General features: G+C 33.0%; 2 protein-coding genes and 1 long non-coding RNA gene across 9 annotated transcripts; all 3 read right to left on the bottom strand.

Moving 5' to 3' along the window:
* Nucleotides 1-19,041: 19,041 nt before the first annotated feature.
* LOC150033039 (uncharacterized) lies at nt 19,042-20,900 on the bottom strand. The gene has a single exon (XM_090305597.1). The coding sequence runs from the start codon at nt 20,511-20,513 to the stop codon at nt 19,284-19,286; it is 1,230 nt and encodes a 409-aa protein (XP_090161723.1). The 5' UTR covers nt 20,514-20,900; the 3' UTR covers nt 19,042-19,283.
* A 6,595-nt stretch (nt 20,901-27,495) lies between these two features.
* Nucleotides 27,496-29,349, bottom strand: LOC120088844 (uncharacterized). Its single transcript, XR_005485048.2, has 5 exons — nt 28,953-29,349; nt 28,786-28,850; nt 28,608-28,700; nt 28,458-28,522; nt 27,496-27,738 (listed from the first exon to the last, which is right to left on the bottom strand). It is a non-coding gene; the product is annotated as an uncharacterized LOC120088844 (long non-coding RNA).
* A 5,547-nt stretch (nt 29,350-34,896) lies between these two features.
* LOC120088726 (serine carboxypeptidase-like 51) lies at nt 34,897-46,031 on the bottom strand. 7 transcript variants are annotated; one of them, XM_039046158.2, is made up of 14 exons: nt 45,900-46,031; nt 45,517-45,565; nt 45,298-45,392; nt 42,680-42,787; nt 42,312-42,552; nt 40,196-40,239; nt 40,026-40,093; nt 39,219-39,324; nt 37,890-38,101; nt 36,664-36,733; nt 36,480-36,530; nt 35,840-35,892; nt 35,449-35,581; nt 34,897-35,195 (listed from the first exon to the last, which is right to left on the bottom strand). In XM_039046158.2, the coding sequence occupies exons 1-14, from the start codon at nt 45,915-45,917 to the stop codon at nt 35,127-35,129; spliced, it is 1,317 nt and encodes a 438-aa protein (XP_038902086.1). In that variant the 5' UTR covers nt 45,918-46,031; the 3' UTR covers nt 34,897-35,126. The 7 variants fall into 7 exon arrangements, 6 of the variants coding, with proteins under 6 accessions (XP_038902086.1, XP_090161675.1, XP_038902084.1 ...); XM_090305549.1 differs by having other exon boundaries at nt 40,026-40,239; XM_039046156.2 differs by lacking the exon at nt 45,900-46,031 and having other exon boundaries at nt 45,517-45,772.
* Nucleotides 46,032-70,330: the final 24,299 nt, after the last annotated feature.

Raw genomic sequence — 70,330 nt, 5'->3', positions numbered from 1 at the left:
CCCAACAAGTGAAAATCAATATTAATTAGAGAGAAAATCACGTTGAAGGGGTTTTGACACGGATCTCCTGGACCATTTACTTTGATACCATGTTAAATCATCGATTGATCGAAAAGTTTAAGATCTGATAGGTAAAGATAAATTTAATTTTATATCATATCTAATACGATACATACTTGACCTCTATAGTAGGTGGTAATCCAATGAGTGCTTGATGGGACTCCCTATAAGTTCTTGCAGCCTCTTATGAAGCTCTCAAGGTCATAAGTTTTTGGTGGAAACATAGAATCGTTGGCCATGGCTACTGGCATCACCATCTCACTGCAGCTTTGTGTACAAAAAGAAGCTCATATCAAATCATTGTATGCACAAACATCAATCTTTGACAAGGTTGGATAATGGTTTTGTTTTTAGTTTTTAATTTTTAATTTTTGAGTTTATGCATGTTTTTTTCTCGAATCAAAAGAAATTATTAAAAAAAATTTTGAATTCTTAATCAACTTCCAAATAAGGAAAAAAAAAAGTTTTTTTAAACTACTTTTAGAGCATGTTTGATAATCATTTGTGCCCCGTTTGGTAACTATTTGATATTTTGTTTTTAGTTTATGAAAATTAAGCTTATAATCACATATTTCACCTCTAAATTTTTTGTTTTGTTATCTACTTTATATTGATGTTTTAAAAAACCAAACCAAAATTTGAAAACTAAGGCCCTATTTAGTAACTATTTCATTTTTTGTTTTTGATTTTTGAAAATTAAATCTATTTGTTTCCCATTTCTTACAATGATTTACATCTTTGTTAAGTACAATGGTTGAATTTTTAATCAAATTTTAAAAACTAAACAAAATTTTAAAAGCTACTTTTTTTAGTTTTTAAAATTTGGCTTGATTTTTCAAATCATTAATAAAAAGTAGATAACAAAGGGTGATATGAATCAAGACGCCCTTGTGTTACCTTCGAGACCAATCACACGCTCAAGAGCCAAGAAACTATAGTTAGCGTTGAATTCTCACATTCAAGCAGAGATGAACCCAATTTAGACGATTCAAGCAGCAACATCTGACCAGAAACTTTATAATTGGTTTCAGTTGATGCTACAAGATGAAACCGATTGAACTTTGTAAATTTATTTTAATTTGAAAACATACATTATTTTTTGGGTATTTCATTATTGGACTCGTACATGATTTTTTTGGGTTTTTAGTTCTTTTTGGTTAGAGGTAGAATGGACTTGTCCCTTTAGTTAAGTAGGATGAGCTTAAAGGAGGGGGGCGAAAAAGACAGTACGATAGTTTTTGGATGTTTGAGTTTTTAGGATTTTCTTTGAATGAAAATTCCCTGGTAGATGACAGAGTTTCATCGCCACTTTTACAATTCTTGATTCACAGTTGCCTATCAAGAACATTCAGATAAATTTGATCATTTTACTTGTGAAGTGTTCGAACTTGGAGTAAGGAACTAATTCTTCTTATCTATTGGTCTTCAATCAAAAGGTAATCTAAATCTATTATTTTATTTTGGGATTGTTGTAAAAGATGTTTACATAATTCAGAAATTTGGAATAGATCGACACATGTGTTGGTGTCAAACCCTTAAATGTTAGAATATTGTTCAAAAGGCATGTCTATCTGTAGGCAACCCAAAAAATAGTATATTTTTAGAGTAAAAGAAAATCAAGTGTTTGTGTTGACAAATGCTAAATCTTCCAGAAAAGTATACGGGATCATCATATATTATTTAGTTTCCATAAAAACCAAGTGTATATCAATAAGAGTTATTGATTAAAGCTGACTCTATAACAAAAGTTGTTTGGACAGGTCAGATGCATTTTACTCAAAGAGTTGAGGGTACCTCGATGTAGTGGGAGGAATGTATGACAGCCTAGCCATAATTTGGGTTTAGTGAAAACTCAAGTCATCAAGTCTAGGTGACGATATCGAGAAACAAGAAGTTATGGAAATAAGATGCATTCCTTATGTTGTTTGAATAGAAATCCATTGTATACTAATATGTTTACAGCGATCCTCTCGGCTAAAGTATTTAAGGATCACCTAGTAAGACTAGGACTACGGGTTATATAATCAAGGGCAGGTGGGAGAAAAATCCATGAGTATGTGATACCTAAAGATGGGCATGTGATACCTATAGGCAAACCATGGGTATGTGATGCCCTAGTTTATTGTATTTCTCTATAAAACTCAAAAACTCAGCATTATGTACTCAAATGTATGTTACCACTGGATTTTTAGTTCAAGTGAGAGTTTTTTGGGTTTTATGTCCTAAAACTCGTAGTTTTGTAAACAATAAACTTATTCTGTGAATCAATAAAGTTGTTATTGAATATATGAATTGCTTATTTCATTTTAAAAATAAATCCAATAAACTAAAAGATCCATGACTATTACATGAGTACTTGAACTATATGTGGAGACATAAGAGTGGATCAGGTTCGAGTAAATAGTCAAAATGATCTATAATATACGAATAAGGTTAGGTGCCTTATTTTGGTAACACTATCAGATGTGGCTCACTCTGTATTGTTGTTACAATGAGTTGTAAAGTGCTACAAATGAAGTGATCTTGATTCGTTCTTGTAGTAACATAAGGAGTGGAGTTGTCCTATGCAATGAGTTTGCAAAAGATCGGACCAAGAAATAAGTCACTCTTACTTTATAGCGTTGTTTACTGTTTAAGACTGACTATTTCATAGCGATTACCTAGGTAACTTGACCTTAATCCTGAGCTAACTATGAACTTCTGTTTGTTCGAAATTATCCTTAGATTTGCATAGATGAGGGTTAGCTCAACAGTGCCGGCTCAATAAGCCTCCCATTTCAGGGGTAAGACCGGGTAGAAAGCTGGGGACAGAGGGTGCAAGATGAAATTCACTCCTATCCACTTTCAGGGATAGTAGAGAGGTTGTTCCCTTAAGTGTTGACTCCGGATCTTGAACAAGGGGCCCCATCCTCTCATTGGCCCGAGAGGGATTCTATTTGTTGATTGGATCATAAACAAATTATTCATTAAAGAATCGGTGGAACTTAAGGAACAAGAGGTAATCTCAGGGGTAAAACAGTCATTTGACTCAACCGTTATTACGAACAACCTGTGAAGGGTTAACTTACTAATTATAGTTATATTGAGTGGACACAATATATCTACAGTGAGGGAAGTGCAATTAGTAGGCTTTAGTAGAATGATCCGATAATTAACAAATGGGGTTAATTCGGTGTAAAGAGTTTGGTCAATTAATCTCGGATAGTTGGAGCCCATGATCTGTAGGTCCATTAGGTCCCTCTACTAGCTCACAAATGGAATAAACCTTAGAATAGCGTGATAAGTTAATTTGAAACGTTCAAATTCGAATTAAGGGAATTAGTAATTATATGTGATATAATTACACGTTTAATTTTGAAATTAAACGAAATTGGAGAATCAATTAAATATTTAAATATGATTTAAATATTAATTTCATGAACAGGGATTCATGGTAGTGGAATTGATGATAAATTAATTTAATATTTAATATTAAATTAATTAGAATTAATTAAATTGTTTAATTAATTATTAATTTATTAGAAAATTTAATTATTGAATTATTTTTTATAAAATTAATAAATTTCAATTTTAATTATAGAATTAAAAACTTAAATTTAATCTAAATTTGAAAATGGCTTTTAAATTAGAAAAGAGAGAGAGAGAAACTTGAAAATTAGAAAAATCAAAATGTGGGATTTTCTCACTTTGTTTTTCAAGTAGCTTAGTCGTGATTCCACTCCCCTATTTCAATTTGAATGAATGTCAGGCAATAAACTATTTTGAGTGGAAAAGATCATGCAAAAATCTGAGAATTTGCTGAGAATCTCTCTAGGTTGAAGAAGGTCTGCAGCAGAAAAACCAGTGAATCTCTCCTCCAATTTTCCTAAATTCAAGCTTGTTTTGAGTTTCACAAGTCAATCTAAGGCTCCTAAAAAATAGTAGGGAAGCTCTAGTGGTGGTTCACAGCAAGAATTGGAGAAGATTGCAATTGAATCTCGTTGAAGAAGAGGATCTTCAAAGGTATGCAATGAAACTCTCTTCTTACTTAATGAGCACGCTTAATTTGTACCCAAAATTAAGGAATTAGAATGCTTAATGATCATGTTTTCTTCCGCTGTGTGTTCCATTAAACTAACAGATGATATGTTAGATGAATTGTATAGTTATAGCCTGTTTACTAAATAGACTTAAAATCTTGATACCATCAAATTAGGCTGAATGTTGGAGATGAATGAAAAACCGCTTTTCAAAACTAAGCATAGTTTATATGAATGGCTAGTAATGCCTTTTGGCTTAACTAATGTGCCTAGTACTTTTATAAGCCTTATGAATCATGTATTGTGTGAATTTTTAGGAGAGTTTGTAGTGGTTTATTTTGATGACATCCTAATATATTCTAAGACACTAAAGGATCATGTTATGCATATTAGATGTTTTCTAGTTGCACTAAGAAAGGAAAAGCTTTATGCTAATCTAAAAAAGTGTTGTTTTTGCATGGAAAAGGTAAACCTCCTAGGTTTTGTATTTTCTAAACATGGAGTGGAAGTTGATTCTGAGAATGTTAAAACAATTAGTGAGTGGCCTACACCTAAGAATGCTAGTGAGATTAGGAGTTTTCATGGATTAATTGGTTTCTATAGGAGGTTTATTAGAGATTTTAGTTCCATAGCTGCACCAATTAATGGACTTATAAAGAAAGATGTAAAGTTTGAATGGGGAAAAGCACAAGAACGCGCTTTCAGTGATTTGAAATATCAGTTATGTAATTGACTTTACTTGCCTTACCTAATTTTGAGCTACATTTGAAATTGAGTGTGACGCCGGTGGAATATGGATTGGGTTGTTTTAATGTAGGATCAAAGACCATTGATGTACTTCAGTGAGAAGCTAACTAGAGTGTCACACCCCACCCCAGACCACCCTCTTAGCCTAGGAAAGGACGTGACTGCAGCAGTTATCATCCCTTTGGTTGACACTTACTGCCTAATAACTCTTGCGGAATAACTCTGATACCATTATATAACTCATATACAGCGGAATTTCTTTAGGCCAAAATTTATTAATTCAGAAAAATAACATGTTTAGAGTTACAACACTAGATTCATAAGTCCCAAAGCCCAAAAACCCTAGTCCCTATATGAACAACGGAAACATGTGTACAATATTTACAGTAACCACATAAACCGACGGGTTATAATATCTTTATCCTTTAGTGGCAGAGCAGATGCAGAGCTATCTCCTGAGGATTTGACCACTACCTGGGGAAAAGGAAAACATTTGAAAACGGGGTGAGCTTGCTAGCCCAGTGAGTGACTTAAGAAAGATAATTGGTTCTCATGTAAAAATCTCAATAAAGAGTTTAAACTAAAATATAAGCTTCTATAGTACCTTGTACTGCAGTATAAACATTTTCCAAGCATAAAGCATATAAAGTTGTTTAAATCATGAAACAATAAAACCGTTTTTCAGTGGAGAATAACCCTGCTGTGGTTAAAAATAATCCCAACACCAACTGCTAGTCAAGAGTGAACCCTTTTGCTCAATCTCTGACTCTAACTACCTATGTGCACGTGGCCATACTAAGTACTGTCATACCTTAGGTACTTCTGCTTAGATACCTTCTCAAATGTCCTTCAGTATCGAGCTGCTAGGATACCTTCTCAAATGTCCTTCAGTATTCAGTTGGTTTGGTACCTTCTCAAACGTCCTTCGGTATCTAGTTGGGCGGATACCTTCTCATATGTCCTTCGGTATCGCGTTTTAAGTAAAACTAGTCATAAATGACTTTCTCTTTAAAGCATGTAAAGTATAACACATATAAAAACATGGTTTTAAAGATACTAACGCATGCTGGGTATATTTAACACATATAAATAGCTTTTCAACAAATTTCCCACACATGCATGCGTTTAAAATATAACTCCTTGTTTGCTTGGAAATCACTTTGTAAAACTAGCTGGCATGCGAATAATCTTCTTTAAAACATTGTAAAGTTTTTGTCAAATGTTTTAGTCACTCACCTCGATCACTTAGGAACTTTTCACTCTAGTAGTTCCTTGTCTACTTCGGGCTCTCTTTTTCACCCCTAGAATCCAGATTCATTTTAACACTTGTATTACTCATAGTTCTAGGCCTTATTTTGAGATAATTCCTTCTAAAAAAATATTCTAAAATGTCTCAGAAAGCTTACCCTAAAATCTGAGCTCATAAATCCTCGTTGTTTAGCCGGAATCTCAAAATCTTCAAGACTGGCCCAAGCTTACCCGACAGCCTGACCCTTCTGTCTTCTTCTCAGTTTCCAGCCCAATCCTTTAGATCTTTTTCTCCAGTATCCCTACCCTGAAAACTATACCTTTATATCTTTCAGGTGGCTTTGGAATCACTCCAAACGCACGAGTATACTGGGAGAACTCCTCGTCCCAAGTTGATGCTGTTTTCTAGACTTCACTACCCAATGCGTCCTCTTTGAAGCTCTATGATCAACGCATGGATTTTGCTCTCAACGCAAGGTCTACTCAACTTTCCCACTCTTTTTAAGGTCTTTTTGAATTGTGTTCTAAAAAATAAATCATTGGTCCTATTTATAGGCATCCAAACATTCTCCAAATTCAACACCTCCTACTTGGCTACATGTCCAAGTGTTTCCTCCTTACACTAACAACACAACTTTTTGATCAATGCAATCTAAGTGTCCTTCTCCTACCTAGCCAATGCATGAGCTTCAAATTGCATGTCCTCTGATGCAACCACCTCAAATTCTTAAGGCCTAAGGTTTCCTCTCAAGAAGACACATGTTTGATGACGTCCTCTATGTGATCTCATCCTTCATATGCGTCCACAAGCTCTTGGATGCTCAACGCATAGTGTCATCAACGCATAGTCTATAATCAACGCATAGCAAGCTAGCTCACTACAATCACAATCTAACTTAGCCATCGCAAGAGCCAGCCATCACTAATGCATAAGATGGCTGCTCATCCTCGACGCATGGCTTACTAGGTATCACTGCAAGGCTTGCTCGGCATGGGCGTATGGTGCTTAGCATAGGTGCTAGCCGCTCAACGCATGGCCATGTGGCATAGGTGTTGGTCGCTCGACGCATGGGCGTGCTGCATAAGCGCTGGTCACCGACGCATGGGTGTGTGGCTTAGGTGCTGGCCATCGCTCTCAAGGCTTGCTCGGCCGCATGGGCGCTTGGCAGGGCGTTCAACGCATTGCAAGGGTGCTTGATGCATGGCCACTCGGCAGGGCGCTTCGACGCATAGGCATGGCCGCTCGACACGGTGCTCAACACATGGGCTAGATGCTTGGCAAAGGCGTTGTGCATCGACGCATGCCACCCTTCCAACGCATGTCTTGCCCGCGTCCTCGCCTACCCTTGTGCCATCCAACCTTCCAACGCATCACTTCAACTATCCTTCCTTCAGCCGCATGGATGCATACCACCCTTCCAATGCATCCATCGCATCCAATGCATCCATCATCCAACGTATCCAACGCATATAGGTTTATACTTAGCCAAATTTTCCAAGTTTTTCCCCAAAAGTCAAGCTTCCAAATTTCCTCTTTTCTTCTAATTTTTCACCCTTTTCTCTACCATTCCACACTAGTTTCCACATCAACCTACTCACCACATTAGTCTCAGTAGGGAACATACTCAAGTAGAGAAATTAGGATTCGAGGTTCACATAGAGCTACCTTGAAATATCCTACACATGACAAGGAACTTTATGCCTTAGTGAGAGCACTACAAACTTGGCAACATTACTTGTGGCCAAAGGAGTTTGTAATCTATACTGACCACCAAAGCTTACAACACTTGAAAGGCCAACAAAAGCTTAATCGAAGACATGCAAAATGGTTGGAGTCCATTGAAACTTTTCCTTATGTTATACGATATAAGAAAGGTAAGGAAAATGTAGTTATTGGAAAATGTAGTTGTTGATGTGCTATCTAGGAGGTATGTCTTGCTAAACGCCCCTCACACTAGATTGCTTGGTTTTGAACATATTAAGACATTGTATTCACAAGACACTTATTTTGCACCTATTGTTGAAAATCTCAAGCAAAAACATGTTATGCCTAATTATATGATGTTTGATGGGTTTCTATTTAGGAAGAATAAGCTCTGCATTCACACTTGTTCTATTTGTGAGTTATTAATTAAAGAAGTGTATGGGGGAGATTTAATGGGACATTCTGGGGTTATTAAGTCATATGAAATGTTGAATTAACATTTTTATTGGCCTAGAATGATACATGATGTACATAAGGAGTGTGAGAGATGTATTGCATGTAGGGAAGCTAAGTCTAAGTCGAAACCACATGGACTATATTCACCTTTACCAACCCCTAGTGGGTAATGGTTAGATATTTCAATGGACTTTGTGTTAGGTTTACCTCGATCTAAGAGAAGGAAGGATAACATTTTTTTTGTTAGTTGACAGGTTAGCAAAATGGCTCATTTCATTGCATGTAATAAAACTAATAATGTTAAACATGTGGCTGACTTATTCTTTAAACATGCGGTTAAATTGCATGGCATTGCTAGAAGCATTGTTAGTGATAGAGATGTGAAATTTTTAAGTCATTTTTGGAAAGTACTTTGGGGAAAGCTTGGTACTAAGTTAGTTTACACTACTACATGTCATCCTCAAACTGAGGTAGTCAATAGGACAATAGTGACTATACTTAGGGCTATAATAGTTAGAAACACCAAAACTTGGGAGAATTTTCTACCATTATTGAATTTTCATATAAGAGGGTTATTCATAGTATCACTAAACGTACACCGTTTGAGATTGTATATGGCTCTAACCCTTTATCACCTATTGATTTGTTTCCTTTTCCTTCTAACAAGGTTGTGAATTTACAAGCTAATGAGAAGGCCACCGCCATTCGTGAACTACATAAAGAGGTTAAAGAAAGGATTGAAAAATAAAATCCCAAGGTAGCGGAGAAGGTTAACCAACATCGAAAACCTATGATATTTGAGGAGGGAGATTGGGTTTGCGTCCACCTTCAGAAGGAAAGATTTCCATATCAACGAGATTCTAAGTTAAACCCAAAGGGAGATGGACCTTTTCAAGTGATAAAATCAATGACAATGCCTACCAGATTGATCTTGAAGGTAAATATGGTGTGAGTTCTACTTTTATTGTTTTTTATTTAACTCCTTTTGATGCAGATAATGAACATGATTCGAGGACGAATCCTTCAAAAGGGGGGAGAAGATGATATGAACTAGGACACTCTTGTGTTACCTCCGGGACCAATCATACGCTCAAGAACCAAGAAGCTACAATTAACATTGAATTCTCACATTCAAGCGGAGGTGAACTCAATTGAGGGGTTTCAAGCAACAACATCTAACTAGAAGCTTTATAATTGGTTTCAGTCTAGGAAGCACAGATACTTCTAATTGTGCAGAGAATCAGTATCAGATACGGATACGTCTAGATACGTGGCAGATACGTGTCTGATACGTGATTTAAATTATCTATTTTTTTTTTTAATTTTCATATACGTGTATCTGCTTCCAGATACGTGAAGGGGATACGTGGGTCAATTTTTTGTTTCAAATTTAAGCTCAACCATTTAAAAACCCAACCTACAACCCATTTTATTTTAGTGCATGTTTTGGAGTGATTTTAAAATCATTAAAAATCACTTTTTTTCATTTTTAAAATCACTCGAAAACACAATTTTAATTACTCAAAATTAATTTAATTTTCAATTTTACACTTTTAAATGCAATTTTCATATCATCAAAATTAGTTTTAAAGAATTAAACATGTTTCACAGTGATTTTGAAAATGACAAAAGTGATTTCAACAATTTTAAAATTACTTCCAAACATAAAAATCCATTTAAATTGAGCAATCCAAAACAAAATAAATTAAAAATGATAAAACATAAAAAAAATTAAAAAAAAAAAAACCTGAAACATAATTAAATTTTTATTCTTCCCTTCTCTCTCACTATTTAAATCATGATTCACGCCTCTTTCATCCTCAACTTCATTATTCAATCTTCATCTTCTACTTCTTTTCTACCGTCTACTCTAATCACTCAACAATCATTCGACGTTACTGAATTTTTTTTCAAGTTTTCACTCTCTTCTTGAATCTATTTTAATCTAACTTAAAATATGTATTATAGCAATTAATTAGACATTATATATATATATATATATATATATATATAATAGGTATCTTCAACGTATCCGTATCTTAGTTTTTTAGAAATTAACGTATCGTCATATCGTATCGTATCCGTATCATGTATCCGTATCTGTGTCTATGCTTCTTAGGTTTCAGTTGATGCTACAAGATGAAACCAATTGAACTTTGTAAATTTATTTTAATTTGAAGTATATCTTAATTTTTTAGGTATTTTCATTATTGGACCCATATATGTTTTGTTTCGGTTTTTAGTTCTTTTTAGTTAGGGGTAGAATGGACTTTTTACGTCCCTTTAGTTAAGTAGGATGGGTTTAAAGGAGGGGAGAAAAAGATAGCACGTTAGTTTTTGGATGTTTGAGTTTTTAGTGTTTTCTTTGAATGAAAATGCTTTGGTAAATGACAAAGTTTCATCGTCACTTATGAAATTCTTGATTTAGGGTTGCATGCCAAGAGCATTCAGGTAAGTCTGATCATCTAGCTTGTAGAGTGCTCAAACATGGAGTAAGGAACTAGTTCTCCTTTTCTCTTGGTCTGCGATTAAAAAAGTAATTCAATCTAATCCTTCCCTTTGGGGTTGTTATCAAATTGATTGGGGATTTTAGAATTTGATATTAGGGGTTCAACATTTGGGGTTCCTAATTTTCAAATCATAGGGTTTTCGTATCGAAAGGAGAAATTTGGAAGTGAAAACAATGTATATAGTCTTAATTTTCAATAACAAAAAAAACCAAAAACCAAATGATTACCAAACGGGGTCTAAAAAATAGTTTTTTCTTTACTTGTTTTTGTTTTTGGAAGTTGGTTGAGAATTCAACTCTTTTGATTAAAACGAATCAAACCCATGATAATAAATTGAGAGAAAAATAGGCTTCATTCAAATAATAAAAAACCAAATGGCTACTAAATGAGACTTTGGTTTTTGAAAATTAAGCTTATAAAAAACTACTTCCACTAACTGATTTCTTTGTTTAGCTACTTTAGGAATATTGTAAAAAACCATGCTATGTTTTGAGAATTAAAAATGGTAGTTTTCAAAATTTTGTTTTTGTTTTTAGAACTTGGCGAAGAATTCAAATATTTAGTTAGGAAAGATGAAACTTCTAATATAAAAAAGTCATAAGAAAACAAGCACAAATTTCAAAAACCAAATGGCTATCAAATGGAGCCTAAAAGTTCCGTCTTTGTTTTTTTTTTCCTTTTATGTAACCTTCCCAACACCTTCATTGTTACGATCAATTCAACATTTAAAAGGTCATTTCAAACCGGTCTTAAATTAGAAGGGTATAAGCTATTTTTACCTGCCAGGCCCATCCAACAGCAGTTTCAGTTGTAGTATTGGGCTCAATAGTATAACAGGAGAGATTTCCATGGAAAACAAATACACCTGCAGCTATTTTGCCAAGTATTCCACTACCAGAAGAAGTTCTATCAATGGCATCACAAATCTTGGTGATTGGATATGTTTTTTGGGCTGCATCACAATACATGTTATCCAAATACTCTGCCATCTGAGAGGAATTTCTTGAAGTCCTAGAAAATGGGGAGAAGAGAAGAAAAAGAAGAAGAAAATAACAAAACAAACAGTTCATTGATTTGGATAAGACTCAAAAGACTGGGACTTTTTTTACTTTACCTGCATGTTTTGAACTCTTGGTCAAGAATTGAAAGACCATTGGGTTGAGAGGCAACTCTTTAATTTCACCCATGAATTCAACCAACAGTTTCATATATCAATACTTTAACACTCTCCTTTTCAATTCAATGTTAAATAAGGAGGAAATATTGTTACAGGAGTTTAAATATAAGACCTTCCTTATCTTATATGGTGAAGAAAAATATTTGGGTGCATCTTGAGCTGCATCTATCTTTACGCAACCCACTTAAATGTTTAATCATAAATAATTTTTTAAATAGTTTTTTTCTTTTGTGATTGAAAGGGATACTAGAGATGGGTCCTACTTGTGTTGCATCCAAGTATTACTCTTATTGTGAAATCGCCAGAAAAAATGAAAGAAAGAGAGAAAGAGAGAAGAACATAAGGTAGGATTTTAGCAATCTTACTCTAAAATTCTTTGCGACAACATCATGGAATCCGGTATGTGGTACGATATCGTCGAAGTAAAGAATCGGAGCTGAAGAATCAAGAGCTCCTAGTGCGACACGTGGATATCTAAAACGAAACCATGAAGCCAACACTAAAAACAGTAATAGAGTATAAGCAATGTTCAATTAGGTACTCAGTCAATGTAATAAAGTTTAAAAACTTTAAATGTGAAACTATTGACTTCCTCCATATGATGCACCAATAACAAGAACAGGAGAATATTCAGCATGAATTCATTTGAAGAAGGTGAATTCAAAACTCTAGAATGATATCTAGATTTCCCACCAATGATTATTTTATTGTGCAAAGCAGAGGCAGAGGTTGAAAGAATAAAAAATAAAAAAGGAATCCATGGAGAACAAAACATTGGAAACCTCATGCTTGGATGCTTCTAATGATAGTTTTTTTTTTTCAGCTTGGTCATTTGTTTGCAAACCTTAAATAACCCAGGAAAAAAGTAATAACTCTCCTTTTATGTTCCTAAAAAGTTCCTTAAAAGTAATCAAATTATTTAGCTTAGAAATTATAGCTCCTACTTTAAAATATTAGAAAGTTAAAAAGCATCTAAACCAGATAATGGTTTTGTCTTTCTTTGGTGTCCATCAAAAATTTGGATCCATTAATCCATAGCCACTAAAGTGGTTGACTTGACTTGATGAAGACAAAAATACCTAAAAAAAAAAAATCAAGGGAACAACGGAGCAAAAAATCACCAGAAATAACATCGCACACTCAGATAGGAAAGTTAGCAACCCAGATCTACAATTTGGTCTTTAATGTAAAAAAATAATTAAAATTTGATGTCAATTTTTATTATTTTATGATGTAGACTTTGCATTTTATAAAAATATTGAGTCTCTAGTTAGTTTATCGGTTTATTTGTGCAAGAAATCTCATTAAATCTTAAACACTAATTTCTACAAAAGGGATTAAAATATTACCAATTTTAAAATACAAGAACTAAATTGTTATATACTAAAAGTACGGAGACTAAATCATTATAAAAATTGAAAATTTAGGGATTAAATTGTTGGATTTTTAACCCAACCAAAAAAAACCACACAGAATGATTCCTTACAAATTAAACTACCTTCAACCATTTTGAGTGAACTTTATTTATTTACATTGTTGTTTGTGCTTTGCTAACCCAACATAATATTTGTTTAACCATTATTTAATGATAACAACTTTCGTCCTTTTTTTTTTTTTTTTGTATCACCTGAAATTAATCAAGTTTTAATCTAGTGTATAAATAAATATAAATGTGACTGTCTCGATTGGATTTTTAGTTCACTTAAGTACTAAAGTACGTCAAATATTTAAGGAGTTGTTTGAGGTTAAATACTTAAAGAATTATTTGGGGGCCTAATATGACATGAGTTAACATGAGATTCAATGTCATCTCACTGTTTGGGGCCTATTTTTTGTATCTCACTCATTTCACATGTCCAGCACGTCAGACTTGTTAACAGTGATTTCACACTTATAGCCAAATGCTTCGCATCTGACCCCTTTTCCTCACACGTCTCTCTTCTCTCTCAACGATCTGAAACCCTATTGTCAAACCCTCAGATCTCTCATCTCAAATCTCATCGTCAAAGCCTGTGAGGATTTCGGCTCTCACATCTCTCGTGACTCTCATCTCTCTCTCAACCAACACTTTGAAACCCTAGTTTGTTCCCCTCAAATCCTTCATCTCTAAAGCTTTTGGCCGTCCAAATTTTCACCATTTTCTTCCTTGCATGTGTTCTCTATCAGTTTGTTGAACAAATCTCTCGATTTATGTTTATAGTTTCTCTTAAGATCTCTTGATTTTCATATGAGTCCCTTTTCCCTTTGCTGCTTCAATGAAAAGCTCAACAAGTCCCTTGCCGCTTCGATGGTCCTCCTTTCACCTATAACCGAGAATACCATTCGTTTTCTAAATCCTAACAAACCAATGATGAGTTCTTCTATATGAATATTTCTTCATAAAATCTCAATTTCATGTTGCTCGGACTTTCCATAATGTTCTGCTTGATGCCAATTCAAGTATGCTTGAATCTTTTTCTAAAGTTGCAATTTTTTTATGTTCTATTTGATGCCAATTTGTGTATAATTGAACTCTATGTTATGTTTCTATCCAGTTTTTCTTATTCTCTATTATGTTTCATTGTTTTTGTTATTCTCTGTATGTTTCATTCTTTTTATGTTCTATTGCAACTTTTATTTTCAATTTCATTCATTGTAATTACTTCTAATTTGTATCAATTGCTAGTTTACTTTTTCTATTTGATGCCAATTTGAGTATTCTTGAACTCTTTGTTGTGTTTCATTGTTTTTTTTATTCTCTATTATATTTTTTTTTTACTGTTCTAAAATTGCATTTTTTTTATTTTCAATTTCATTCATTGTAATGACTTTCAATTTGTATTAAATGCTTAGTTTGATTACTTGATTCTTTTTCGGTCCAATTCCAATAGAATGTTCAGTCTTTTGTTTGCAATGGTCGTCGTCTTCATAAATTTTGTGTGTACTTTTCAATATTGTTTCATTACTACTTATTTTGCTCATTTAATGGCCTACCCACTATTATTTATTAATTTTGTTTGCTAAACTACACTTACAATTTTAGTTATGCTTTTGTCTAATTCCAATGGAATGTTTAATTTTTGGTTTGCAATTGCTATTATGCCTCATAATTTTTTTGTGTACTTTTTAATATTTTCTATTACTACCTATTTTACTTATTTCATAGTCCACAGGCTTCTATTTATTGCATTTTTTGCTAATAGAACTCTACCTACTTTATTTGCATATACACTAATGACTCAACCACATTATTAATGACTTCATCAAATGGATTGAGTTCATTTATTTATGATTTATAACATTAAAACCAGAGGCCTTTTGGGGCTTCTAGTAAATGTTGAACCACCAACCTTCCCTTCTCTTTTGTATATATCATCCTCCCCGTCCACCTTCAATGACTCAAGAGTCTTCCATGTCCAACGTTTTTTTTTTCAATCTAGTGAGTTGTTTCCATCAACATTACTTTTTCTTTTATTTTCTTTTCCATTTTCTAACTTTTGTTTGTTTGATGAGTGGTATGGTATTATTGTGTTCTTTCACCTTTTGAAGGTGTTAAGGTATGAAACGTTATATCCTCTTAATTCTTATGGTTTATTATACTAATGTATCCATTATTCTTATTTAATCTTTATTATCAAATTTGATCTGAACAACCCTTGGATTCTCCACTTATAGACAATATATAAGTAACATAGTATCACCTTTCTTTCTAAATAAATTCCTTTATTAAATGGTAATTCATTCTTCCTTTTTTTTTTTTTTTGGTAATTTTTTTTCCTTGTTGTACAGCCCAAGTTAATCTAACCTTCCATTAATTTGAGGTTCATGTTGTGTTATATTTCAAGTTTTTACAATCCACTCTCTTTGTAGTACGTTTTAGGATTATTTACATTGTTTTCAACATTCTTTTCTTGTAATTTTGTGTTATTGTTTATTTCATACATTTTTCTTTTTCATTGATAAGCACTATATCTTGTTGGACATTTTGTGTGCATACTGTTTGATTATGAAATTTGATAAGCATTATAATATGTTTAGATTATTACTACTTATGCCTGGATATCCCAATACTGAGGGTTTCTTGGTACTGTATAAAGAAGAACGATATCACCTTTTAGAATGGCGTGGTGCTAGAAACGCACCAACTAATTCAAGAAAATTTTTCAACATGGAACACTCATCCGCTAGGAATTGCATAGAGAGAGCATTTGGCATACTGAAGGGTCAGTGGACAATTCTTCGTGGAAAGTCATTCTACCCAATGAAGATCCAGTGTCGAACAATAACAGCATGTTGCTTGCTTCACAACCTTATCACCAGAAAGATAGAACAGCTGTAATGTTGGAAGCATCGGAGAATAAATACTCTATAACTAATGGATTCGGGGAGGATAATATACAATTTATTGAAATGTCTAATGAATGGACCAACTTTAAGGATGATTTGGCGAGTAGAATATTTGATCCATGGGAACAAGCATCAGGAAGAAATACTTTATCGTTAAAACTGCTTTGTTATGAATTCAACTTTATTTGGCTTTATTTCACATTATTTGTAAGCTTGAACAATTTTCTTGTTTCTTTATAAAATACGTCTTGCGTAATTCGTACTCCTAAATGTATTTCTCTACGTATTCCTTTTTTTCATTCAATTAGATATATAAATGTGTGTAACTTAATGACCGGTTGTGATAAGATAAAAAAAAACACACTTGGTCTGAGGTCGAAGATGCAAAGTTGGTTGAATTATTGATGCATTTGGCGAGACTGGGTGGCGAGCTAATAATGGAACTTTCAAGTTTGGCTATTTGCAAAGACTTGAACGTATGATGCAGTAGAAAGTTTCTAACTGTGGCATCGGAGTATCAACTCTAGAGTGCGAGGTTAGGTTCTTAAAACAATAGTATGCAACAATTAATGAGATGTTGAGAAACATATGCAACAGCTTTAGTTGGAATAAGGAGTTCAAGTGCGTGAATGCAAAGAAAGATGTGTTTGATTTATGGGTTCGGGTAAGCTGATACATTACAGTATATTATCACATTTAATGTATTTTTTCTAACATAATATATATTCATTTCTAGTCTCATCCCAACGCAAAGGGCATGAGGCACAAACCATTCTTTCACTTTGATGAAGTTTCCCTTATTTTTGGGAAGAATAGAGCTACCGATGAGAGTTGTCAAGCTCCTATTGACCAGGCATTAGTAATGGTAGAAAATATAAATGATTCTAGATTGGAATCAGAGGATAATGAGTAGCTAGAAGATCAACATAACATACTGACTATTGACGATATGAATGAGTTTTTCTCAGAGACACCTACCAGTAGACGTGTCGGACCCAACAACACTTCGAGAGGAAGCAAGAGAAAGAGGAATACATTTTAATCTAACTTTCCTAACATGGTCCAAACGACGATGCATGTCTAAGAAATTCAAATAGAAATGCTTGTATCATGGAAAAAAGAGAAATATGAGTTGGAGGTTGGGATACAAAAAGATGTTGTCGAGCAGATCTGCCAGGTTGAGGGTTTGGAGGAAGATGATTGATTGGCTCTTATGGACATCATGGTGACTGATATTCAGAAAACATATTGTCTAGTCATTCCCCCCAGTCGAGAAGTAAATATTGCATGTATTTGTTGGGCAAGACTGACTAACTTGGAGTTGTGTTATGGATATATTTTTAATGGATGTAACTTGATCGTTTGCTAATCCATAGTAAATATATATCTTTTGTGCACCTTGTAAACGGGTTGGAGAATATAACCCATGTATAAGCTAATATTTATATTTTATGCAACAAGTATAATAGCCTGTATAGATGCATCCTATTATATATGCATTTTGACGGTATTCCACGTAATATATATGACTATTTTTTTCCTTCATCAAATGATTCCAAATAGTTATTTGAACTTCACAAATTAACTAATATAAATGAAGAATCCATTATGAATTAAAGAATCATCAAGAATCACCAAGAATGAATTAAAGACTCAAAATTATTCTTTTGGTTATAAAACATAATCAAGAATGGCTTATTCAAGAGAATCAATGGATGAGTCTTACACCCATCATGAGATTAAACCATATTCAAGAATCCAACAAAATGACTACTTAAATCCGGTAACATTGGAGGAAATAAAGAAAACAACAAAAGAAATTCAACAACATATTGATCAACTATTAATTCATTTGCAAGAGTTTAAGAACGGATTGATTTCATATACTGAAGAAAAAACAAAAGAATCAGGATTGAAAATTTTTCAAATAGAAAATCTTAAAGATAAAATTGAAGAAAAACAAGAATTTGAATATGTTGATTTGAAAATAGTTTCAAATGGAGAAGAAAAATCCAAAAAAGAAGTATCAGAGAAAAAATCGAACAAGAACACAAAAGACGTAATTCTGGTCCTTTGAATACAATTTTGAATGAGCTTGAAGGAAACATCTTTTTGGGTTTATGCCCGATGGTGAAGTTCATCTTTTGGTAGCAATATTAAATTTTTTTGTCTCGAATTTATACCTTTAATCATAATATTTTTGTTCAAAATGTAGGAGGTTTGTTTGGTCATACTCCATTGAACAAGTTTATTTCATTGCTTGATTGCTTTATAACTTTTTTCTTTTTAAGACTTGATGGAAGGATAGAATAATGTAAGAAGAAGAATAGAGGTTAATTGGATAATTAGGTAATATTCTAGATTAATTTCCTTTTTACCCCACTTGTAGTAAAACTCTATAAATAGGAACACTCCCTTGTATGAAATATATTATTCATTCTTATAAAAGATCAAGAATCTTGATTAGGGGAGAATTCTCCTTTAGACTACATCACCAAAACATCACCCCAAATAGCCCGTAAGTACTAAATTACCTTACCGAGCAAAGATGTCTCTCCATTCAGTAGTCTTCGTGGCTTCATCTTTTTTCTATGTTCCCATCTCAGCATCACCTCAAATCTTCTTTATAAGCTCGAAACAGATTTATACGAACTTAGTTATAAGTTCCAATCATAAAGTCTCAAAGTCACAACAGGAGTCAAACTAGATAAGTCAGTTCCAAGCTTTCAAAACCAAAAATAAACAAGACGAACTACAATATTGCAAGGGAGTCAGAAAAATGTAAACCCAACCTGAATCAAGAATAAATTCTGTCATAACCACAGAAATAATGAAATAATGCAGCATCAATCTCAAATAATCCAAAATATAAAAAAATTGCATTCAACAGCTCTGCCTTACGTAATAACTAAATTCCATGCACAATAGAACTAAACACCTTAAACTTAAGAACAGAGAAATGATAATTACATAATAAAGAGGACAAACAGAATGACCAAGCGTGAACCAATTACTGCCCTGTATGAAAAGAAGCCTCATAGATCCTCATCTGATATATATGGTTGCATGGGAGGAGGAAACAGATGCCTGGCTCCACGATCATGCAGAGTACACAAACACTTGTATAGATGATCAAATCTTTCCTCTGAGCGCCTATGGTAACGGCGAATACGAAGTTCCAACCGTTGAACTCGCTCATCAAGGGATAGAGGCCTTCGTTTCTGCCTAGGAAGGTCTATGGCCATGGTTGGCGGCTCCTCCCGAATGGGTTCTGCCTCATCCTGGTCAGTCGACTCATTATGGTGGCCTGCATCAGTCGGCTCATCATGGTGGCCTGAATCAGTCGGCCCATCATGGTGGCTTGCATCAGTCGGCCCATCATGGTGGCTTGCATCAGTTGTCTCATCATGGTGGCCTGCATCAGCAGTCTCGTCATGGTGGCCTGCGCCAGTGGTCTCAAGACCCCAACCACGAAGTCCCATAATAAAATCCTTATCCATGATGGCCTTAGGGATAGCCAACTCCTCATTCTCGTTCCACAAGACGCCTTCATTCTTACACAAGGCTGTAATTAGAGATGAATGACCGAGTCCTCCAGTGGCGCCACTCTGTCGGATGTGGCGTATGGACTTGTGAATGACTTTTCCGACATCCACTGACTTCTTAGTGGCAATAGCGTAAAGGAGAATAGCCCTCTCTTTCGTGACATTACTCATATGAGCCACAGGAAGTAACTTAGCACAGATAAAATTGTGCCAAGCTTGGTTAGAGACAGTCAAGTTTGAAGATTTAAATCTAATCGCCTCACCCGGGTTAATAATCCATTCAGCTCCAGGTTGGCAGAGCTCACGAATGATCTGGTGAACATCCACTTGTTCACTGGCATAGATATCATATTCATCACGCTCAAAGTTAGGTAAGTGATAGTACTGATTAATTGTGAGAGGGTCAAAGGAAATCCGACGACCTCGTACAAATGATCGAGAGTTTCCCTCAATCATATTAGCATAGAATTCGCGAACAATGGGAACCACTGCCGCCTCAGGCTGTTTCACAAAATCAGACCAACCCCGTTGCATAATATTCTGAAATAGTTGGGGTTGGAGAACTTTACACGGAGCCAAGCCCCTTTCCGGTATAACACTACTCTTAACAAAATATTTTTTATACCGATCGGCAGCATCCTTATTAACAAATTTATGGCGATTGAAAACCCCTTCTGAGGAAGATGCGGATCGAGTTCTTTTAGTTTTGAAACTCATCATACAAGCACAACCCAAAATACAAAGGAAACAGCGCCAAATCGCATATGGACTCAACAAATGATACGCCAATCTACCTCATAATCCAAATTCAAAATGTCTAACACAAGAATCCACAAAAGTCATTCCTACCCAGGTCTATTCTACTAAAAAAAATTAACCAAAATACTCAAAACCAAGCTCAAAATAGAGAAAATGTACCCATGTACTGTAAAGAATCCACGGAATGGAAACTTGAAAATGCCCAAAAAGGGATCGAAAACCGCTTCCAATCCTCGAGTAACCTGGAAAATAAGGAGTGGAATCGCAAATAGGTAAGCGACAAAGTGAAAAGAGAATGAAATTTAGAGAAAAGTGGAAGAAACTGAAAAGATTTGAGACAGATGGGAGAAAATAGCGGCGAGGCGGTTAGGGCTTGAAACGGGTAGAGTGGAATCGGTTCGGTTTGGTTTGATTTGGAGGTCAAACCGAATCGAACCGCTTTTATTTATACATAAAACCGAACCGTACCATTTGTGTGGTTCGAACTGAACCGATTCGGTTAGGTTTCATGAACGGTTTTTTTTTTTCTTCTTCTTCCTTTTATTTTCCTTCCAAGTTTTACTCTCTTTTATTTTCCTTCTTCATTTTTTTTTAAATTTGTATATTCTCTTTTTTTATTTTACCAATTTTTTACATAATTTAAATTATTTTTTATTTTTCTTGTTCCTTTCTTTGAAATTTGTGTATTCTTTTTTTCTTATACTCTAAACATAATTTAAATATCAATCCAGTAATTCACAATAAGAACATGTCCAAAGTACACAATACACAAATTTCTTAAATATCAATTCACAATAACTCATAAAAACATATCAATCCAAATAACTACAATAAAAAGTTAAAAACTTAAAGTTCTCCAAAGTACACATAGCACAAATTTCTTAAATATCAATCCACAATAACTCATAAAAACATATCAATCAAATTACTACAGTAAATAAAAACTAAAAAGTTCTCCGAAGTAGAAGTTAGGGGTGGAATCAGTTCGGTTCGGCCGAACCAAACCGCTTTTATTTATACAGAACCTCGCACCATTTGTGTAGTTCGAATCGAACCGAACCGGTTCTATTCGGTTCATTCGATTTCATGAATCGGTTTCTCCTTCTTTTTTTTAACCTTTTTTTAAAACTTTTTTTGTTTCTTCTTCCTTTTATTTTCCTTTTTCCTTCCAAGTTCCACTATCTTTTATTTTTCCTTCTTCGATTTTTTTAAATTTGTATATTCTCTTTTTTTATTTTACCAATTTTTCACATAATTTAAATTACCTTTTATTTTCCTTGTTCCTTTTTTTGAGATTTGTATATTCTCTTTTTCTTATACTCTAAACATAATTTAAATGTCAATCCAATAATCCACAATAAGAACATGTCCAAAGTACACAATACACAAATTTCTTAAATATCAATCCACAATAACTCATAAAAACATACCAATCCAAATAACTATAATAAAAGGTTAAAAACTAAAATTTCTCCAAAGTACACATAGCACAAATTTCTTAAATATCAATCCACAATAACTCATAAAAACATATCAATCCACAATAACTCATAAAAACATATCAATCCAAATTACTACAATAAAAAGTTAAAAACTAAAAAGTTCTCCAAAATAGAAGTACACAATACACAAGTCACATAAAAGCAAATAACAAGCTAAAACACTAATGCTGAATTCCAAAAGTCCAATCAATACAAACAAATTTGTTCGTTTGTCGATCATGATTCTCCTTCTCCTTGTTTTTTGCATTTGCCGCTTCGTTCAATCCCGTTATGAAAACTAAGAAACAAATCATAAACTTGTTAGTAGTTACTATAATAAATATATGAATAAATATGTTAAATATATATATATATATATATATATATATGTTGAGAATATACGAACCTTCCTTTTCAACTTCAATTTCCTCCAAGTATTGGCGTAAACTAGTGCTAATTTGTTCAGAACGTAACCAATTTTGTGCACATACAAGTACCTCGACAGTGGTTGGAGATAATGAGGTATGAAAAGGATCAATTACTCTCCCACTAGTGCTGAATGCGGACTCAAAAGCAACTGTGGATACCGAAACTGCTAAAAGATCTTGTGCAATTTTGTTAAGAATCTTGTATCTAGAAGAATTCCGCTTCTACCAATCTAAGATATCAAAGTTATCTTCACGTTTAACACGGGGCTCCAGTAAGTAAATATCAACTTCTGAATCCACACTTTGCGAATCATCTTCATCCAAATCTTCAAAATCAAAACGGAAAATCTCTGAAGCACTTGCACTTGAAGTTCTAAATGGAGAACTTTTAATGGTACATGAAGATTGACCCTTATTAGCAATTGATAGTGACAAATTGTATTCATTGAACAATGCTCACAAAACACCCTCTACCTTACTTCCTATGGTTTTTGCTACATCAACATCAAATAATTGATTTAGGCAATGCAAAAGAAATTTCATCTTATAACGAGGGTCCAAAACGAAGGCAACATACAAGAATAAATTTGTTCTATCTTTTTTTCCCCAATACTTATCAAACTTTTCTTGCATTTTCATTGTCATTTCTTGCAAAAACACATCATTAAGACCAGTTGCACTTGAATATTTTCTGATGCAATTCTGAATAATACTAATCTCATGGAAGACTGTATTTGAAGTAACATACAAAGATCTTGAAAGCCTAACAGTTACTTCATATGTCATCGCATACAATTAAGTTCAATATATGTGCACAACATCGAACATGCAAGAACTCACCATCTAACACCAACCCATGCGTAAAACGCTTCTTCAAATAAGCAATGGCAGTATAATTTGACGAAGCATTATCAACTGTCAATGTCATAACCTTTTCAATACCCCACTATTTTAGACATTTCTCAACCTCTTTTCCTATCGTCTCCCCTCTATGATTCTCAATTTGGGTGAAATTAAGAATTCTCTTATGTAATTTCCAATCTTTATCAATAAAGTGTGCAATCAAAACCAAATAGTTCATATTTTGGATTGATGACCACGTATCGGTTGTGAGTGACACTCTATATCCTTCTTTCACAAAAATGCTCTTCAACATCTCTTTCGCGCTATCATAAATTCCCAAAATATCCCTAGCAATTGTTTTTGGAGAAGGAAGAACAAACTTCTGGTTCTACTAATGTTAGCATCCCATTCACAAACCTCTTAAACCCTTGGTTCTCCACGAATTTAAATGGTAACTCATCTATAATAATCATCTCAGCAAGTAGTCTCCAAGCACTCTCAATAGTAAACATCTTGTAACTAAGAGATGAATGTGATTATGAATTATCTCCAATACCCTCATTGTTCTTAAAAACCAACTTAGTTTGTGTTACATCTAACTTAGACTTCTTAATCTGATAAGGATTTTTTTTACAGTAGTGTTCAATATGCATTCTCATAGTTGAATTTCCATTTCTTCTAGAATGACATGCATATACCATACCACAATAGTTACATTTAGCATGCGGATCATCATCACTATATTCAGAACATTTAGAAAAGTGATCCCATACCATAGATGAATTTTTCCTCTTCCGTCCACTTATATGCTTTGAAACTGTCTCCTCACTTTCGTTTTTTTCGTGGTGGTGGTGGTAGTAGTGGCATCACAATAACATCATCATTGGAATCGTTGCTCTTGCTCAAGCTCATTGTGATAGACCGATGGTACCTATAAAGGAGAAAATAGAGAGAACTTATTACCATCAAACAAAATCATTTACTTAAACTAAAAATTCAAATACAACAACAACAACCAACAACAACAAGACAACATCAATCGGATTTTATTTGTTCAAACACAACAACAACAACCAACAACAACAACAAAAGTTGTGCAAAAATAAGATAACGATTACCTAACAATTTCATTAGTTACTTAAAATTTTATTTTATTTACCTAAAATTTCAATAATTCAATCGGATGAGGACTGACTCGAATGAGCTGCGGCTTGCGGGTGGCGATCTAAACACGAACCAAATTTTATTTACCTAAAATTTCATTATAAAATCATTAACACCTAATTTTTACATGTATTTAAGAATTCTTAAATGAAAAATATTAATGTGGTACTAGAGTTAAATGAGGGAGAAAATTTTTACATGTACTAGAGCTACGGCCTGCAAGGTTATTTTCCTTTCCTGAGCACGAAACAAATGGAAGCGGTGGTCTTCTGGTCTTTCATACGTCCTCTGGTTCACGAAAAAAGAACGGCGAAAGTCTTTCCTTTGGTTCACGAAAGAAGAATGGCAAAAGTCTTTCATGCGTCCTCTGGTTCACGAAAGAAGAACGGAGAAAGTTTCCTCTGGTCGACGAAAGAAGAACGGCGGCAGCGGCTAAAAAAATACCCTAGAAGTTCTAAAGGAAGACGAAAAGGAAGAACTTGCGTAATGCATTGTGACTTGTGTGTGCAGCGGTCTACTGGGTGGTTTTCGCTTTAGTTTTAAATTTAGGTTATTTATTATTAAATAAATATTAATATTATATATATTATATTTATAATTTTATATATATTTATATTTAAACGGTTCGGTTTGGTTTAGAAATCGATTTTCAAGCTTTGGACCAAACCGAATTTTAAATTCGGTTTCAACAGCCCAACGAACCGCATTGAATCGAAAAATTCAGTTTTGCTTATAAATCGGTTCGGTTCGGTTCGGTTTTACAATTCGGGTTGGTTTGAGCAGTTTTGTTATCCACCCCTAGAAATAGAAGCCCTAGCGCACAAATCTAGTATTTAAAGTCCCATCTGTTTTCATAATTTTCTCTTGGCAAAATTGCATTTTATGTCCTAAGCTCTTAGAATTAATCTTTTTAGTCCTTCAGTTTTTTAAAATATGTTTAAATAATTTCTCTCGTTAAATACCAACAGAGAGTTGGCTGCCAGTTTTAGATACTATATGTAGTTTGATTGTTGTGTTAAAAGTGGTTTTTTAGTGGACTTTTGTTCAACTTAATAATAAAAAGTTTACACATCACAATTTAGTTTTAAATTTATTATACACATCTTGTATTTTTTTTTTCTTTTTTTTTTTTTTTTTTAATAATGAAGGATGTTTTTTATCCTCTTTTTACTTTTATATGTTGGTGTCAAGAAGAATCTCATCAATTTTAAGGTGTGTTCAAGGGTCCAATATGAGTTTTAAACTGAGATCCTATATCATCCCAATATTTGGGGATCCGTTTTTATATATCACCAATTTGAACTATTCAGCCCAATGGTTTGCAAATAGTAATGGGAATTTGGAGGGGTGTTTCGTATGTCCCCCTTTCCCTCACTCACACGTCTCTCCCTCTCTCCTTTCCCTCACACGTCTCTCCCTCTTCTCTTTCTCAGATGTCTCCCTTTCCCTCACTTACACGTATGTTCATCTTCCTTTTGCGCATGCGAATCCCTCCTTCGTTTCCCTCAAATCTCCTTTTCCCCTTTCCCTCTCACATCTCTCTCAACCATCTAAAACTCTAGCCACTATAATCTCCTCCTTAATCTCGTCCTCAACCCGCTTTCATATGTCACCGTTTCATCTTCCCGCTTTTGTATGTCACAGATTTATTTGTCTCCCCTTTTGCGCATGTGAATCCCTCTCAGAACTCATCCTTCCAATCTCAAATCTGCCATTTCCCTCATCTGTTTCCCTCATATCTCCTTCTCCCCTTTCCCTCTCACGTCTCTCTCAACCATCGTCTGAAACCCTAGTTGCTTCAATTTTCTCCTCAATCTTGTCCTCAACCCGCTTTCGTATGTCACAGATCTGTTGTTTTCTTCACATATCTGTTGTTTTCTCACAGATCTAGTGTTTTCCTTTTTTTCCCCTCACCACTTCAATCTCAGCCTCAACCATGTCCTTGCTGCTTTGACGGCCCTCCATTCACCCATAACCCGTTGTATGGCTTGTTTTTGGTCCTCGGTGTTGCTTCGGTCGTCGATCGTTGAATGCATGGCAGGAACTGGTTGAAGGAATTGCAGCTTGGTGGGGGAGAACATTGTCCACTTCAGGTTCGTTTTCTAAAACCTAGATCGGCCAATGATGAGTCTCTGTTTTGTTTCTCCTGAAATTTTCAATTTCATACCTCGATCCACTGTTTGTGTATTTTATTTTCATGCCATGATTAATTTTCTAAACATGTTATGTGTATTTCATGTTTTGTGTATTTCATTGTCTAAACACGTTATGTGTATTTCATGTTCTAAACATGTTTTGTGTATTTGATCCTCAATCCTCTGTTCTGTGTATTCTCTATTATGTGATTTGTTTCGTTTTTAATTTTGTGTCTTCTTCTCTGTCTTTCCCTTCAAATTTTCATGCCTTTATTCTCTGTTGTTCTGTGTATTTGATTTTTCAGCCATGTTAATTTACTTACTAATTCTCTGTTATGTATCTTATTGTTCTAATCCTAATGCCTCGTTGAATCTTGAATTGTGTTAGTCCTAGTTTTTTTTTTTTTTTTTTTTTGCACGTTTTCAATATTATGCATTATTTAATTACTTCATTTATTAAACTGCCACCAACTTTATTAATGACTTTGCTGATTTTATTAATGACTTTGCTGATTGTTTGCTGATTTTATTCTACTTGTATATTTCTACTACCCATTCAACCACTTCATTAATGACTAACAAACTTATTAATTGGATTTGAGTTCATTTACATGATGTGTATTTAATTTTGAGATCGGTCACACTATTTTTTTTTTAAATATGTTGTGGTTGTTATTAATGTTCAACAACCACCGGTCTCCATCCACCCCTCTTCTCATATAACAACATTGGTTCTTCTCTATTTGTTGAGAACCTCCATTGTCCAAGATTTAGTTTGTCAATGTAACGACCCGACCCCCTAGGACTTAAATTAAGCTGTTACTAAATACATGCATGCATGAAACTCAAAATGACACTCAGTTATGACGAAATAAATGCTAATTAAATAAGGTAGGTTCAAAAGACTTTCATTAAATTCAAATACTAAAACAATAGTAGGGTACTCATAACTCATAAAGGACAATAAATAAGTCTGGAAAAAAATTCTTAAAAATAAGTTTTAAACATCAAAACTAAAAGTTAAGAGAAACATGAAAAGAACTTTAAATCTCATGATGCGGAAGCGTAAAAAACTAGTATTAGTGGCTCGATCACGAATTTCGCTTGTCCATCGTCGGTGCATCTCTACCCTTACCTGAAACAACAACATGAGAAAGAATGAGTATAAAATACTCAGTAAGTAACCCCACTACTGGGGTCAGGCTGGGCATCTATGTCCTCTAGATACCCACCTTTAGTGAAACATATAACTGCTCTAGTCCTCATGGGACACATATGCACATGAAACAAGAAGGAAACTGAGTTCTATCCTACTGTAGTTAAGTATGCACTACCTCTGGTGAATCCCGAAGGAGACACAGACTGGTGAATCCCGAAGGAGACACAGACTGGTGAATCCCGAAGGAGACACAGACTGGTGAATCCCGAAGGAAACACAAACTGGTGAATCCCGAAGGAAACACAACATCTAATAGGCATCTAACTAATCAGTAAGAACATTTGCACAGTCTCAACATCATAATGATCACTGTACGAATCTATGACATACATATAAACCTCAACATCATGGCTCTACAACATACACATATACACCTCAACATCATGGTTCTACAACATACATGTATACCTCAACATCATCAAATCAAATACAACCATGGAAGCACATACCATCTTATACTAGCATTTAAGTGTCTATGTGCATAAATAAATAATTCGGATCTCGTAACAGAACATACTTTAATCATATTATACTATCAATCTTTCATGTTGTCATTCTGCCATAACCTTCATTTAACATACTAGCATACATCTAATGCCTAGCTCGTGGGTAGTTCTAGTAGTAAGATTACTTACCTTAATCGAAAATCCGCAGATAAAATCAGACAACCAAATGATGACAGCGGTTTGAAGTAACGGCCCTATCATACAAATACAACCATTAAATTTCAATCCAACAATAACTGCGAAACCTCATACCCAAATCTAAAATACCCAAAAGCTTACCCAAAGAAACTTGATCAATAACCACTCCCAAGATTTCGCCTCCAAAATCTCCTCCTAACAGATTTTAAAACCCAATGGAGGACGACTTGCAACCTTAAAGATACAATGGTTAAGTCAACATTTAATTAAGTAATCAATACGTGCCCACAAACCGAACAACAAAGACCACAACTCTTACCAAAACTTTGCCGAACAATCTTGAATCCATTGGACAACCACTTCTGTAATTTTCCAAGCTCAAATCTAAAATCAAAATAATGCGACTAATTTAACTTTCATTCCAACTTAATGGGCATCCAAAAAAATCCTTCAAGAAACCCGAACCAATAGAAAAATAGATCTTACCCAAATCTACGAGTTCGACGAAGACCCACACAACAGGTGATAGGCAGCGTGGCGATGGACGGTGGAGAAGATCGGCTGCTTGCTGGAGGCGGCGGCGGCACGGACGCGACTCTGACCAGCTGGGCGAGATCGGCGTGCGGAGGGGCGAGCGGCGCTGGACGATCGCTGCTTGCTGACGATCAAACCGACTTGCGCGAATGGCGACCCATGAATGAACGACCAGCGACTGGTGGCGGCTTGGTCGGACGCGCGTGGTGCCGGCTGGAGAGTTTCGCGTGGAGAGGAAAAAAACGGGGGAGGGGATTTTGGGTAGGGAGGCGTGAGGAAGAAGAAGAAAAAGATTTTGTTTTATAAAAATAATAATCATAAAAAAAAACTAAAAAAGGAAATGAGTATAATTATATTTAATTTCTTTCCCTATTCCACTTTATACTATTAAATTCATTTCTGTTTTAAAAGAAAATTAATTCCTGACATTAATTTTCAAATTGAATTTCGAATTGAATAATTTCACGCCAACCATTAAATTCCCGCATTTCCGTATTTACACTTAAAGTCCAAAATTCCAAAAATGTCCTCCAACTAATAACAATTACTAAAATTCAAAATAATAAAGTTACTGAAAATTACAGTATTACTAAAAAATTGTGAGGGTGTTAAGTCAATCTGGTAAGTTGTTTGATTTAGTTTCTCCTTTTCTACTTTCTATTCTTTGGTTTGATTATTTTCATATTATTAACTTCCTAAATTTTGATTTTTTGGTGGGTGGTAGGGTGTCTCATTGTGTTTTGATTCGACAATCCATGGACTCTCCATCCAAATACTACTTCATAAAAGTTATACAGGTACCTCTCCATTCTAACTAGTTCTCTTCCTACATTTGAAGTATTTGTAGATTTTTTTTTAACTTCAGTTTTTTGTTTTATTATGCAGCCCAAACTAATACGAAACATTCGATTAGTTTGCAGTTAGTGTGTTGCTTCTTTTTTTTTTTTTTTCTCCTATATTCCATTTTTTTTTTTGTGCCTCATTGAGATTTTAGTTGTATTTTTTTTATGTGCCTTATTGAGGTTGGTGTGTCTCGTTATGTACACGATTATTTGACATTTTTTGATGTTATTAACTGTTTATTAATTTTTCACTGTTTGACATTTTTTGTGTTATCAATTTTGGTGTAATAGACTGTTTATTAATTTAAAATTTTAGATGTTTTCAATTCTGCCCGTAATTATAATACTCAAATTGACCTTGGATAATTTGATTTATAAATTCAAATTAACGATATGGCTTTTCGTTTTTAATGGAAGTTATCCAATTGTTAAAATCACATTAATTATTACTATTATTAATCTAAATTGAATCATATCTTTGATATAGTAATTGTTTATACTCTTTAATATGATTTTTATATTATTTAATCATTTTTAATTATTTTAGTATAAATTATCAATATAAAAATTATGGTCAATTATCACTATTCTAATTATTTTATTCATTGATTTATTCAATTTTATTAATTAATATAATCATGTTTAATTAAAAATTTTTGAAACATTTTTTAAACTATCCTCTGTAATATAATCATGTCATTAATTAATTAACTATTCATATAATGATGTCTTTAATTAATTTATTCATTTGTAGTAATTAATATAACTTTGAAAGGTTTAATTAATATAATCATGTCTTTAATTAAGTAACTATTCATTTTAGTTGCACCATGTAAATTATTGAATTAAAAATAGTCTTTGAAACGTTTACTTCCCAGTAAAATTTTGAAACTAATACAGACTTTTGACCAACTTATGAAAAGAATAATAAAAAGGTAACTTACAGATTTTTAATATAGTTCAAATGTAAATTCTTACCTTTTTTTATATGGATTTAAGAATGAGATAATTAATTTACCAATCTACTAGTTAAACTATCAAATAACTCATGAAGTTATAGTAATATATTTCAATTCAGACCTATCCCTGATAAAACTAACTTTTCTTTTGGATCGTAGGGATTTAGGTTTCTATCCCAAAATATGGAAAATGAAGAAGTCTTTACTCTTCTTTCAATCATTACCACGTCTCAACAACAACAAATGAAGAAGTCTTTACTCTTCTTTCAATCATTACCACGTCCCAACAACAACTATTCCTAACGTTGGCCCTATTACTAAATGACCATCGTAGAATAGAGAATCAATCCTCTCACATTTGACGTCGAATTAGACAACCAAACTTCTTTCAGGTTATTTATGAGAATGACGCTTGCTGTCGTGAGAGCACGTGAATGGATAGACAGACTTTCGTCATCCTCTGTAACATGCTTAGGACTATCGATCGTCTGGCACCTACTCAATAGGTTGACATCCGAGAGATGGTGGCAATTTTTCTCCACATTTTGGCGAACGGTGTTAAGAACCGAGTAGTTGGATGACAATTCATATGGTCTGGTGAAACTGTTCGAGGCATTTTAGGTCCGTTCTGACCGCAGTACTAAGACTTCATGAGTTATTGCTGAAAAAATCGGAGCCTATCACGAGCGACTACACTGACAGTAGGTGGAAATGGTTTGAGGTATTACAACAATTGGATTTCCACTCCCAATTAAATATTAGGTTCTAGATTTTTAGGAAACTAGGAAATGTTTATCCTTTTGTCAATGTGTGATCTTATACAGAAATGTCTGGGTGCATTGGATGGCACATACATCAAGGTCAATGTAAGTGCAATTGATCGTCCCCGCTATCGTTTGGAAAAGTGAGATAGCCACGAATGTGCTTGTCGTCTATTCACCAACTGGTGAGTTCATATTTGTGCTACCAGAGTGAGAAGGGTCTTCAGTTGATTCTAGAGTGCTTAGGGATGCAATTTCTCGACCATACGGGTTGAAGGTTCCTAAGAGTATAGACTTTTGTGATTCCATTATCTGGATTCAAGAGCAAATAGTTTGCCAACTAATTTTCTATATACCATGCCTAGGTTATTATTACCTATATGATGCTGGATATTCCAATGTCGATGGATTCTTGGCACCATATAGGGGAGAGCGGTACCATATTTCAGAATGGCGTAGTGCTGGAAATGCATTGACTAATCCACAAAAATTTTTCAACATGAAACATTCATCCGCTAGAAACTGCATAGAAAGAGCATTTGGCATATTCAAAGGTCGTTAGGCGATACTACGTGGGAAGTCCTACTACCCAATTAAGATCCAATGTATAATAATAACGACATGTTGCTTGCTGCACTACCTGATAACGAGGGAGATGGGCCAGACTACAATGTCCGGAACAACGGATGGTGAAGATTCTACATCTAACGAGCTCGGCGATGAAAATATACAATTTATTGAAATATCCGATGAATGGACCAGTTTCAAGGATGAGCTAGCGATGCAAATGTTCGATGAATGGGAACAAGAATCATGAGCACAAAGTTTCTTGTTCAATTAGCTTTACTATGAATAACTTCCTCTTATTTTTAGATTGTGTTATCTTTCGGATCAAACAATCTACCGTATTGAATTATCTTAATTTATGTTGTGTTAATTGGTTCATTTGAATGATGAAACACGTTCTACGTTATTCGTACTCAAAATTTAATTATCTAACTATGCCCAATTTATTTTATTAAGTTATACATATGTATGTAACTAAATGATAGGACGTGAGAAAATGACAAAACACATTTGGACAAAGGTTGAAAATGCATGATTAGTGGAGTCACTATTGCACTTGGTAGAAATAGGTTGGCAAGCTGATAATGGAACATTCAAGTTTGGCTATTTACAACAGCTATAATGTCTACTTGCGAAAAAAATTCCTAGCTGTTCCATCGGGTTGTTGACAATAGAGTGCAAGGTTAGATTTTTAAAGCAATAATATTGTGCAATTGCTGAGATGCTGAGCAATGCATGCAGTGGATTTGGTTGGAACGACAAGTTCAAATATATGGAAGTAGAGAAAGAGGTTTTCGATATATGGGTTCGGATAAGAGAACACATTATAGTATTATTATCTTACAATGGTGAACTCTTTCTAATATAATATTATGTTCTAACATAATATAAGTTTCTGTTTGTAGTCTCATCCCAACGCGAAAGGTTTGAGACATAAACCATTCCCCCACTATGATGAGCTTTCAATCGTATTTGGTAAAGATAGGGCCACTGGTGAAGGTAGTGACACCCCGTACGATCAAGATTTGCTACAGATGAATATTTGGAGGATATTCGATTGGGATCACAGGTTAATGAGCAACAAAAAAGTATACCTGACATGAACATACCAACCGTTGATGGGATGGATGAGGTTTTTCCAGATACGCCCATCAGTAGGCATACTGGATCATATAGCGATACGAGAGGAAGGAAACGCAAAAGGACTCCCTTCCAGTCTGAAATGCTTGACATTGTACACACATCAATGGACGTGCAAGAAAGTGAAATGGAGAAACTTGTACAATGGCAGAAAGAGAAATATGAATTGGAGCTTAAGAAGCGTTAGGAGGTCATTGAACAAATCTACCAAGTTGAGGTTTAGAGGAGGACGATTAGTTAACCCTCATAAATCTGTTGGTGAATGATATTCAGTGAACAAACGGTTTTCTAGCTATTCAGCCACAACTAAGGAAAAGGTATTGCATGTGTTTGTTGGGCAAGACTAACTAATTACGTTCTCGATGTTTGCAAGTTGGTTTGTTATTATTTTTTGTAACTTCCCTTAGTCTCTTATTACATAGGTATCATATATTTGTTGATTTTTTGTGACATACACAAATGGCATGTGGCATACAGCCCTTAGATATGGATGCAAATTTTTCTGAACAAGTTATAAAATGGTCATGTATAAGGCCATCAAATTATGTAAAATCTTTTGAGGGGAATGAATTTAATGAATTTCATATCCAATCTAATTTTTTTTTTTATCAGTGGAATGAATTTTATGTCCGATCTAAATTAACACTATTTTGTAAAACCATTTGGCTTTCGGTGATGAGAAGTTTGGAATGAATAATATGAAATTGAATTGTATACCATATCTTGAGATTGGAAAAAAAATGCAATCAATGTTTATTCCAAAAATGATGGATATAATAATTGGAATATAATTTTTTTAAAAAATAGTGTTCATACAGGCAAATTATTACAGAGTATAAAAACTTAACCATATAACACTGACATATGAATTCTACACACCAAAACATAGACATGAACTCAGACATAACAATTATGCACATCCCAAACATAGACATAACAACACTGCACATCCTATGAGTCTCAGTGCCCCAAACAGCTCCTTATATATATAAACATAATTTCAAAATTATAACATAAAAGGACATACATCTAAGGAGGACATCTACTTGGTTAGGATAATTAACATGTTCATGTCTAGATAATCCAACACGATGTGGATACATGTGTTGAACACTTATGTAAGCCATGTATATAACAAACATTATTATTAAACAGAGTTTTGTACTATCAAAATACATCATACTTTTTTAGTTTATAAATGCATAGACTAATTGACTTTAGATCGATTTTATTCTTGAATATATAAATAGAAATGTATATTTTAATAAATGTGTGTATGTCTGTTGTGTGTGTCGTTTTCTTATTTATATTTTCATCCTAAAATCTCATTTGATAAGACTAGTCAATCTCATGGTTATTAAGAAGTTATGGGGTATTTGACTTAAACAACTCAACTTTCGTAGTAAATACGATTGAAGTTTACATATTTATAACTTCATCTTCCTCTTTTTCTATATTTTGCATATTTATTGATCAACTTTATCTTACAACTCTAAATCTAAAACATAAATTTCATAACTCTAACCTATTAACTCAATTCTGTTGACTATTGGAAAAAAGAAATATAAAAACTGGATTAGAAGAGTATAGGCTATTTTTACCAATCATTTACATCACACAACAACAGTTTCAATACATGAGAGATTTCCATTATTCAGAGCAAATACACTTAAAAAAGAAGTTCAATCAATTAATACATCTCAAGTGTTTTTTTTTCTTCTTATCAATTATAATTAAATGATATGTGTTTCATTATATTCTAAATAGAAAATATGTGTTCTTCTTCTTTCTTTCTTTTTTTTTTTTTTTTTTTTTTTTTTTTTTTTTTGTGTGTTTTCGTGGTCAAAAATAGCTACATCAAGAAGCGGGTGACTGTGTGATTTTTCCCACCATATCTAATGCCACACACGGCTGATCAACTGGAACCTACATTATTCATAATCATAAATAAGTAATATTAGTTAAATAATTAATTTTTTGAAAGTTACTTTTTTTTAGTTCTCAAAACTTTTTTAAATCATTGATAAAAAGTAGATAACAAATGAAGAAATTTAGAGATAAAAATAATGTTTATAGATTTAATATTTTAAAAACAAAATAATTATCGAACGATACCTGAATTAGAAAAATAGAACAAAAGTTGAGAGATAAAAAGAATATGTGTGTGCATATAACTTACAAAATGGCCTGCTCCGAGGATCCAATAGAAATTCAAGTTTTTATATGACCTAAAGAAGCCTTTGGTGCCTTTCTCATTCCCACAAAATAGAGGAATTCTCTGTGTGTTTATGAATGACTTTAGTCCTTTCCACCTCGAATGAAAAATAAAAAATAAAAAAAATAGTTTAATAAATATTAGGAAGAAAAATATTTTTTTTTTCATTGGTTTGAGCTGCACCTTTCTTTGTACAACCCATCAATAGTTCAATTAAAAATTGTCACGTATGTCAATTAAATTACATCTAATCATTGTCCTATTAAGAACTCTAATATAACATTTCACTGATTGATTACATAACCATAAATCATTAAGACTTTAGAGATAGAAATCACTTAAAAAGAAAAATTACTTGAGTTTATTGATCCATGCTTCTGTTCCCTTGGTTGAACAAATAAGATCAGCCTAAAAAAAACAATTGAAATTATCATTATTGCCATTAAATCTCATTTAACAAGAAATTAGCCTAAACTCATAGACTATTTATTGTTACAAAATATTATTAATAAAAAAATCATGTAAATATATACATAACGTATTAAATAAGTTGTTATTGTCAAAATGAATATAACTCAACTGATATAGTGTTTAGTTTCTTTTGGTAATCATTTTTTTTTTAAAATTAAGCCTATAGACACTATTTATATCTCCAAATTTCTTCCTTTATTATCTACTTTTATCAATAGTTTAAAAACCAACTCAAATTTTAAAAACTAGAAAAAAGTAGCTTTAAAAAACTTGCTTTTGTTTTTAGAAATTAGCTAAGAATTCAACCATTATACTTAAGAAATATGCAAATCATTGTAAGAAATTGAGATAAAATATATTAAATTTCTAAAAATAAAAAATAAAAAATAAAATAATTATTTAATAGGACCTCAATGATTAACCTCGAAATGAAAAAGTTTGGTTCTCCAACTTGATGGTATGGTTAAAAGAAAAAAAAGACCGTTTTCGTGTGAAATCATTAATTTGAAAAAGAAAATACTAACCTGACCGTTATATACAGTGACATTGACACCTTGAACGAGCAATTCATCAACCTGCTCAAACAGAGAGAAAGAAAGAAAGAATAAAAAGAAATAAAAAAAAAATTATATTGAAATAAAAATACTAAGCAATAATTTAATACTCAACAAATAATAATATTGAAATTAGTTTGGTTAATAGATATACCTCCTTAATCCTTGGTTTCATAAAGTCTGATTCAAAAAGTAGGAATACAGTGTCCGATTGACTTCCCCATCTATGCATACAAAATTTATGATTTAGTCTCAAATTTTAGTTATTTTTTTTAAAAAAATTATTTTAAATGATAAAATTACTGAAAATATTTATAAATATGGTAGAATATTATAATCTATCTGCGATAGTCTATGGCAGTTTGTTATATCATGAAAATATTTTGATTCATTTTATTATATTTGAAAACAAACTTTTTTTGAATTTACATTTTTCAATCATACACTCATTACCGAGACACATGTTATTATATCTTCATATACACATTTTATTATATCTTTACACATAAAATATTATTATTTTCGTTATAAAATTTTATAATATTGTCTTTAAATGGATTTATGTTTGAAATTACCTATTTCCAATACATAAAATTTTAAAAATTTTATTTGGGTAAGAATAAATAAAAATTTCGTTAAAAATAAATAAATAAAACAACCAAACAGAAAATTTACACAGTAATAGACTTGAAAAAATCGCAAGGTTAAGAATTGAAATATGGAGTAAGTCACGGCAGGACGAAGACGTCTCACCCGCCCATGAATATCTCTATATTAGATCACATAATTTCTGTACTAAATTTCCATGATTATGGCAAGATTTTCAATTTTTCTTCTCTTAAGAAGTCTATTCATTTTTGCATACCAATTCTAAAATTTACTAACACAAGTAGTATAATTTTTTAGAACAAAATGTTAAAATATAAATATCTCAATTTGAAACATTTTTAACATGTTAAAATTGTTTTAGTAACCTTTTTTTTCAAAAAAAAAAAAAAAAAAAATAGTAAGAGAAAAAAAATAGTGACATCATTTAAAGTGAGCTATGATAATAAAATTAAGATCAAATGGTAAAAAGCTGCCTCTAAAGTAAGATGGTAATTATAATAACACCCTCAAATTTTCAACCATAAAATTAGGTCTTTAAACGCCGGACCCCCAAACTAGATTAATTGTAAGAATTGGACTTATAAAAGATGAAAATTGAGCCTTGAAACTTATACAATCATGTAAGTGTGAGAGTCTAATTTTAATATTTATATAAATTTAAAGTTCGATTTTTATAATTGAAAGTTTGAAGGTATAATTACGACTATCAATATATTTCAGTGGTGATTTTTGTAATTTATTCTAACATTAACGTGATATATAATTACGTACTTGACATTTGGTGGGATAATTTTGAGTTTCTGCTTAATTGGGCCATTCATCAAAGCTTCCAAGTCTCCTTCACCTCCTGGCTTGTAAATTTTGTGACTGAGATATGCAGAATAACTTTTTACTTTTACTTTTACTGTATTAAAGCTATTTGATTCTTCACTTGTTGAGATTACTGGATCCATATCCTGATCCAACATGAAATTATAGAAATCCTGCCAAAATAAATGCCTTAATTAATTAAAGTTCATGTATTCAATATCACAAACCAAATCAAAATAATAATATAGACATGTCGTAAAAGAATTTGTTATTATTTGGTACAAATTTTGTTTAGTTTTATACTTTTTGGAACTTATACTCTTTTTTTTTTCTAAATTATCTTACGAAAATCTGTGTTTGATTTTTTTTTTTAAGTTTTCAAAACCTAATTACATGATTGAGATTTTAAAATACAGAGTAGAAAAGTTAGATAACAAAACAAATAAATTTATTAGTCGCAAAAGTAGTGTTTATAAACTTAATTTTCAAAAGGGTAATTGTTTTAAATGGTAAAATTATTGAAAATATTTTAAGTATAACAAAATACATTGTCTATCAATAATAGACTGCGATAGACATTTATTAGTAGATGATAAATTGTGATAGACATCTATCATATTATCACAATCTATCGTAGTTTATCACTAATAGATAGTAACATTTTTTTTTATATTTATAAATAAGTTGATTCATTTTAAAAAAAAAATCTTTTCAAAAAATTAAAAACTCAAAATCAAATTGTTATTAAAATAGGCATAACATTATCAATTTACAAAAGTCTTAAATTATCAATTCATGTAATCTAATTATAACCATGAAGTTTGAGTTGTGTCAAATGAGTCATACTTAACACATTTAGTATTTTCTTAATAAAAACCTCACAAACTTATTACACATAAAAGGGTAAATAATAGAGTTTTATTATATATACATAAAAAAAACCAACTTTATGTATAATATATCTGTTATTTTAAAAAATGTGTACCTAATTCAAAATCACGTGTTTTATAGATTCTTTTAAAGTTTACCAATACACAATTTTTAGAAGATTTAGTAAACATGAATTTGAAAGTTGATATCAAAATAATTTAATTAACACCAAATAAATACGATGATCTCAGAGTAAGAAGTTAGATTCCTCTATTCCATATATTATTTTTTTTTTGAAAAAAAAAAAACAAACTAATAAGTAAACTTATAATAACACAATATTAATCTAGAATTCCTTTAGAGAGAAAAAAAATCATGAATAAAATGAGTTTTGTAATTCATGGGAAAAGAAAAACATACCACGCCGTTGCTTTTAGCGAAAATAAAATCCTCAAGATTACTCCAAGAAAGTGTTGCATTTTCGTACCTCCCCTTTTTAATTTCCTCACTTATCTTCAATGCTAAACTGTTTTTCAAAAATGTCTTTTGTTAGATAAATTAACGTGATGTTGGTAATATTTATCTTTTGGATTTGGACAGTTGTAAATATAGCAATCGAATCTAAAGTATTAGTAAATATAATATAATGTATAAAAAAAAATTACAAACATGACAAAATTTAGATAGTATATTAATGTTAGACCATATCGTTGGTAGCCTGGTAGGAGTCTAATAGCGATAAACCATATAGTTAGTAAGAATCTATCAGCAATAGAAGTCTATCACGATAGACTTTGCTATATTTGCAATTTTTTAAAAAAATACTGTGATTCACTTGGTTATTATTCCTATAAATGCTATACATTGCAATTATCCATAAATATATATAAACATCATTTTTACCTCTAAATTTCTTATTTTGTTATCTTATTTTTACCAATGTTTTCAAAATTTAGAAGCTAACTTTAAGATTTGTTCAAAGTATAAGGTCTAAGATAGAATAATTGAAAGTACAATACTAAAATTGAACAAATTATTTCAAAATATAAGAAAAAAAATATTTTAACTAAAGATGAAAATAGGTTTAATTTTTTTAAAAAAAACATAAAAATCAAAATGGTTATGTGAGAGGGTCTAACCATTTTTCTTTTTAATGAATATTATTCATTTTTTTTTCGTATTATTGAAATAAATAAAGATTCTAAAAAAAAAGTGAAAAAGATTGACCTATTTGATTGCTGTTGTGCCACGCTGCCGATCCGTGAGAGGTCTCTGAGAAGAGGGGCCCAAGAAGACTGTAGTATTTTTACATAAAAATTATTACATTTATTTATATTATCCATGGAGAAATTGATTAAAAAATGGACGGTCAAGATTGAGAGAGTGGGGAAACGAACGGTGAAATCTTCTGGGGATATCCAAGAGTCTCCTAAGGCCACCCCTGCAAAACAAAATTCCATGCTATAAGTAACTAAACATATTTAAATTATGAGAACATACCAAAGTTGAAGGAAAGACATAAATTTATTTGTAGTTATAGTAGAATTTTTACGGATATAATAAAATTTAGATTTAGTTCTTAGAGTTTAATAATGATACACTATGATGTTGATAGAAGTATATTAACGATAAAGTCTATTATTAATAAATTTTGTTATATTTGTAAATTTTTTAAAATATTATTATACACTTAATTATTAATCTAAAATTGTTATCTATTGAAATTATTCTGAATTTTAGAAATACAAAATTAAAAGCGGAATCATTATCGTGAAAGCGTTCTAAATGATTAATTTTATTTCCTCAATTTTAGTTAAAGATTTATTTAGGTTTAAACTCAAATTTCCATGTTTCATCTCAAATATAAGAGGAATATATTTTTATTTTGTAAATTTTAAATTGTTTTTTCTCCCTTCACTTTTCTAGATTTCAGAATTTATAATGTTATCCTTGATTTTTCACTAAATTTTTGTTATTACTTATTAGTATTAATTTCTACTATTAATTTAACATAACTAATTAATTGATTAAATTAGTTTTCATTGTTTTTTCATCATTACTTAATATTTTAAATTAATTAATTAAAAGTTAATATCAAAGGTCAATTGTGAATATGAGCAAAAAAAAAAAAAAAAGTTATAAAAAATTATAAAATATTGAAACCTAAGAATCACATGAAAATGAAACTCAAAATTCATAGATAAAATTATAACCGTTTGAAACATAGAAATTAGATGAATTAAAGCTAAAAATAAAATAAAATAAATTTATCTTAATAAAAAAAGAAATAGGGTTCTCAACTCACCCATCACAGACATAACTCAAATGGGCCCAGATATTATTAGTCATTTTGATGAGTTTGTATTTGATTATTTTTTTCCCTTTTTGTCAGTTATGTATGAGGTAAAATACAAAAGGGATATTTCACACCTACTAAGCATAACAATATAATATCAAAAATAAAAAAAAATATATCCAATTCTATCAAAAGAATAAAACCACATGCTTGCATTCTCCATTATACAAACTACCTTTTTGTTCTCTTTCTAAATTTAACAATCATAGAGATAACATATATGATTTCTTTAATAAAAAAACATATATGATTTCTTTAATAAAAAAACATATATGATTTCTTTAATAAAAAAAAGTGTTCTAACATTTTAGGCCCTTATGGTAAGCATCTTAATGTCATTGTCATTTAATTATTTTTTTTAATATTCATATTCCATCTTTAATTTTTTTTAATCTATTTTCCACCTATTTTTCAAAAACAAGTTAAATTTTGAAAACTTTAACAAAATAATTTTTTAGAACTTTATATTTTTTTTTATAAATGAACTATTCTTTTGATCAAGAAAGATGAAAACACAATAAATCAATATGAAAATAAGCTTAATTTTTTAAAACCAAATAATTATAGAACAAGGCTTTTAGGTCTTGTTTGGTAATCTTTTTGTTTTTATTTTTTTTAAATTAAGCATATAAACACTATTTTCATTTTTTGTTATTTATTTTTTACCAATGATTTAAAAAATCAAACCAAATTTTGAAACCTAAAAAAAGTAGCTTTTAAAAACTTATTTTGTTTTTTAAATTTGGTTAAGAAATCAACAATTATAATGAAGAAAGATGCAAATCATTATAAAAAAGATGGAAAGAAAATAGACTTAATTTTCAAAAATAAAAAATATAAAACAAAATGGTTAATGTTTGGTTTTTAGTTTTTGACAATTGTACTTATCTCTTCTCAGATTCTTACAACAATTTTTATATTTATGATGTAAAACGTTGAATTCTTGGCCAAATTTAAATAATAAAAACAAGTTTATTAAAACTACTTTTTTATCTAATTTGATAATCATTTTATTTTTGGTTTTTGGTTTTTCAAAATTAAACAAAAACAAAACGTAAAAAAAAAAAAATTAATTTTTAAAAACAAAAATTAAAAATCATATGATTACGAATAGTAAATAAAAACATAAAAATAAAGTGAAAGTAAATAAAAAGTACCTCCAAGATTAAGTTTCAAACGGCCAGCTCGGATGGCGCGAAGGAGGGACAAAGCGAGAGTGACAGCAAATTTGCCACCATAGGACTCTGCAAAGATGTACAAAGGAGTATTCTGTAGGCCGACACTGTCGTTCGAAACCTCAGCCAGCAAAGTCGTCATGTCGGTCGCGGCGTCCCAATCGCCTTTCACAAATTGTCCCGAACTCTCCACATAGCTATATCCGGTCCCAACCGGATTGTCCTATTTTTGTTTTTTTTTAATGTAATCATAATACCATCTCAATAATTAAACTAAATAATAAAAACAAAAATATTAAAGCAATAATTGATTGATTGATTGATTAAATTAAAAGGAGAGGGAAGTTCACCACAAATAAGAGGTCTGCTTTTCGCAACCATGTTGAGTTTCTTGGCTTTAACTTCGAGTCCAGTGGCCCTATTTCTAGGAAGTTCCCAAACCCAGTTCCCGAGCCACCCTATTTTTCAATATTCCAATCATTTATTAAGAGAAAAATAATAATTTTCAAATATATAAAAATTTTGCTAACTATATTAATCATCGTTTCAAAATTAAAAATGTGTTGACATCTTTTACTCTATTTTCAATTTTTACGAAGTAAACATCTTTTGTTAAAATGAGTATAAAGTTTATACTATATATCATCTTCAATGTTTGATTCCTATCTTAGGTATTAATTTAATATTTTTTTAAAAAAATAAAAAAATAAACATCTTTCAAAACTTAAATTATGTTTGATAATATTTTTTTTTTTTTTAAAAAAATAAACATCTTTCAAAACTTAGGTTATGTTCGATAACTTTTTGAATTTTTAAAAATTATGTTTGTTTTATGATTTCTTCTACAACATTTTCATTTCCAACGTAGGAAGTATGAATTCATGATCGAAAGTTTTTTTTTTTTTTTTTTTTTAAGAAAACAAGTTCTTAAAACGTTTTTTTTTATTCTTAGAACACGTCTAAGATTTTGAAAATATCTCTAAAAATTAAATAATGAAGTACACATCTCCCTTGTGGATTGCTTGGATGGAGGAGTATATGCTTAGAGGACAGTCGTTATGGACGGTTTGTGCTGAGGTGGGACAGTCATAGTGTTTGAAGGCAATTTTACACTGTCGGGATAAGCTTAAGTTGTTGGTCAGGTTGCAGAGTGGTAATGGGAGGAGATGTTTTGTTTGGTGGGATCTGTGGCTGCTTGTGAGGTCTATCTTGGAGAATTATGGGGAGCATGTGATTTTTTATGCTGACAGTCATTGTGAAGCTAGACCGTCAGACTTCTTATCTATTGATGGTTATTGGCATTGGCCTTTGGTTTCGTGGGAACTTCTTGAATTGTGGGGTTTGTTTTAGGGTATGGTGCCGAAGATGAACGTGGAGGATAGTTGGGTTTGGGTTCCAAGTGGTAATGGTATTTTCTTTGTTGCTATTGTGTGGGAGAGTTTGCATCCTAGGTGTCCTAGGGTGTCTTGGGCTCGTCTGGTTTGGTCTGGGATAATATCTCGAGGCATTCTTTTTGTGTCTGGCTAGCAGTGAAGGAGGGTTTATGTACAAAGAACAGGCAAACCCTTATGGGTGGTATCCAAAGACATGGAAAGGGATGTTTTTATGTCAGCAACAGAAGCCCAAGCTCATGGAATTGTTGATCTTGTAGCGGTTGAATAAAAAATAGCAGGGATTTCACGCAAAAATCCGAAATTTGAGATTTTATCTTTCTTTTTACCGATCAGGTACTTGGGATTAGTTGAGAAGGTGGAATCAGTCGGTAGATGTTACCTGTCTGCTTTGTGTGGGTGGGATAGAGTCTCAAAATTATTTGTTTTTTGACTGTGTGTTTGGGAGGGTGTAGTGCGTCTATTGGGTTTGTCTCATCGGGCTGCTGGGTGGGATGTGGAGTTGTGTTAGGTGTGTTGGGTGGGGTCTGGTAAGGGTGTGCGAAGCAAGTTATTTTGAGTCTTTTGGTGTGTGTCAATTTACTTTATTTGGCAGGAGTGGAATCGTCAGTTGCATAGAGGGCATCCGAGAATGACGTATATTTTGTTTCAGCTTATTGTCTCTATGATTTGTGCGCGTGCTACTTCTTGGCGGATTGATCTTCATGACTTTCTCTAGCTTCTTTGTTTTCGTTGTCTTTAGTTTTCTCTTGGATACTTTGGTTTTTGTGTGTTCTCCAGCTTGTAGGAATTTTTTTTCTTCTGGTTGGTTTGTTTGTTTTTCCTTTTGGGTTGTCTTTTTATTATGGTTATGTTTATTTCATCTGCGCGCTGTTTATGTAGATGGTTTATTTGCTATAATGCCTTGATCTTAGGCTGTAGGATCTCTCTTGTTGTTGTATAATAATATTACCTATTGAAAAAAAAGTACACATATCTCTTTTTTTTGGAATTTTAAAAATTGGGCTCACATTTTATCATTTATTTGTACAATAGTTTTCATCTTTCTTAATATTTCAATTCTTAATCTTTCTTAATATTACAATAGTCTTTTCTCCTTTTTTTTTTTTTTTTGGAAAAAAAAGTTCTTGAAACAAAATTTTATAGTTTTCAAAACAGGCTTAGATTTTGAAAATATCTCTAAAAATTAAACATTAAAATAAAGAAACTCATTTGAGGAAGCAGTAATTTTTATAAGTTTGTTTTTCAAAAATCAAAACGTTATAAAAATTAAGCTTGATCAACACACAAAAGTAAGGATAAAATTCACAAATTTCAAGAGATAAAGAAAAGGAAAGAAAATCTCGTAATTTTTCTTAAATTTTTAAAGTACAATTGAAATCATAATTTGAAGATGGAGTTAAGTGATCACAACTTCAACCAAAATGTAAAATATCTCATGCATCTTAGTCGAGCTCAAAAGAAAATACAATTCATTCAAATGGAAAGTTGTCGATCCACGCCATAAATTTTGTTTCTTTTCCATAATAAAATGAAAATATATAATAATAAATAAATAATTGGAAAAGACGGCTCACCGGCCCGCCCTGTAACCAAAGAATGGTCGGCCATGGCTTAGAACCATCCTCCACTCTGAAGGGGCTTTTGTAAAGCCACCAAAACATATGGGCTTCTGAACAACACACAATCACAATTCACAATAACATATATTATAAATTAAAAACTATTTAATTAAATTAAAATGACAAAAAAAAAAAAAAAAAGAAATGAAAAGAAAAGAAGGAGTTTTGGCTTACTTGGTCTGACTTGAACGTAACCCCATTCTTCACTTCCATCTTGAGATTTCTGAGTAGTGGAAGTTCCAAATTGAAACAGAGAATAAGAAGAAAGAATCAGAACAAGACAGAGACGAAGAACAAACAGTTTCTCCATTGGAGAGAATGATATATTTTTTTTCTTTCTTTTTTTAATTAATTAATAAAAGAAGAGATTTAATAGATAGAGGTATTTATTTATATAAAAAAAAATTGAATGCATTGGAAAATAAGAACAAAATAAGGGACGGCAAAGGAAATTAGACAGCACAAGATACAGTGAAAACAGACAGGATAATCCGGCAAAGGGAATTGGACAGCACAAGATACAGTGAAAACAGACAAGATTATCAAAGAATATAGACATGTTCAAAAAAATCCATGAATCGGGATCTCGCATCCGTCTCGAATGAGGTGGGAAATCCTTGAATACACGAGAGATGGAGGAGGGAGTGCGAAATATTTGACGGGGAATATATTCCCGATCCCGACCCAGCTCCGTGTTTCCGCCCTCGTCCCGACTTTTATATATAAATTATAAAGTTATTATATATATATATATTAATATTGTAGACTTTGTTAGGATAACAATAAATGTTTTAATTATTTAAGTTTAAAACTTTAATACCTTATATGTCCTAATATTTAGATAAGATGTTATAATTGTTGAATTTTAATTTATAAAAACTATGAGAATTTAGCATTATAATTATATATTTTTAAATTGAATGTGTATTATTGCTTTTAATACCAAAATTGATAATATTTTATTTAAATGAAAGTTGAATTAAATATGTTTAAGGAATCGTTAAAAACATATATCTAATTGAAATTAAAAAAATGTTAAAAAAAAATGATAGGGAAATTCAATTAAATAAAAAAATTTGTTAGAATAAAAATTGATGGTGGAAAAATTTTTCACAGAAAAATTTGCGGAGACAGGAAATGGAATAGAGGGACGGGAGCGGGGACGGAGAGGGCTTCTCCGTCCTCGTCCCACCCCGTGGACATCTCTAGTTAAGGATAGGGAATGACACGGATTGGTGGTTTGTTTTCTAATTTTTCTTTTTCTATAACAATCTTAATTACAATTACTTTTAAGAATAAAATTATCTTTCTAGTCTCCAAATTTTAAACATGTGAGTTTAGTTCATTAGTTTAAAAATGGGTCTTTTTAGTTTCAACCTTTTAAAAATAGGTTTATTTGATCCCTAAATTTTCTAAATGTATTTATTTAGTCATTGAATTTTTAGAAATAGTTTTAAAAGATCTTTGAAGTAGTTTTTTGTTTGGTTTTTTAAAAATAATTATATGATATTTAAAATTAGAAAAGATATTTTTAGAGAGGATATTATTTTAAAAAATTATTCTTCTAATTTAAAATGTCATATAATTATTTAAAATAGTAGTATTAAGTTATTTGAGAGACTTTTTTAACTTATTTTTTAAAAATTCAAAGATTAAAAATTTATATTTTTAAAATTCAAGACCAAATGGACCTATTCTTATAAATCTGGAGACTAAAAGATACATTTTTAAAATTCATGGACCAAACATATATTCTTCAAAACTTAAGGGCTAAAAGGGTAATTTTTCCTAATTTTAATCTCTATGACAAAGTTAACTGAGATGACATGGCCTCTTTTCCTAAAAGTTGGAGGTTCAATCTCTAAAAAAGTTAATCTCTCATTTATTTAGATTCTTTTTTAGATTAGTTGGTGATGGAATTTTAGATTTTGAGTTTGATAGTATAAGTTTATGTTAATTATGTTTACGTCGATAATTTTTAAATAAGGAAAGAGAGTTTTTTTTTTTTTTTTTTGAACAACTGTGATGATGGGGATCAGGCTTTTAGATGGGAAAACTATGCTAAATCACAATTAAATTAAGTTCATGGACGAACTCCAGATCCTTTTTATAATAAAATTTTATATCTTAAACTTTGATAAGCATTATAACGAGTATGTTTGTAATGATTTTGCTTAGAATTGTTCTTTCTTTAGAAATTTGTGAGTGCGAGTGTTATTCAGTGGTTGATTTCGGGAATTGATTAAACTTAATTTTCGGAGGCTTGATTTTATTATGAAAAAAATGAAGTGTTTTTGGATGTTTGATATTTTGTTTTGTTGAAACTAGGATCAAACCTATGTCTTTGATAAGATTTTCGAAGAAATTTAATTTATTAAATAAATTCTATATCTATATTGATTTAAGTATTATGTGAATACAATATCTAATATTTGATCATTTGATGCTCTGTCTCGAACGTTGAATGGAATTTTAATCTCAAAAGTTTTCGATCTCCATAACATTATAATCTTGAGATCGATTAGAGTTTTAGTCTTCTTGACTTCAAACTAGTTTTAATCTTCTAAGTCTTCAATCTTGAAAAAGTTATAATCTTGAGATCGATCAAACTTTCAGAGTCTTCAAAGCTTCAAAGGTTCGTATTAAGTTTCTTTCATATCTCCTAAAATGAGTGGTAAGATCTCTATTATATTTACAAAAATGGTAGGAAATGTCTTGTATGGGTCTGGATTGAAAAATTAGGCCTGGGCTAAAGTTAGGCTTGGGTCCAAATTTCCACCGCGAACTTGAATTGGGTTAGACTTTGAACTTAAGCGACTTTAATTACTTAGTTCGATTCAATTTATAATTTTAGGTCCAACTAGGCCTCTAGCCAAATTTATTGATCGGGTCCAAACCTAATCATCGTTGAATTTGATAAGTCTATCATTGTGACTAGGTGATCAAAGAAGAGTTGCATGACATTTTTCAGTTTGTGATTTATTTGTCTCCAAATTTTAATATAGAGACACAGTAATTCTTAATCGGGTCTCTGTTGCGTTTCCTAAAAGATGTGATGAATGTTACTTTATGTCGTGCTCTAATTCCTAGATAAAATGAATATGTTACTCTAAATGCAATGTTTTCTCTAAATAAAGTGCAAGACTAATTAGAGTATTCTCGGTGATATTTGAGGTTGATCAAAGGGACTTATGACTAAAAAAATGATAAAATAATTGTTTGATCTTGACGCAGTAGGTTGTTTTCAAGTATGCGATGAAAGTAATGTTCACTAATTAATAGAATACTTACACTAATGGTGAAATGGATGATGATAGGGATGCGATGAAAATTGTAAGTACTAAATGAAGCAGTATGCATTGAGAATGAATAAAAATATCAATGATTAAACAGGATTAGAGAAAGTTTCACTAACATTTTCCTAAGTCATGCATTCATGCGATAAACTCTCAGAGTAATAACTTCACCTTTCAATGTTTCGAGCCACAGTGTCCTATCTCTAGGATGCATGCGATGAGTTTTGATTGCAATAGTTTAATTTTATTTCTAAAGTTATTTCTATTGTTGTTTAACGAGTTCCATAATCTCATACTTTCTCAAGTAGATGATTGTTATCTAATTGGATTAATCTCTCAATTTGATATCAATTTTTTACTTAAACCAATCTCTCAATTTAATCTCAGTAAACCATTTTGCACTCGTTAAACAAGATGAATGCCTACTTATGCACAAATTAGTAAACATGTTAGTTGATCTTTCTCAACTCATTAGGAATTTAGCTGCTCATGTTATTGAAAAGATACATAGATGGAAAGAATATGGAAGAAAAAAACATTCATATTAAGATAAAGAGTTCTTCAATCTCTAAAACTTAATACAAATAAAGATGACAAGAAGAATGTAAAAAAAACTAGAATTGATAATGCCAAGTCACCGGTCACAATTTCTTCCTCCCTTTGGTTCTGGTGGTAACTGCTTCACTTAGATTACAATGGTGTGAAGGTCTTTCTCTCCTTTTTCAGAGAAGAACTCTAAACTCCCACTTAAAACTCCTCAAAGAAAATCTTAAAGAAGTGATGGTTATGGCAGATTTTAGGTGGAAGTTTGACAGAGCTTCGACAAACTTCCACCTCTTTCAATGATGGAAATCTCTATATCTTCTTCAATCTTGAAAAGGCTATTTATAAGAGACGAAAGGAAGGTTCCTCGCCTCTTTCTAATGATTATGTTGACACCTCACATTAAATTTCATGTCCTGCTATACCGCCTGTTTCGTGTTAGAGATCCATTGGCTCTGCTACTAATGTCTCACACCAACTACCAACTTGTTTTGTTGATTTGACTTCCACCGCCATCGCGTTTATTGCATTTCATCTCATCGTGTGGTGCTATGCATTACCAAGTTGGGCATCGAGTTGATTCCTTTTATGCATTCAAGGCTGTAGCTTGTTTCGATTTCTTCTTCATTTTATCTAAATCCTGTGTCCAAAGTGACAAATTTTATAATTTTCAAGGATTATCAGTTTTATAAACACATGATCACAAGATATGATTATTTACATGAATTTCTTGTCAAACTAATGCGTTTTCCTAATTGTTCACAATAAAAAGGCAGAATAACTTGTATTTCTATAGGTTATCATACCCCCAAATTTAAAATAATGTTTGTCTTCAAGCATATATTTAAAGTCTTAGCATATATCTCAACTCATTCCGATGCATTAGCTAGACCCCTCAAAGTGCTTCCTAACTTAAGATTCATTTGACTATGCTTTTCCTCAAAGCTTTATTTTCCTTCTTATGGAAATATTTCTAGATCTTAGATGAGACAAGCTTATTCTTCAAAAATCTTTTATTCATTTCCAAGGCATTATTATATTTCTTTTTAGAAATGGGTTTATGGTTCAAAGTTTATAAAATTTCTCTTTGTTATTCTTTTTATTATTATTATGTAGTTTTGCGTTGATCCAAACATCTCACTTTCATTTTGGCTTGTCCCCACGGGTCTCATGTGGACATCCAACCATGAGTAAGGGCCATTCTCAAAATCAACTCATACCTTACAATATATTTTTTTTCTCGTAGCATAGGCAGTGGAGGTGCAATTATTTTCTTCTTGCGTTAAACATGATTCCCACTTTCGTTTTGGCTTGCCCCATGGGTGTCATGAAAATATCCAACTACGAGTAGGTTCCAATCTCAATGCTTATTAACCTTTTTTTTAAGAGATGAAAATTAAATGAAAAATGAGATTTTAAAAATTTTTGAACTCATTTAGCTCAAACTTCCCCCAACCCCAAATTTAAAAGGTAGCAAGGTCCTCATTAGTGAAATCGAATTACGTGATGGATTGGAAAAATTTTACAAAAGAGGTTTGAGGGTTAAACTTGCACTCATACTAAATTCGAGAATTGTTTTCTAGGGTAAAGTCCTGAAGTTTAAGTACTATAGACTTATCATAACAAATTTAAGCATTAATTAGCACAAGTATCATCATGGAGGTTATATTGTAGAACACATCAAAGCATGGAGGAATACTTAAGAAAGCAGTAAATATGAACAAGAGACTAGCGCAAGGAATAGACACAAGGCAAATGGATTGATAACTCATTCAATGCGATTAATTAGCATGAAGCGATCAGTGTGTACAATTCATTGAATGAAATGTAAAAAAAATTTGAAAACACCCCCCAAATTTAATTTCTGTTCACATTGTTGTTGTCATTTTGTGCGGGTAGGAAAATTTCTTCTTCCAAAAATTGAAGGGGTAGCTGAAGATGCAGCGAAATAACAAGTCCTGTAAGAAGTTGAGCAAGTACTTCTTGAATGTATTGAAGTGTGAAGCGAAATTGCTCATACTGCCTCTGTGTCTGATGACGAATAAAGTGAAAAACTAGATGATACTCTATGCGGAAATGATCGGTATCCCATTTTTTTTTTAAATTTTTTACGGAACATATGAACGAACAAATAATGGAAACATAAACACTTGATTTAATTAAGCATGCAATTTCATATAATTGAAAAGGAATAAGAGATCAGAAGATCACACACCTTTAAAGACCGAAATTCTTCACGTTCCACTCTAAGTCACGAACTCTTTGAATTCCCTTTGAACTCATGAACAACCAAAAAGAATGTAGCAATAGATTTCCAAAATTTTGAACACAATCACACGAAAAACTCAGTATACTCGAAAGGCATAGCATCGATGAAAGTTTTTGTGGGCTTCAAGATCAATTTAGAAATGATGATATTCTTGATTTGAGAGTGCACAAATTCATTAAGAATTTTTCTATTTTTGTGTCCTTTTGAATGCAAAAAGATTATGATTCATCTACCATTTCCCCTTGCCCCTCCACTTCCACGTTGAGAGCATAATGAGGGTTATCAAAATAACTCCCTCCTAATAATTATATTATTTAATTAAAAACTATTTTTAAAATTATATATATATATATATATATATATATATATATATATATATATAAATCACATATTAGAAAACATACGTTATATCTAATATAACAAACAACCTATAATTTAATATTCTCTCACTTAATCTATAACATTTAACATGAATCAAATTCATATTAATTTTAACCTATACTTTTTATATGAATCACATTCATATTGATATTTGAACCATATTCAAATATTGATTTTCTCTCAAATAAAACTTTACATTATAATGTATCATATACATTATTATATCTCATATAAATAATTAATTCCCTTCATTAATTTGAACAATTCAAGTTAATTCAAATTAGTTTGATTCTCATTAATCCCAGTTGAGCTAACAAAGGGACCTTATGGACGTATAGTGTGAAGCTCTAATGATACTTGATTAATTAATTAAACGCTTTAATTAAATTAATCAACTTCTATTAACTGCTAGTTACTCTACTAAAGACCGACAACTGTACTCTTCCACTATAGATATATTTCTATGTTCATTGGATATAACGAATCAATAGTGTATTGACCCTTCACAAATTGCTCGTAAGTACAACCGAACCAAATTTACCATTTTGCCCCTATAGTTACATCTAACTCCTTAGGTACCATTGATCCCTCTAATGAACAATAAGTCATAGTCCAACTATAACCGAACCCCCTCTTTGACTAGGAGAGGGTGTGATGCCACATTATTCAAGCCTCGAAATCAGCCCTTAAAAGAGCAACTTATCTACTTACCCTAACTATAGGACATGAGTGAATTCTTTCTTATGTAGGTGTGTTTCCAACTCACCAATCAAATGAATCCCTAAAATGGTAGGCTTATTGAGTTGGCGAATTTGACCACTCTCATCCATACAAATAAAAGGACCGTCTTCATAGGCAAGAAGTTCACCACTCACCCAGGATTCAAGTCAAGTCACCTATGGTAATCCTGATGAAATGTAAGTCTCTTCTAGCAATGATGTTATACAGAGAGGAATAACGAGTCTTTAGGGAAGGCCATGGCTAAAGGTTCAACGTCCAAGGGAATGGGCGGTAGTAAGCCGGGGGAAGGGGCAATTGAAAGAGATGGTTGGTTGAGGAATATGGGTGTTGTAGGCCAAATGGGTGGAATTTTCAACAGATGCTTGGTAAATGTGTGAATGGGCAAATCCTTTGAAGGGCTGAGGAAGGGGAGAGGAACGACAAGTCCTACCCATTGGAATGCTAATCGAAATTGGCGGCAAGGGGATTGAGAAGATGAAAAGGCTAGCCATTTTTCTTAGGAAGAAGAGGGCATGACGGAGGAAGCCTTAGAAACGTCTTTTTGGCCTTCCATCAGTTCAAAATGAAGAAAATTGAGAGAAAAGGGGAAGAAATCTTAGTTAACCTCGACCAGAAATGTTGTTAGAGCTCAAAGGAAACAAAGGAAGCAAAGGTCCTGAGAGTTCAAAATGGAAAATGAAAAAGGAGAAAAAGGAGTAAAGGTTTTATAAAAGTTAGTGGACACGTGAAAATGGGCATGACGTCAGTGTAATAATGGAGCATTTAATGAATAAGTTATGCCGTGTCAGGCGACACACGTGATAGATGTCCTTCCAAAATCCACTAACGGTAAAAAAAAGCTTTGAGGTTCCCTCTCATGTATTTAGTGTATTGGATGCGATCAATTATCACCTCTTCGCATCCTACACTCAACGCAACTCTCATTAATTTTCCCTCAATTCAAAGTTAAAACAAACCAAACACAACTGGTCACAACCAATTCAGAAGCAACCAATTTTCACAAAACTTAAACAAATAAAAAGAAGTAAATATCGAAGCAATAAAGAAAGCAAACAAAGCCACACAAAAAAGAGTTTAAGATGCGTCCCTGGTAGTATGCAATTGTTCTCATTGCAGGGACCATCTCCTTGTTCATTCTTCATTCAGGCTTACCAAAATCAATGGAGACTTTATTGGGATCAAAATCACCTCCATAGTACGGTTTGATTCTTTGTCCGTTAACTTTGGACGCGTTTGTGCCCTCTTCGTTTGTTAGCTTAACTGCTTCATGCAAGAAGATCTCTTTGATAGTGAAGGGTCTTGACCACTATGGTTTTAGTTTTCCTGGAAAAAATCGCAACCGGGAGTTAAATAGAAGAATCTTTTGTCCTAAAAAGAAAGTTTTCTTATTGATGCGTTCATCGTGCCAATGCTTAGTTCTTTCTTTGTATATTTTCATATTTTTGTAATTTTGGAGTATCCATTCATCAAGTTCATTCAGTTGCAATTTCTTGAATCTCCAACAGCATTTAAATCAAAGTTCAGCTTCTTGGTGGCCCAATGGGATTTATGTTCCATCTCTAATGGTAAATGACAAGCCTTTCCAAATACCAACACATAAGAAGACATCTTAGTGGGTGTCTTATATATGGTTTGGTAAGTCCAGAGCGCTTCATCAAGTTTCTACACCCAGTCCTTGTGAGTGGTATTGACAACTTTCTCTAGAATAGTCTCGATCTCACGGTGGAGATTTCAGCTTGCCCATTCATCTGCAGATGATACATTGTTTCTATCCTGTGATGCACACAATATTTAATTAGTAACTTACTAATAATGCAATTTATGAAATGCGTACCTTCATCGCTTATAATAGCCCTAGGGGTGCCAAACCACGTAAAGATATGCTTTTAAAGAAATTTAGATACTGTCGCCGTATCATTGGTGGCATAGGAAATAGCCTCAACCCATTTAGACACATACTCCATAACCACCAGAATGTAGTTGTAGCTGTATGAGGGGCGGAAACGGGTCTATGAAGTCTATACCCCATACATCAAACACTTCAACTTCCAGGATTGTGGTTAGGGGTATTTCAATTCTCCTGGAGATGTTACTGGTGTAGTGGTAGTTATCGCACTTTATTACAAATTTTCTGGCATCATTGAACAATGTGGGCTAGTAGTATCCACACTAAAGAACTTTAGCTGTCGTTCTCTTTCTTCCAAAATGGCCTTCAAAAGGTGATTCATGTCATTAATATAATATGCGGTTGTATGCGGTTTTAGGAACACACTGACTAAAGATGTGGTCAGGTCCGCGCTTGTATATATTAGGCTCATTCCAGTAAAAGAACTTGCATTCATGCATTAATTTATTTTTCTGTTGCGCGTTATGATCTTCAAAAAACTGTTTGCACACTAAGAAATTTACTATATCCTTATACCTTGATGTAATGTCATCAGTCTTCAACACAACTTCATCAGGAAAGCATGCGTTGATTTCTAGTTGTATGCTATCAACTTTTGTATTCTCAAGGCGAGACAAATGATCAGCTACTTTGTTTTCAGTTCTTTTCTGTTAACAATCTCCGTATCAAATTCCTGTAGCAACAAAATCCATTTGGTCGATTGAGGTTTAGTGTCTTTCTTAGTCATCAAGTATTTGATTGTAGAATGGTCAATATGGATGCTGACTCAATAAATATGCTATGAATTTTTCTACCGTAAACGCTACTTCCAGTAGTTATTTTTCAGTGGTGGTGTAATTCTCTTGTACTTTGTCAATAATTTTGTTAGCATATGCAATGTGGTGTAGAATTTTGTCTTTGCATTGGACCAGAGCGACCCCCATCATATAATAACTAGCATCACACATCAATTCGAAGAGGAATGACCAATCTGGTGTAAGTTCTATAACTAGTGCTTGCTTTAGCTTTTCATATGCTTGTAAACAGTTGTTGTCAAAATCAAAAAGTCTATTGAGTTTCAGTAACATGCTCAGCGATCGTGCAATCTTCGAGAAATCTCTAACAAATATGCGATAAAAGCCTATGTGGCCAAGGAAACTTCTCAGTGTCTTTACATTTGTAGGAGGAGGCAAGTTTTCCACTACTTCAATCTTGACTCTGTGAACCTCTAAGCCATTTTTAGATACTTTGTCCCTGAGCACAATTCCTTCATTTACCATGAAATGACACTTTCCTAGTTCAGTACTAAGTTGGTGTCTTCACACCTACATAGCAGTTTCTCAGGTTAGCTAAGCATAATTCATAGGAATTTTCAAATACCGAGAAATCATCCATAAATATCTCAACTAATTCCTCCCAACAATTAGAGAAAATGGCCATCATGCACCTTTTGAAGGTGTCTGGCACATTGCACAGCCCAAAGGGAATGCGTTGAAAGGCGAATGTCCCATAAAGGCATGCAAACGTTTTCTTCTCTTGATCTTCAGGAGTGACCATAATTGTTGGAGTTTATGTCCGAAATCTCATGTATCTTGTGGTTTGAAAATACAAATTACATATCTAATAAAATAAAAGATATTTTATTCACATTTAGACTGCATTAATTCAATCCAATAAACTAAAATACAAGGTTATCTAATGAAACTTAAACATGTATGTGGTAATATACAGGTGGATTATGTTTAAGTGATAACCTAAATGATCTGTAGTATATAGATAAGGGTGGGTGCCTTATCCTTGTGACACTATGAAACAACTTGCTTTGTAGGTGTTATAATTGTTGTAAAGTGCTACAAATGATCCAATCCTGATCATTCATGTTGAGACATACGAGCGTAGATATTCTATACAAAGAGTTTGTATAGGACCAGACCGCGAAATGAATAGTCTTTCTTTATAACACCGTTTCTAGAAGAGACTTACATTTCATTAAGAGAACCATATATGACTTAAATTTAATCTTGAGTGAGTTTTGAACTTTTGTCTATGAGGGTGATCCTTTGATTAGTATGGGTAAGAGTGGCCAAATTTGCTGACTCAACAAGCCTACCATTTTAGGGATTTGTCCAAATGGGGAGTTGGGGACACAACTACACAACATGGAATTCACTTGTTCCCATCTTTAGAGAAAGTAGTTAAATTGCTCCCTTAATAGATGATTTTGGGTTTTGAACATTAAGGGCTCTACCTCTCACTAACCCGAAAGGTGTTAGTTTATAGTTGGATTATAAACTGTTTGTTCATTAGAGGGATCAGTAGTACTTAAAGAATTAAATGTAACTACGGGGTAAAACAGTAATTTGACCTAGCTGTAGTTATGAGCAATTTGTGAATGATTGACTCACCATTGATTGGTTATATCCATGGACACAAAAATATATCTGCAGTATGAAGAGTGCATCTATTGCTCTTTAGTGGAGTTTCCATTTGTTAATAAATATTGATTAATTTAATTAAAGAGTTTAATTAATTTGTCTCATATCATTGGAGCTTCTAATCTATAGGTCCATAAGATCTCCTTGTTAGCTCACTAAAAGAAAAGAAGAATGATTTGAATTGTTCAAATTAATTGATGGAATAACATATTACTGAGATTAGTATGATATGGTTAATTATGGATCTGATCTATAATTATGAGAGAAATATTTGAATAGGATTCAAGTATTAAATTCGTATGAATTTAATTCATAAAGAATCAATTAATTAATATTGAGAGGTGGAAACAAATAAACATATGATGTTTATTAATTAATTAAATATATATTAAATTAGATTAAATATGACGATTTAATTAAATTAAATAATGGTTTGTTAGTTAGATTAACCCTAAGGGTAATTTTGGAAAGTTATGGAAAAAGTCTCTAAATAAATTCATCATTTTTCCCAAACTAGGGCAAGGGAATTTCATTTCATGAAACCCTACCCTCCAAATCATTTTCCTCTAAAAAAATTCTCTTTTCCATATTCTCTATTCTTCTTCCTCAACCAAGGTGTGAGAGACCACTCTTTCCCTTTGGTTCCTAGAAAATAACAAGGTCTCATTTACGGTGGTGTCTATTGTTTGTTGGAGGACGTTCCAAAGAAGACGACGAGGAAATCGTGAAGAGTTCAGGAATTGACGAAGGTATGTGATATTCTTCTCCCCCTTTTCTTTTCTACTCTTCAAATAGCATGCTGGTTTATTGAATGTTTATCTCCTGTTAGTTCTGTTTTTTTTGCAAATTTTGTTTCATTTAAATTGAAAGAACGAAATGCAAAGCGTTCACACGCTTCCGCTTGGGATTCGATTCCTTCAATTGGTATCAGAGCCAATTTTCTTGCATTTTCATTCCTTTATTTTTTTTTGAAACAAAATATAGTTTTGAGGTGGGGTTTCTGTTATGCATTTTGAATGTTTGAGTATCGGTTTACAATATTGGATGTTTACGATTTTTGGCACATAGAACTTGTGTTTGAATTTGATTAAAATGTAAGGGCTCAGTGTTTTTGAGCATTTAATTTCTTACTTCAAGTCTGTAAGTTTGTGTCGATCATGGAGCAAGTGTTTTTGAAAAGATCATTGGAAAACTGAGCCAAAACAGATCAAGTTCGGAGCAAAAATTACTAATAAAAGGGACATTTTGCCCAACAATTGTCGTGTTGTAATGCTACAACATGAGGTAGAAGGCAGGCGCTACGACCATTTGAGGTTGATGTGCTAAGTGTGGTGCTGAAAATTTGTATATTTTCAAAACGCGCATATTATAAGCGTTATCTTGTTGGTTAGTTTGCTGGTTGCAACTCTTACTAATAATTTCTTAAGTTGGCAGGTTCAATTCTTGCCAATATATATATTTTTGTTTTCATTTATTTTTTGTGTTTTTTTATTTTAATTAATTAAATTAATATAACTAAACTTTAGGGTGTCAAAATCCAATCCAATTATTGCTGAATAATTTAATTATGCATGATATGTATGATTTAAGTCAATGTTGAATGGTGCCTAATGTATGCCATTTAGATTTAAAATATCACGTTAGGATAAACATGTTCATGCATCGTATTTAAATATAAAAGTTATTTTTTTATGCATGATTAGATTAGCAATGTTCATGCATCTTAATATAAGTGTTATATTACTTAGATGTATGGTATATTAAGCATGTCCATACATAATGTAATATTATAATTGTTATAATATATGATGACATGATGGTTGATGATGCTTAATGATTATTTAATATAAGAGATATCTTTTACAATGGAAAAGGAATTTGCATTGAGCATGACAATACTTAGATTAATATAAGCATTGTATTTAATCAATGTCACAAATGCAAATTTATAGATTTTATCTTTCATTATTTTATAATGGTTATAAGGATAATAAAATTAGAATTAAAATCAATAATCAAGAGCTGCATGCAAATGTTAGTTCCAAATTAGTTTTAAATGGTTTAAAATTAATTCACCTAGACTTATGTTAAATGTGTTTCTAATGAGATTAGAAATAGGTTAATCTTTTAATTCGTTTTAATAGGATTAAAATGAACTCCGATTAAAAGATTAAATTTATAAAATGATTTCCCATAAGGGGCCTTTGTCTAAGGAACATTCTGTCTAGGCCGAGGTTTTTAAGGTGACGAAAACGAAACACCTCTGCCTGGTAACCAATCTGGAAGGTGAATTGGGCAAATATTTTATAAACATGCAATAAATGATCAATTTTGTTAAAGTGTTTAATGAATGAGATCACATATTGTTAAAATATTCAATATAAGCATTATATTGAGAAAATTAACAATGACTTAGATAAATTGAATTAGTTGTATTTGCCTAAGTATGAAACCCTAAAATCTTAAAATACTCCGTGGGAGGAAAAAAATGTATACGATATGTCAATTTTTCCACTCATGTTCTCATTAAAAGTTCACATTGTGAGACTCATGCTTGGCCTCGTGGTGCCCTAGAAGCGTCCTCCTTCGAATGGTGTTTGCATGGGTCAATATCAAGGTGAATGGAGAAAACATTTATAGTAAGTGGGAGAGGGATGTGTATCAACGTGTCCTACAGTCTCCTTCATTGGTTTGCATCTTGAGACTTTCTTGCAAGGCCTTGTAGTGTCCTGGGAACATCCCCCTTCAGATAGTTTGCACATTAGGTCAATATTAGGGAGAACTCCATAAATGGTTTCTGGATAGGATCACTTTAGTTTTTGTCCAAATCGGCTTTTCCCTTCGATTGGCTCATTAGAATGGAACTCTAGGGTCTAAAATGAAGGGTCACACTTACAAGAAATTGTTAATCGAGTTAATGATTTCTTGACCAAACTAATGGTGACTAATCGTCATAGGAATTATGTTGGGGTTGATGCCCTAAACTCTTGTTGGGTCATATAGTTTGTAAAAATTGTATTGAATAAATGCTTGTGATGTAATAATATATGATATTTTCTTCATTATTGTCTATGAAACATGGGATATTTTATTTGCTTTACCATAAACCAATAAACTAAGATCCTTGATTGTCGTTGTAACTTAATCATGTATGTGGAGACATACAGGTGGATCATGCCTTAAGTGATAACCAAAATGGTCTGTAGTATATGGATATAGAAGGGAAACCTTATCTTGGTGATAATACGGATGCGTCCCGCTTTGTAGAATAGTTACAAACGTTGTGACCTTCTACAGATGGTCTGACCTTGATCATTCTTGTGGAGACATGCGAGTGAGGGCATCCTATACAAAGGAGTTTGTATAAGACCAGACCACGAAGTGTTATAGTCTCGTTATATAACACCGTTCATGATAGAGACTTCACTTCACTAGGATGACCATAGGTAACATGACCTTAATCCTAAGTGAATTGGGAACTCTTGCCTTTGAGGGTAGTCCTTTGACTTACATGGGTGCGAGTGGCCAGATTGCTGACTCAAACCTACCACTTTGGAGATTTGTCTAATTTTAGAGTTTGGAACTTAGCTACACAATATAGAATTCACTCGTTCCCTAAAGCAGAGGTAAGTAGATAGATTGCTCCCTTAAGGGTTGATTCCGAGGCTTGAACGATGTGGTGCCACATACCTTCTCATGGCCCCAGGTGTCCACACATAGTAGGACTATGTTGTATTATTCATTAGAGGGATCAGTGGTACTTAAGGAGTTAGATGTAACTGTAGGGGAAAAACGGTAAATTGGCCTGACTGTACTTACGAGCATCTATGAAGGGTTATCGTACTATTGATTGGTTGTATCCGATGGAGACACAAATATATCTGTGGTGAGAAGAGTGCAGCTGTCGATCTTTAGTGGAATGCCTGGCAGTTAACAGATGGTGGATCTCATGGCTAAAGAGTTTAGTCAACTATTCACATACCGTTGGAGTTTCAAGCCACAGGTCCATAAGGTCCCCTTGGTAGCTCAATGGATTCAAATTGAGAATTAGTTTTTTGGAAACTTTGAAGTGTTCAAATTGACAAGAGGGAGTTTGATTATATATGATATAGTTGACATGATGTATGAGATACATTAATTGGATGAAAAGGATATAAATATGATTTATATCTAGTGGAGGAGAAAAAGGACTATGGTTTATATGTTGCATATGATGTGATATTAAAACTATAGGTTATAAATGTAATATGATTATATTTATTTTTACTTAAACAATTATGAGATAATTGTTGGTGGTTTTTCTCCATAACCATATGTGATAGTGGGAGGTTGCATTTAGTTTTCGTAACTGAAGGAATAAATGAAAATAATTTTTTTTCATTTTGCAAGAGATCGGATAATCACTTCACGATTAGTACACTGCCCATCATTTAGCTAACAAGAGTATACACGATAGCTCAAGTTGTCCTAAACGATCGTGTACACACGCAGCTTTCCTAAACGATCGTATAACCTTTTTCTAAACGATCACGCACGAAAGCGATTTACCTAAATGATCAGCCCCGTTTTACTAAACGATTGTTCACCCTTTGTTAAATGATCAAGCACCCGTCTATATGATAGACACAAAATCTCTCCCACTTGCTTGGTCATTGTAAATAATCGTAGTTTTCTTCTCCCCTCTACCAAATCCAACAGAGCCCACACCTCCTGGATTCTCACTCCGAGAATACCGAGGTTATTGAGTGGTGGTGTCCTCTTTGCTGCCTGTTCGTGTAGAAGACCATTTTGTGATGAACGATAGCGAGATTTGGTGGACGATAGACTTGGCGATCACAACGATAGCGAGAGTTATTGTTCTTTGACGAGAACGAGATATGAAGAGAAGAAGAGTTCTTCAAGAGGCATGTCTTTTAGTCCTTTGTATTTAAGTTTGTTAAAAACACGCCGTAATTTATTTATAGATGCATAACTTGTTGTATTTTTGTGAATGCAGTATTTCTGTCACAATGAATTTGGAACGATCTTGCTTCCGCTCAAAGGTATTTTTTTATAAGAGTTCCTTCAAATAAGAGTTATTGTAGTGTGATGATTGGTTGAGAAGTGTTTCAATTTAGTGGAGGGTTGACTGACCACCCTTCGATGGCCTTTGTTCTAAACCACTGAAGCATCATTGCAAAATGGAATAATGATTGGGGTTCATTATTAAGGTTTTGTTAAAATTGATGGGACTAAAATGAATTTTTACATAAGTGTCTAAAATGGGTAATTTGTTTTTTATCGAAAAATATGTCTAACCTTTAATGAACCTTGTTAAAGCTAAAATGTTGACTGAATTCAATTACACAACTTGGAAAGAATCGATTAAAACTATATTTGTGGTAAACAACCTTAACTTCATCTTGATTGAGGAATGTCCTCTAGTCCCAACCCTGATGTAACACGAAGTGTTCATGATGCGTACGAAAGATGGACGAAGGCCAATCTTGAGCACGAGTTCACATTTTTGCAAGCATACCTGATGTATTGACCAAGAGATTTGATAGCATGGTCACTGCAGTTAAGATCATGCAATCAATGCGAGAATTATTTGAGTGAATGTCCTCACAATTGAAGAAGGATGGGGTTGATATAGATCAAACTAGTAATGTCAGCTCCTTATTTAATCTCCAGTTCATATTTGAATGTCAAGGGACTAATAGAGGAGGCAAAAGTTGCTAACTCTAACAAAGTTTATCAAAGAGGTGTGACCTTGGAAGAAAAACTTGGAATTCATAATAAGGATTTTCATGCTGATCTCACTACTCTCTAGCATAGGAAAAGATCTAATGACAGTATATCTGATTTACTTATCTTAGAGTCGTACTTAGTAGAGAATAATGATTCTGACTGGATAGTTGATCCATGGGCTACTAATTACGTGTGTTCTTCCCACTAAGGATTTGATTCCTAGAGAAAATTAGAAGTTGGAGAGATGACTCTTTGAGTCGATATTGGTAAGGTCGTTTTAGCTATTGTCATAGGCACGCTTAAGTTACTCGTGGACAAGAAACGATATATGTTATTAGACGATGTATATGTAGTTCTTAATATGGAAAGGAATTTGATCTCTATTTCTTGCTTGATTGAGCAAAATTATTCTCTTTCCTTCTCTAGAAGTAAATTGTTTATTTTCAAAAACGAAATGGAGATATTGCTTTAAAAGAAAGTGACTGATATGTACTAAGGCCGTTAGTTATAAATATTGAAATATTCAGAACGACGAAAACTGCAAAGAGACCAATAATTTCTCCTAAAGAAAATGCCCAAATTTGGCATATAAGGTTAGGTCATATTAATCTCAATATGATTGAGAGATTGGTAAAAAGTGGACTTCTAAATGGTTTAGAAGAAAACTCTTTAACTGTATGTGAGTCATGTAGGGATTGAATCCCGCAGCAGAAGCGTCTCTCTCGTGTGAGATCACCTTGTGTCCCGCGATTTGATTTTTACAATAAACAAAATCTTTATACTAGACAGAATAGAATAAATACATAACAAGCATGCTATTGGAGAAAGGATTAGAACAATTCTTACCTTTGTAGATTCCCCAAGTGCTACGAACAATCCTCTCCAAGGTTTCAACGAACATATCTCCAAATGGTCTTGATCACGAACAACTCCTTGAGTGATTTCGAACACTACCACCAGAGTTACCTCGTTATTCTCTGGGATTCCAATGGAGGGATATGTGGTATCCAACTATTGGGAGAGGGAGAGGAGAATAAGACTTTGGAAAATATAGAGGATTTATGGCTTAGAGAAAATTCTGTAAAATAACATTAAGGAGTTGGTTTCTCTGCAATGAGAAATGTGTATTCAGTGTTGTGCATTCCCAAAGGACCATGAGGAGGTCTTTATATAGAGAAGAGCCAAACATCTTTCCCAATATATTTTTCTTTTCTATAATTAATTAAATAACACTCATTCATTTAATTAGCCCAAAATAACACTTATACATTAAACTCAATATAATGTATACATTTAATTATCATATACATCCATGTATATATGCAAAACCTCTCTATTAATTAATTCTGTGGGAATCTACTTCACTTGAATTAATTAATTCGAGTCTTATTCAAATATTACTTTCCAATTTGATTATAGATCATATCCATAATTAATTATATATTAATCACATTAGTATATAATTTCCTCAAATTAATTTGAACAATTCAAAGTATCCCTCTTAAGTATCCTCTAGTGAGCTAACGAGAGGACCTGGTGGACCTATAGATTAGAAACTCCAATGATATGAGATTAATTGGTTAAACTCATTAACTAAGTTAATTTATATCGTTAAGTCCTAGAATCGAACCTTATATCTCTACAAAATGTAAAGGTATTCATATTATAAATCTAACTAGAACTGCTCATTTTTTTATCAGAAGCTTGTGATTTAGTTTTTGATGTAACAAGTAGGGGCAAACAATTCTTAATTGTTGGTACCAAAAATAAAGCAGCGGATTCAGTAGCCCGGTATACAACAAGGGATCAGTGTCATTATGTTAATAAATAATGGTTTGCGGGGATGTTAACAAATTGGTCTAATACAGAAACAAGACTTCATCATTAACCAAGTTAATCAATATTCGTTAACTGTGGGTATACTCAACTAAAGATCCATAGCTGCACTTTTCTCTCTACAAATATATTTATATGTCCACAAATATAGACCAATACAGTAAGTTAGTCCTTCATGAGTGTTCATAGCTCTAACTGGGTCAAATAACTATTTTACCCTTGGGTTACCTCTAGCTCCTTAAATATCAGTGCTCCTAAAAATGAACAACCTATTTATGGTCCAACCAATAAACAGAAATCCTCGAGCAAGTGAGAGGATAGAACCCTTTGTTCAAGTCTCAGAGACAATACTTAAGGGAACGCTCATCTACTTACCCTCAAGGAGGGAAGGAGTGAATTCCATCTTGTATTATTATGTTCCCAGTTTCCCACTTAGTCTTGTCTCCAAAATAGTAGGCATATTGGGTCGGCGTTCTGGCCACCCTCACCCATGCAAATCAAATGACAATCCCTTGTGAATAGAAGTTCTTAATATACTCAAGATTGAGACTAAGTCGCCTAGGTCATCCAATTGAAATAGGAATCAAACTAGTCAATGGTGTTACATCTAATGGTTACTATTTCGTGGTTTAGTCTTATGCAAACTCATTGCATAGGATACCCCCACTCGCGTGTCATCTACACGAACGCGTTGGCTCACTATATTTGTATCAAATACAAAGTGGGTCATTCCCATAGTGTTAGCAGGATAAGGTACCCAACCTTATCCCTATACTATAGACCCTTTAGACTATATCTTGAATATTGATCCTTTGTTTTCACATACAGTTCAAGACCCATAAGACAACCTTGGATGTTAGTTTATTGGATTTAGGATTATTTAAGACAAAATAGACAACAATACAAACAATAACATTTATTTATTTAACACCGATAACACTTTATTGATGATGGTCAATTAATAACATTTACTACCTACGAGTTTTAAGGCATAAAACCCAACAAGTCATGCTTTGAAGGTAATATGACGAAACAATCTTTTATTGGAAAAGGTTATAGAGCCAAAGAAACCTTAGAACTTATACATTCAGATCTCTGTGGTCCAATAAATGTAAAAGCAAGAGGAGGGTAGGAATATTTCATCTATTTCATAGATGATTATTTAGGATACAGGTATCTTTACCTAATGCAACACAAGTATGAAGCACTTGAAAAGTTCAAGGAATATAAGACTGAGGTTGAAAACTCGTTAAGTTAAAAGGTAAAAACACTATGATCTGAACGTGGTGGAGAGTATAAGGACTTAAGATTCCAAAACTATATGGTAGAACATGGAATAATGTCCTAACTCTCAGCCCTTAGTACATGTCAATAGAATGGTGTATCAAATAGAAGATATAAAACCCCGTTGGACATGGTTCGGTCTATGATGAGCTATGCTCAACTTTCTGACTCGTTTTGGGGATTTGTAGTAGAGACTGCTATTTACATTTTGAACAACGTTCCATCCAAAAGTGTTTCTAAAATGCTTTTGAAGTTGTGGAGAGGCTGTAAAGGTAGTTTATGCCACTTCAGGATTTGGGGATGTCTAACCCATGTGCTTGTGACAAATCCCAAAAGGCTAGAATCTCGTTCGAAAGTATGTCTATTTGTAGGCTATCCCAAGGAAACAATAGGTGGGTACTTTTTTGGTCCAAGGGAAAATAAAGTGTTTGTATTGTCAAACATTACTTTCTTGGAAGAAGACCGCATAAGGGACCACAAACCACGACAAAAAATAATTTTAAGAACGATTTCTGATGATAATACTGAGACTTCGACAAAATTTGTTGAAGAGGCTAGTACATCAACAAAAGTTGTTGATGTCGATTCATCCAGTCAAGCTAATCCATTTCAAGGGTTAAGATTGCCTTGATGTAGTGAGAGGGTTGTGAACCCACTAGTTCACTACGTGGGTTTAATAGAAGCCCAAAACATCATATCTAATGATGGTATTGAAGATTCATTATCTTACAAGAAGGCAATGGAAGATGTTGACAAGGATGAATGGATTAAGACAATGAACTCCAATTCTATCTGGGAGCTTGTAGACCAATTTGATGAGGTAAAATCTATAGGTTGTAAGTGGATCTACAATATGAAAAGGGGTGTAGATGGAAAGGTACAAACCTTTAAAGCAAGACTAGTGACATAGGATTATACCCAGGTGGAGGGAGTGGATTATGAAGAAATTTTCTCACTTGTTGTCAATTAATGTCAGATTTAGCAAACAGAAGGGTAAGTTAGCTTTCCCAGACGAGATCCTATTGTTCAATTTGATTTGTACCTTGAACATTCCACTTCACTCCACAAGGGGAGGTGGATATTATGTCCAGCCTTACTAGAAAGATAGACCCTGAAAGTTCCAAGGCCAAGAAGGAAGACCTGGATGATCCGCTCAAACTTGTTTCTATTTGAATTCTTTTCTTCATAACCCCATATTATGACTATGAGATATAACAAATGGATGCCAAGACTTTTTTTTGAATGGTAATCTTGCAGAGACCATTTACAGACTCAACCAGAGGGATTAATGGAAAAAAATCGAGAGCAAAAGGTTTGCAAGCTTAATCGGTCTATTTATAGACTAAAACAAGCATCTCGTTCATGGAATATAAGATTTGATATTACGATCAAATCTTATGGCTTAATAAGAATGTTGATGAGCCTTTGTCTACAAGAGAATCATCAACAACTCAGTAGCTTTCCTTGTGCTGTATGTGGATGATATCCTACTCATTAGAAATGATATAGACTTACTAACAGATGTAAAGGAATGACTAGCTGCCTAATTCCAAATGAAAGATTTGGGTGAGACACAGTTTGTTCTAGGGATCCAAATCACCAAGGATCGTAAGAATAAAATACTAGCCCTGTCTCAGGCATTGTATATTGACAAGATACTTGTCAGATATTCGATGCACAATTCCAAGAAAGGTTTATTTGAAGCATCTCATACCAAGAGTTCCATGAGTGGGTTTAGATCGCTCCGATTTCACAGTGACTGAAACATAAACGATATACATTCCATACAAACAGTTATGCATATTAAACTCATAATCGGCATGCTCAGAATACAATAAAACACGAGGAAAGGGTTTATACCAGATGAAGACACTCTTCGAACGACTGAACCCAAAGCAGCAGAAAACCTCGCACCGATCTACCAGCACTTGACGAGTCTGTCGATTGCAACAGCACGATCTAAACGTACACGAATAATGCCGTAGGGACGACACCACCATAAGAGAAACCCAGGTATCCTCAGCGTAAAAAACCTAAAGAGTGGGCTATGGTGAGTTTGGTAGAGGACGGAGGAGAAGACGTCGTGTAGACGATAAGCAAGTGGGAGATGAACTCTGCTATCGGATAGCAAAAATGCTTATTGTATAGTAGAGCTACACGATCGTTTAGAAAAAGCTGAACAATCGTTTAGAAAAGATGTATACAATCGTTTAGAGAACGTGTGAACTAGACGATCGTTTAGACGAACGAGCTTCTATCGTATAAGCTCTCGCGATCACTCTTTCACGGATTCTTTTTGAGCGCAGGTGATACGAATGCACGACTGAAAAAATAAAATGAAAACGATTTTCATTGCTTTGATTCGTCGGTTACCATAACTTTTGCAGCCCCACTTCCCACGTCCGAACGTGGATTAATCGATTAATTATCAAATAATTAATCAATTAATTTAATTAATAAATATAATCATATTATATTTTTATCCTATAGTTTGATATCATATATCTACTATAGTATTTTCTCCTATACTTGATATAAATCATATTTATATCTAATTTCCTCCAAAATAATGTATCTCATACATTTAGCCAATTATATCATATATAATTAACCAGTACAATTATATCATATATAATTGAACTTCCTCTTGTCAATTTGAACATTTCAAATTAACCCAAACACTGGTTCTCAACTTTATCCAAGCTACCCAAGAGACCTAATAGACCTATGGCTCGAAGCTCCAACGGTACGTGAATAGTTGACTAAACTCTTTAGCCACGCAATCCACCATCTATTAACTGTCAGTGATTCCACTAAAGACCAATAGCTAAAATCTTCTTACCACAGATATATTTCTGTGTCCATCAGTTATAACCAATCATGAATACGATGACCCTTAACAGATGCTCGTAAGTATATCGGGCCAATTTACCATTTTGCCCTGTAGTTACATCTCACTCCTTAAGTACCACTGATTCCTCTAATGAACAATACAACATAGTCCAACTATGTGTGAACACCTCTCAGGCCAAGAGAAGGTATGTGGCGTTACATCGTTCAAGCCTCGGAATCAACTCTTAAGGGAGCCATCTATCTACTTACCCTTGCCTTGGGGAATGAGTGAATTCCATCTTGTGTAGCTGAGTTCCCAGCTCCTAAATCAGATGAATCACCAAAATGGTAGGTTTGAATCGGCAACTTGGCCACTCGCACCCATACAAATCAAATGACCGCCCTCAATGGCAAGAATTCCCAACTCACTCAGGATTGAGGTCATGTTACCTATGGTCATCCTAGTGAAGTGAAGTCTCTATCATGAATGGTGTTATATAACGAGACATTAACAATTCATGGTCAGGTCTTATACAAACTCTTTGTATAGGACGCCCCCGCTCGCATGTCCTCAACACGAATGATCAGGATCAGCTCATCTGTGACAAGTCACAACACTTGTGATCATTACACAAAGCGGGTCATCCTAGCGTTACCAGGATAAAGTTTCCCTCCTATATCCATATACTATAGACCATTTTGGTTATCACTCAAGACATGATCCACTTGTATGTCACCACATACATGCTTGAGTCACATACAGATAACCAGGGATTTTAGGTTTATTGGTTTATTGTAAAGCAAATAAAACAAATAACCAAGCAGAAAATTAAGATGTGAAGTAAATATCATATATTAACAATCACAGGTGTTTGTATATACTGTTTACAAACTACACGACACGAGACTTTAGGGCATCGATCCCAAAAATCTCCTACTTGTCCTAAAGTGAAGTGGGGTGTAAAAAAAACTTAGAACAAAACAATAAACTAGGGTATAAAAGCCTAGTATAATAAAATCTCCCACTTGCCCTAGTTCAGCCAGGGCAATCTTGTAGACCCATGCTTTGTAGGTGACCCTCAAACATTGTAGCTGTGAGAGTCTTCATAAACGAGTCAGCAACATTGTGCTCTGAAGCGATCTGCGTGACATTCACATCCCCTTGATGCACTATCTCGCGGATTAGATGATACTTCCGCTATATGTGTTTTCTGTGTCGGTGACTCCTTAGAGTTCGCCACTGCCCCACTATTATCACAATAGAGGGTAATGGGCCTAGACATATTTGGAACAACTTCCAGGTCTGTCAAGAACTTCCTTAGCCAGACGACCTCCTTAGCAGTTTCGCAAGCCGCTACGTACTTCACCTCCATAGTGGAGTCGGTGATGCACCTCTGCTTAGTGCTTCGCCACCTTACAGCTCCTCCATTAAGAGTAAAGACTAACCCTGATGTGGACTTGCAAGAGTCCTTATAAATTTGAAAGTCAGAATTCGTGTATCCTGTAAGGATCAAATCCCTCGAACCATACACTAGTATGTAGTCCCTTGTTTTCCGAAGATACATGAGGATGTTCTTCAATGCGGTCCAGTGACCTTGGCCTGGGTTAGACTGATACTTACTAACTATGCCCACAGCGTAGCAGATGTCTGGACGAGTACAGAGCATCGCGTACATCAAACTACCAACGGCAGGCACATATGAGACCCTCTCATCTCCTCAACCTCTTGAGGCGTCTTAGGACACATTTTCTTAGA

The sequence above is a fragment of the Benincasa hispida genome, chromosome 10 (assembly GCF_027475165.1).
Source record: "Benincasa hispida cultivar pf3 chromosome 10, pf3_genome.v1.1, whole genome shotgun sequence".
In the NCBI taxonomy this organism is placed as follows: Eukaryota; Viridiplantae; Streptophyta; class Magnoliopsida; order Cucurbitales; family Cucurbitaceae; genus Benincasa; species Benincasa hispida.
This window is presented reverse-complemented; position numbering and strand designations above follow the sequence as displayed.

What these genes read in the sequence shown, in the direction of transcription:
- LOC150033039 (XM_090305597.1), bottom strand. Translation starts at nt 20,513, where the DNA reads ATGATGAGTTTCAAAACTAAAAGAACTCGATCCGCATCTTCCTCAGAA.
- LOC120088726 (XM_090305548.1), bottom strand. Translation starts at nt 45,652, where the DNA reads ATGGAGAAACTGTTTGTTCTTCGTCTCTGTCTTGTTCTGATTCTTTCT. An exon ending in TTACGTTCAAGTCAGACCAA is followed by an intron (nt 45,393 to 45,516) that starts GTAAGCCAAAAC and finishes TGTGTTGTTCAG; the next exon opens with AAGCCCATATGTTTTGGTGG. An exon ending in GCACAACAGCAATCAAATAG is followed by an intron (nt 39,325 to 40,025) that starts GTCAATCTTTTT and finishes TTTGAAAAACAG; the next exon opens with TTTAGCATTGAAGATAAGTG.